This window comes from Amblyomma mixtum, chromosome 6, assembly GCF_055824585.1.
Source record: "Amblyomma mixtum isolate Tamu chromosome 6, ASM5582458v1, whole genome shotgun sequence".
In the NCBI taxonomy this organism is placed as follows: Eukaryota; Metazoa; Arthropoda; class Arachnida; order Ixodida; family Ixodidae; genus Amblyomma; species Amblyomma mixtum.
In genome coordinates, this window is record NC_143017.1 from 114481889 (window position 1) to 114543058 (window position 61170).

At 44.9% G+C, this 61170-nt stretch overlaps 3 protein-coding genes across 6 annotated transcripts; 2 read left to right on the top strand and 1 right to left on the bottom strand.

The window, feature by feature from the left end:
- The first annotated feature begins 624 nt into the window (after window positions 1–624).
- LOC149340096 (ATP-binding cassette sub-family G member 1-like) lies at window positions 625–23033 on the top strand. Its single transcript, XM_089550656.1, has 13 exons — window positions 625–737; window positions 4646–4800; window positions 6996–7113; window positions 7823–8009; window positions 9783–9928; window positions 10575–10698; window positions 12218–12332; window positions 14370–14518; window positions 14960–15061; window positions 16578–16746; window positions 18114–18214; window positions 21760–21915; window positions 22446–23033. Exons 1-13 carry the CDS (start codon window positions 727–729, stop codon window positions 22800–22802), a joined length of 1890 nt encoding a protein of 629 aa, XP_089406782.1. The 5' UTR covers window positions 625–726; the 3' UTR covers window positions 22803–23033.
- A 4908-nt stretch (window positions 23034–27941) lies between these two features.
- Window positions 27942–50797, top strand: LOC149340097 (ATP-binding cassette subfamily G member 4-like). Of its 4 annotated transcripts, XM_089548855.1 has the most exons (14): window positions 27942–28095; window positions 31833–31889; window positions 32090–32244; window positions 34147–34264; window positions 36419–36605; window positions 38282–38427; window positions 40421–40544; window positions 41784–41898; window positions 42866–43014; window positions 43590–43691; window positions 45126–45291; window positions 46971–47071; window positions 47826–47981; window positions 50270–50794. In XM_089548855.1, the coding sequence occupies exons 2-14, from the start codon at window positions 31879–31881 to the stop codon at window positions 50624–50626; spliced, it is 1887 nt and encodes a 628-aa protein (XP_089404981.1). In that variant the 5' UTR covers window positions 27942–28095; window positions 31833–31878; the 3' UTR covers window positions 50627–50794. The 4 variants fall into 4 exon arrangements, 3 of the variants coding, with proteins under 3 accessions (XP_089404981.1, XP_089404982.1, XP_089404983.1); XR_016283580.1 differs by lacking the exons at window positions 46971–47071; window positions 47826–47981 and having other exon boundaries at window positions 45123–45291; window positions 50270–50389; XM_089548856.1 differs by lacking the exons at window positions 45126–45291; window positions 46971–47071; window positions 47826–47981 and having other exon boundaries at window positions 50270–50796.
- Window positions 50798–54508: 3711 nt separating this feature from the next.
- LOC149340098 (acetylcholinesterase-like) lies at window positions 54509–59423 on the bottom strand. The gene is made up of 3 exons (XM_089550657.1): window positions 59233–59423; window positions 55373–56865; window positions 54509–54671 (listed from the first exon to the last, which is right to left on the bottom strand). Exons 1-3 carry the CDS (start codon window positions 59239–59241, stop codon window positions 54524–54526), a joined length of 1650 nt encoding a protein of 549 aa, XP_089406783.1. The 5' UTR covers window positions 59242–59423; the 3' UTR covers window positions 54509–54523.
- Window positions 59424–61170: the final 1747 nt, after the last annotated feature.

Sequence of the window (61170 nt, forward strand, 5' to 3'; positions counted from 1 at the left end):
ACTTCCGTGACACCATGCCTAACTTTCACGGCGTCATATGCGGCGATCGATTAAGGTAGTGCACGATGTGCACAGTCACTGCAACTAACACCGAGGGAGCCGTGCGCTAATAAAATGACACCTACGGGAGCCAGCACATATTGTACCGCGTTCACTCCATTCTGTAAATTTTGAACGCGAAAAAATAAAATAAAATTTCGCATGTGGCTGGTTCAGTTATCGAGAAAAAGCAATTTGCTTACGGCAAATTGCGCGCTAACGATTTACTACAACTGCTGTTTTAAACCCCGGCCATGGTCTCCGTCCAGCAGCACCGAATCGATTTGGTACCGCGTACACGAAAATTCGAGAGTGAGAGGAGATACGAGGCGGTCGCATTAGCAGCAAATACTTGACTGAACACTGTTGATGGAAGAGGCTGGAAGAGGCTAGAAGCAGCACGAGAAAAAGTAAGGACGCATGCAGTCGGAAGACCCTTCCTTATACAAGCTGGCACGGTTTCCTTATCTGTCGCGCACCCCTTAGCCGAGGAGTATGATCACATTTCGAGTGTCAGAAAAAAAGAAAGAAAACAGGAGTATGGGAGTGCTGACTTCAGGAGAAACTGGCGCTCACTGTGATAACCCCGTCCATACGCGAAGAAGTATCTGAGGTTGGCGACGCCTTTCCCTGTCTCGACCCGGTGGCAGACAGGCGCCTGCGCAAACTGGTCTACAGCCCCATAGGATGGCGTCAGTGTAAGTCCTCCGTCTTTTTTCTGATTCGCCCAAATGAATTGAGGTTTTCCCGAGGGCAGAAAAAAGTCCATGACAGCTGTTGCTCGCAGAGCTGTTGGCCGGAGTTGCCACGAGCTGCTTGCCCCAACGGTCGAAACCTGTATGTTGTTGAAAGGATCTTTATACTCCCGGAACCACATAGCCTTGAAATGGTTTTCGAACCACAACCATATAGCCCCGCTTTGGAAGCTTAACATTTCAGCGTGACCGTTTCGTCGTGTGACCAAGCTAAACACACATTGGTGCGGACAAATTCTTCGGCAATATCTTCGTAGAAGACTTTCTCGTGGGCTGGTGCAAAGGAAGAGAGGACGACCACAAGGTTCATCTGTCCGTCGTCTTGTATATGACAGGGAATCTGCTTTCCTTAGAAGTGTAGGCAAGGAAAGTTAAAAATGCCGTGATTGATTCTTGCAGCTTTGTTGTCTTGTTTGATTTCTACGGTTTTTGTGGGCCTTGGAGGGAAATTCTAGCTCAGTAAAACATTTGTTTTGTGTATTTTTCCAACTTGTTTTCTTGCGCATGCAGGTTGTCCGAGCTAAAATGATCAAGATTAAAGAGACAAAGACTAAAATGTTGGCACGAATTAAAATCAAGTGAAGATTGTAAGACATGTAAATTACCGGCTTGTATATTTCATCCCGCCTACTTCAATAATTAGTTGACGTTAAAAATAATTTTACGCTCAGGTGTGAGCATGAAAGTTGAGGAGGTCCGTGAAAATGGTCCGACCCAGGCGGTTCTGGCGACGTGGTTTCAGCAAAGCGCTTGTTATTCAGCAAAACTGAAAGCTCACGAAATTAAAACGCTACTAGACATGAGCAACTAGCATCATCTGTTGGCCGCTAGTATCGAACAACGCGTAACTCAATGGTGATATTTTAAACTGGTAATTTTAGTGAAAACTAGAGAGTCCCTAGAGATTCTGCGCGAACATGGTGATTACCGTGGCCGACTCTTACTCCTAGTTGCAACATTTGACCACCAAAATGCTCCCTGTGCTCAGACCACATATTTCCGACGACCACTGAAAATAAATACGATGTACAGAAGATTCGAAATTCCCGCCGTAATCTTGAGTGTTCAGCGCCACCCGGAAAGTGGTGGCAGCAATGGAAACTAGAAGTTTTCGTCCAGATTTCCTGGGCACGTTTCCTCCTGGTGTTCTTTCCCTAAAAGCCAGCAGGACGGTTTCTTTCCCTTTCTATCCATCTTCAGAGTGTATTGCGTCTCCAGTGTCAACGCAGATACTTCGGATCGCAAACGCCGCTAGCTTTTTCCGAAGGAGATAACACCTTGTAGAATGTTGTGTCTCAGTTCATTCAGGACGGCCACGTGCGAAAGTTGTGAAGCGATATCAGGACTATTCGGGCGCCGTACATGTGTATATGGGGCACCGATATTGGACAAGCGATACAGGCCACTTATGCAAAGGAAGAGACAAGTGCAGTATGGCACGGCTGCGGAGTTATCCAACACCCGTGTCAGCTGTGCAACGCGTGCTTAACTGCGATAAGACAGACAAGTGTGCGTCCTAACTCAAGAGTCGGGTGACAGATCTGCGTTGGTGTCAACGTACGCCGAGAACTTTACTACCAGATAGGTCAGCGTTCTCGTAAAGAAGCAGGATGGTCGTAATTCATGTTAAATGTGAAACAAACAAACAAACAAACAAACAAACAAACAAACAAACAAACAAACAAACAAACAAACAAACAAACAAACAAACAAACAAACAAACAAACAAACAAACAAACAAACAAACAAACAAACAAACAAACAAACAAACAAACAAACAAACAAACAAACAAACAAACAAACAAACAAACAAACAAACAAACAAACAAACAAACAAACAAACAAACAAACAAACGAGCGTATAGATAGCAGGGTTATCTATAAAGGATTTCCGTCAAGCCTAAACGAAAATGAACCGGATAACGATTCGGCATCATTTATTTGATTTTGGTAGTGCACACATTTCCGTCGCTTGCAGTTTTAACGACGCGGGAAACAACTGAAAGTCTGTGTGCGCGAAATTACCCGAGATCATCTACCTATCCAGAAACCAGCTATTTCGGCGCAAGAAGCCATGCTCTTAAAACCATTCGAATAACTGCTGACCTTTTGCAATGTTTTTTTTTTTTCTGACTGACTTCATAGTTTCAGATCCTGCCAAAACAAGAATCCGTGCACTCTTTCTTCTCATACCAAGTCCGTGAATATTAACCTTATCAATAATACCTTATTTTTAGGTGTAGAACTATAGATTCCCATGTTTCATTCTCTCAGCATGTTTTCTCTATTTGCAAGAAGTGTGTACATCGCATTAAATTTCTGGTTCGGTCTCGGTACTATTTTGACAAACTAAGTAGCTTTGGGACGTTAAACCTCAAAACCAAACCTATTTCGACACTCAAACTTTTGCTCATTTATCACTCATTTATACACAGCTATTTGTCGTACTGTCTTTCGTCGTGAGGCAGCTCTTATATTGCACGTTTGTAGCAGTTAATTCTCACTGAAAAGCAAGCTTTCCGCATTCTTACTTTTTCTCATTTTACTGCACTCTCATCACCGTTTTTGCTCAACTTATTATTATATCTGTTCATCTGTTCGTAAGCGCTACCAATGTTTCGTTGCTTTGCTGTTTATCCGCTTATTTAACCGGCATGTAAGTCTAAGTGCGTTCTATGAACACATAAGTACAAATAAAAACATCACCGGACTCTCATCTCAAAATAACCCATGTCTTCCTGCAGTTAAAACAATTTATAGAAAGGAGGCATAACTTTTCGATGCATTGCCCTGTATAACAGCCTTGATAACAAAATCGAATGCATGATTTCTTCCTTCATCTTCAGAAAAGTTAAATTTTGCCCTTTATTTACTATTGATTAGCGTTCTTCGAGAATTTCATTTTCCAATTCTTAGCTTTCCTTTTCTGAAGTGCATTGTCGTATTTTCTTGCGTTTGCCCGTTAGAATTTTAATGCGCGACAACTACATGGCTCACTAGCGAAAAAAGCCTTTAGGTCCGGGTGAAACCTCCAGCTGAAAACCGTGGCACATGCTGTTTAGGATTTCTCTCTCTCCACCTGCTAAGGTAGAGAAAAATCCCCCTCTCCGCTTCTAGGGGAGAGGACGGAGAGACGGGACTAAGAATGGCTCAGCAAAACTGAAAATTAGTCAGAGTGGATGAGAAAAGTTAAATATCTAACCCCTCTTAGTTAACCCCTCATGTAATGTCCCGAAAGGGACCTTTGAGGAAAGATAAATAAATAAATAAATAAATAAATAAATAAATAAATAAATAAATAAATAAATAAATAAATAAACATTATCGAAGCGGAGCTTGCGTGCGCACGAGACGTTGGCGCTTTAACCTTGATGCAAGGGTAACCGTTAGGAACGGGGCGATGGAAGCTGGGTCGTCTACCAGAGACCCAGGCGCCGTCCGTCGGCTTCGAGAAGCAGAACAACAACAACTGATTAGGGAATGTAATGCACAGGCAGCGCGTCTGAAACGGGGTTGAAATTATTGAAGAGAAGCAACGACGAGTGGCAGTAGACGTTGAAGCGAATGATTTCCTCCGAATCAATCAAACTGATCGCCCCAAACAAGGGGCAAATGTGTCGACGCACCTAAGTCGCATTTAGTTTAACCATGTAAATCGGAGGCCAATTTTTTCCTTGATTGATTGTGCACGCATATTGAACCCCCAGATTTTGCTTTGAGACCTTCTGCTGGATAATATCTGTAAACATATACCTTTATCGAAGTTTATTAATGCAGTCTGATTGATTGATTGAATAAATCAGGGCTCTACTATAACATGCCTCTGCAAGTGCATTTTTTTTTTCTCGCAGGTTACGAGAGAACGAGGATTTTCCGAAACACGAAGGAAATGAATTCGTGTCCTTGGACATTCTGCGTAATGGCACAGAAACACTACAGCCTCATGTCTGTCCCCCTGTTGCCATAGAGTGGAAAGACATAAGTTTTTGCGTCCCAGTTGGCAAAGGTAAATGAGCAACGGCAATACTGTAGCACATTACCCACGAATGCAGTGCCTGTGTTTAGATTTAAGAAACCATTTTATCATGAAGCTCATGTTTTCGAGCTCTTGAACCCCTTGGTACCGGAAGGAAATGTTTTTTTTGTTTGTCTAATGAGTAACTCATTGACATCAGCGACGTGACTCATGTTAAGGAAACCTATACGCAAAAGGTGTACTCTCCTGAGGCAGCTCTATTAGATTACGTCCCATTAGTAGCCGTGCCCGAATAGTACGTTTTTTAAAACCGAATCGAATGCAAATAGTGTAGTTGTGTACTTATTCCATATCTATGCGAACATTCGCACCAAAAGAATAGTCATGCGAAACAGCGAAACGCCGGCGGGGGCGTTATAAGTCGTACAATTGAAGCAGCAGCTTTCGAATCACGTGGCATGATTTCCAGTAGGAGACACGCAAAACAATGCCAGCATATTAGTTATATGTCCTTTATGTCATGCGCATTGGAAACTAGCATTTGCTACAGCGTGGAAACTAGCGCCAAATCCTAGTTAATGCAAGTTTGATCCATGGGCTCCGAGATCGATCACATGGTAGGGTCTGCTAAACCAGGCTCAACCCTGGCGAGTCGCCCACATTTGAAGGCCAAGTGTATGAGCATTATGAACACCGCTGCACGAATGGATCGCGTCGCGGTGCGCAGCCCTCTTTTCCGCACAAGGCGATCATGGCACGATATTGCGCAGGGTCTAAAGGCCCCGCCCCCCCTTCACCTCCCCCTTTTTTTTGAAACAGTTGTCGAATAAAGCGACCGCGTATGCCAATTCGAACTTCATGCCAAATATTCGAAAAGTACTCGAAAATGAGAAAGGATTCGATTCGTTTCGAATAATTTTCGGCATGCACTATTTGATTCGTTCAATAAATCGAAATCAAGAACTTTTGATTCACAATACGACAATTTCGATTTTTCGCGCACCAACACTTCATACCAAAACTACTACAGGAATTCATACATCAGCATCCGTCCGTTCAAGCTTAAATTAAGGTTTGAATTGAAAATTAAATGGTAGAGAATTCTACACCGCTGTTGGAAGCTTTTGGTGCGTTGAGTGTTCTCAATCTCAATAATCAATAACAATAAGTGAAAGCTTATTTAACTCAAGTTTGCTTGCCTTAATTGTAGAAACACTGCATAGAGAGGTTTACTTAAAAGTGTATAAAATGGCCATAGTAGGTCAGGATATTTTCCGCACAGCATGCTACATTTTGACCGGACAATATAAATCTTGCGTTTAAATCTTAAACGAATCATGCATTCATACATGATCAATGTTTTCAGCCGTGAAATACCACATCACGCCGTTAACAAGATGTCGAAGCTTTTTACTGAGTTTCTGGGATGTTTATTGTACATTTACTGTCGCTTTGAGTACGTGCGAGTTTTTACCGACGGTCATCTCCTTTAAGAAAAGGAGGCTTGTGAAGAACCGGTGCTGGCCTGACGGCACTGGATGTAGACTTACTTGTTATTTGAAGACATACGAAAGAGTTTAAGAAGCATGATCATCGGACTGACCATGCTTGTTGCGGGGAAATTAAAAGCGCGTTTTCAAAGGCCAGTTGCTGAAACGCTTTAAGGCAGAAAACTGCTCTGCAAAACAAAACGACGATGTTGGGGGGAGTTATGGCATAATTCGTGCATGCCAGACTGGACATTGCCTAAATGATCCTCTATGCAAGCACAGGCGGTATCTTTGAATTTTAACAGTTGAGCGCATCTTGCCGAGCACAGTGCGGACGCGGGTGGCCTACATTGATCGAGAGAATACATGACATAAGTGATTGCACGCATCAAAGTTAAAATTGAAAGGGAAATTTCCGAAGCGGCGCTAAATGCACTCATTGGCAGCGACACATGTGTCAATGTGCCCTTTGTGCATATTTTCGATCAAGTTCTAAAGTTCCTCGGTGCCGCCTAACATTTGTTCTATCGGTTTTTCCTATGCTCTCGAAAATTGCGCATGCCTATTATTGCTCGGAGAAAAGTGTCTGTCAATTAAGCTTAATTGCAGGTCTCTGCTTCTCCTCTATTCATCTCTCGTTCGTTTTTTCTTCAGTTTCCCGCCTGTGCGTGTTGTATGGTGTTCCGCAAGATGTCCACCTCATTTTTATTCTTAACGTGGCCTCTCAACATGCAGGAAAGAAAAATCTGCTGAGTCGCCTGTTTGGGCGGGCGACCCCGGGCACGCTCACTGCCATAATGGGACCGTCGGGAGCCGGCAAAAGCACGCTGTTAAACATCCTATCCGGCTATTAGTGAGTGCTCAGCGCCGTGTGCTCTTCCATTGCTGTGCTTTTATACTCCGATGCTGATCATACAAGTGCGTGAACTTCATTCCACACCACGCACAACTGTAAAACCACGGAGAGCGAAATTTATGTCGTGTGAAACTTACCGTTGCATAACAAAGTACGATGCCAACTTAGTACCAACTTTGATGACTTGGAGCAGTTAGCATAGCCTGTAGCTTTATAACGGAGAAGCGTGAACAAAAAATGTCCGCTACTGTGCTAGCTTCTGAAACAGAGAAACAGTTAAGAGCGGACTGTCTATCCTCACTTTCCAAGGAAGGCTTAGTGACCTCGTAACGTTGTTAGTGTGCACTTGTGTTGTAGTCACTCCGTCTACATCCTTGTCCTTGTGGTGCCACAGCAGAGAAAGTATGATTTCGTAACTGTTTCTAAGTTCGAGTCCATTCTTTTCTGTGATTAGGAAGGCAGCAAATGTAATAATAAAATTTTGGTATTTTTTTTATCGGGCTCCGAACATCTAAGCAATTATGAATACGATTTGAGTGAAAAAATTCTGCTCACGACCATCAGTTCATTCTGGTTAATCTCGCTTGTTTCATTTAAGTTTGTTTTGCTTTTGAAGCCGCCTCATAAAGTCAACGCTTCGGAAGGAGTTTAGAACACAGAAACTTGTTAACTGCGAGAATCTCACAATGTCTTCTCTTTTCTTCAGCGACAAGGGCTTCGAAGGCGAGATACACGTCAATGGCTATGTGCGCGACACCAAGCTGTTTAATATGCAGAGCTGCTATGTCATGCAGGAGGACTGCCTACTCCAGTATTTGACAGTGCGCGAAGCCCTGACCATAAGCATCGAACTGCGCATGCCGGGACTTGGAGGTGAAAAGGCTGCTCATCTTGTGAGTGCACTAGCACATGACATCCTCTCAGTGCTTTCTTGAGCACTGAGCGACTGACTTGCTGCCTTGTTGACTGACTGACTGAAAAAAAAAAGGCAGACAAGTTACCCTTTCACATTGCCTTTAACGGTCTCAAAAATGAACAGGCAGAAGGGCGCAGCGCTACTCAGGCCTGACTGATTTACAATCAGTCTATAGCGTGCCATCGTGGTCCGGCCGCAGAAGACGACGACAGTCCCGACGACAGAAGACGAAATCCAGTCTGCGCGTGCTTTGCAGGCGTACTGGGACTGTCGTCGTCTTCTGCGGCCGAACCACGATGGCACGCTATAAGTCTGACGTCTAAGTAGTGACCAGCTCAAAGTGTTACGTAGATATCGTGTGAGTCAAGGCGCAACCTGAATTCCAGATTTATTTGCCGCAGGTGAGTTTTTGATGCGGCAGAAAGAATACTACACGAAAGCTGCTAGTCTTGCCATATGTATACCAGCTGAAGCTAGTGCCATACCATGAGCTTGCCGCACGGAACCCAGGCAACTGCTGCCACGAAGTATCCTGGTGGAAACACTGTTTGAACAAAAAAACTTGTTCTCGTTTATAGGAGCCTGGAGCTATATATAGAGTTTTTGAGCGACGTGTATCAAGGAAAACAAAATCAGGACTCAGCATGGCAGTATAGAACTTGAAAGGAGGTAGTTGCACATTTAACAGCTTTATGGCGCCGGATATATTTTGCCCTGTGGTGTGCTTCTGACATGAAAAAAAAAACAAAACATTTGTGCGAAGTCATGAGGATACAAGGGAAAACTACCCAGTGGCTTCACGCCTTCGAAGTTGAGGAAAATTGGTACAGTAAGGGGATAGGATTCTTAACCACTATCTACCTGCGGCAATCGTTCTAACATGCGCTCACCACGCTGGCGGAAGACCAGGGCGAGGCCAAATTTACAAAAACCAAAGCAGGAGCAGTGTCGTCCCATGTGTTCGGGAATTTTTTTTCCAGAAAACAGTGTCTTCAAAACAAAGAATTAATTACTAACGATTACAACCACATGCGAGAATGCTTGATGAAAGCATCTCACAAAACAGACGCGCAAAAGTCTGTCGGTATTACGACCGCAATCTGGTAGTCTAAGAAGACGGTCTCTGAAATGAACTGCGACATAAAACCTTTTTTAAAGTGTTATTTAGAGCAAGTACGGAATGCTTTGTCGCCGGCTGTTAAAGCTTCAGACTTGAAACTGTTCCTTAAAAACAAACTGGCTAACCGTTTTCATGAATAGGCGGCTGTACACACCGTTTCATACATAGCAGGCAACGCCGACAAAGCTAGCGCGCCTGTTCGCGCAAGCGAAGTCCGTGCCCAAAAAGTAGTTCGCCTTACAACCAAAGTGAACAATAGCATATATCGTTGCGACAGATCTCAAGTGGCATGAATAGCAATCGCCGGGGCTTCGTTTCACCTCTTCCCACGTTTTCGTCCTCCAACTCATCGAGGCTTCGAGAAGTAAGATTGACTTCGTCGGTCTGGTACGCGGCTGTTTCGACTGTAATTATCAGTGCTACATCTAGTTTTGTACCGCTCTTTGCATTCGTCAAAACATTCACCGAGGCTTCGAGAAGGACGAATGATACGTGGGGGAAAAATACGGTTTCGCGGATGCTCTACATCCGCAGCCTTCGCAGAGTTGCCTGCTATGTATGAAACGGACTACAGTCTAAGCTGATTTCCGTTAACTATCTTTTCTCGCTCGCTATGCGTTTCGCGTGCAGGTGACTGAAGCGATAGCCAAGTGGGGCCTCGAAGAATGCGCCGACACGCTGACAAAGTCTCTTTCCGGCGGAGAAAAGAAGCGCCTGGCTATTTCGCAGGAACTTGTCGCCAACCCTCCTGTCATTTACCTTGACGAGCCAACAAGGTTAGTACTACATTAATACGCTTTGTAGCGTTGTCTAAGAAGGGCGCAGCTCCCGCCATCCTTAAGCAATCACGCTTTTGAACATAGGCAAAGTAAGAAGAAAGAAGACTATGCAAAATGCTGAAATAAGCAGACCAATACGAAGAACGAAACTTCGTAGACGACCACAAGCTTTCTGAATCAACATTTCAGCTTGCAGTCAACTGGTTAGAAGTAGGAAACTCTGCTGGTTTTCTATTACTGAGCACAAAATACTGAAAAGCTAAAGCGCAGTGAGCAGAATATACAAGATATTTCGACGATTTGTTCAAACGTTGCCTTTTTTCTGTGTACTATTTACAATCTAAGTTATATGTAGTTTTGATTTATTCTGTTGTTATTAATGATAACATAAAAAAGTAAGCGCGGCTGGTAGCGTCTTTTTTTGCCGAAATACACATTCAAGACGCGCTATGGTAATGCAATATGGGTTTAATAAAAGCAAGTGAGGACCCATACAGAACGACCATGGGCTAGACTGTGGTCATATGAAGAAGTAAAACATACGGCTAGAGAAGAACGTAGTCACAGCTATCAACATGTTGGTTGAATGAGCGGTATATTTCTTGACTTCATTAATCAATGACCAAATTGCTACGCTGCACAGTGGCCTCGACAGCAGCTCGGCGTTGCGCTGCGTCCGAGTACTGAAGTCGCTTGCCGCCAGTGGACACACCGTGGTCTGCGCTGTCCACAACCCCAGTGCCAAGCTCTTCTCTCATTTTGATAACGTGAGTGTCAAAAAACCCTGTGTTGTGCAAATTTTGGTTACAGCATGTAGGTCTGCTGCACCTTATTCGGCAGGTGCTTGGCGGCCACTTTATTTTGGAGGAGTTTGGAAATGTTTTAAACAATCATTTAAACGATGGAATCACAAAAGCACAGAGCTGGCGAAAAGAAATAAGAGCGTTTGTAGTATTCGAATGCAGGTTTCCCGATCTGCACACTCTGCGAGTCTTGGCCATAAGCATGAGCCGAACCAGTCGCCTTCCTGGCATAACGCTTTGCAGTCTCCGCAAAGGGCAGGTTAGATTGCTGTTCGTTTGCGAGGTCCTGTCGCTGAGGGCTACGGGAGTATTTAGGAGTATATTAGGCGTAGTCCTCACGTGAAGTTGCGCTTTGACGAAACGTACCAAAATTTCTGCGTCTGCGCCGGAACGAGCATCTTATCTTCAGCTGCGCAGTAAATGTTGCTTGTGAGTGTCGAATTGTGAACAGTTGTTGAAAGTGCTTTTTGTGAGGAATAGTTGGGCCTCTCTGTGCCCTCTACCTCTGTTCCTTCTAAGCCTTTTGCTTGTGTGCTTGTGCTAGTGTGAAACAAATGCTTGGTTGCTGTGCTTCGCTCTTATTACATGCAAGATAGTTCCTAGATGTTGTGGAAGTTATTGAACGCTGCCCCTTGGTCGATGACAAAGTCAGTGGCTAGGCAAGTCCCTGAGCTGAGGTTTCATGTCAGGCCGTGACGTGCCATTGTAAACAGGCCAGGCGTCAAAGGCTAGAAAACGGGATTTTCCCCCATTGCACTACCCAGACAGAAATCAGTACCTTTCCATTTGTCTATCTACCTTTTTGTGTCATTGCTGTAAAGGGCTTGTAGCAGTATATAGTTTTAAATATGCCTTTTTAGACTTTATACGGTCTCGGGTTTCTTCGACTGAGCAGCAAGGCAGGCCTTACGGACAGCCTTTACACGTGTCCGTGACAGGACGCGGCTGGAGTATGAAACAGAATGATTGGATAACTTTATCCAGTGACTGTAAAGAAACAGCGCGATAGGCGGTCTATTATTAACGGAGTCTTAATGCCTCGTTGCGTTACCTTGCCCTCAAAAAATAGAGACAGAGCATTGTAGCGAAAAAATAAAACAAGCATATGAATGTTCTCGAAGTCCTCGCCAGCGTCAGTGTGTAACGAATAAGTTTTGAAGGTCTGGATGTGCATACACTATAGGTGCACATGTGTAAACCGGCGAGTTTAACTGAGCTATATTATTCGTCGGAAACTTGGTGCTCAAATATTTAGTGAACACTTCGCTGGTGCTTTGCCGATGCAATGGCTTTTTTTGAAAAATTTTGTGGTCACTCAATGTGGCGCATAGTCTTCTAAATGCACGTCAACGTTTATAACCTGTTTAAAATGAGTAATTTGTACAATTAAGCTTTAGTAGCATCAATATTACGGTATATGCGCCTGTGGAAAAGGACTGATTGTCCTTAGTTGGTCACTAGCCACCTCACTTTTCCTTCACAGCTTTACATGCTTGCGGAAGGCAAATGCATCTACAATGGCTCTGTGAAAAAACTGCTGCCTTTTTTGGAATCTGTGAATCTCGATTGCCCACTTTACACAAGCCTGTCCGATTTTAGTAAGTATTTCCTACCTCCGCACTTCATCCGTATTGTTAATAATGGTATTTACTTTGATTGTTCACACTTGTTCATAATTTTAGCTTTGCGGCTTTGCAGTTGCGATTTGGATGTTTCTAGTGGTCCTTTTGTCACCATACTTGTCATATTTGTGTGCCAAAAACTGTGATGTTGAGCGACGTTCGTAGGCCATCTTCTGTGCTTTATATCAACCCCACTTATGCAATGCCATTTGGGCATTTAAAGGTATAACAAATGATGATCACGAAGATGCTTCGAACAGTAAAAATCTGCCAATTAATAAAAAGCTAGAGCCTTTTCACGTTTTGTGATAAATACTGCAGGCAACTCCAAATGCATAGTTACAGAAAAGAGTGGTCACTTACTTTAACTAATGAAAAGCGCCAGTCAACAGCACGCCTTACATTGTGGGCGTCTGACAAAGGCTTCAAAAAAAGTTTCACGCAAGAAAATGCGGAAACGCTCTCATTTTTACAGCCGAAGGCTGTCCTCAACAACCTGGCATCGGACGAATTAGTCCTTTAAAATAATTATCCACTCCGAAAACGACTTCCGTGAAAACTGCAGCCACGCACACACTAAGTAAAGAGAATGAAGTTATTGCGATGGCAACCATAAGGTCCCAGTGAAAGAATGATATCGAGGCTAGCCATTGCAAAAAAAGAAAGAAATTGCCGCTGCTGGGCATTGAGTTTCCCGGCGTCGCCCTCGCTAAGCAACGCCCCACAAAATGCTTCGTCCTCCAAGAGTCAGAAAGCGATGGACATCGTACAAGATGTGACCAACGGCTCTTAAAAAATGTCAGAGGTGACGTGCTGAACATACTGGCATGCCTCTATTAGCATGTCTGCTCGAGGAGGTGGCGGTGGCTGCGTTGTATACACCCCCCAACACGTTCCGCGCCTCTATCCGATGTTTCGGCGGCGTTTCTTCCTGTTCCGTCAGAACTGAAAAAGACCTTCGAACCGCCATTTGCGTGTTAGTTGTACTTGTGTTTGTATTTTTTTCTTTTCATGGAGCCCTGCTTTTTTTTTTAGCTAGGCTGATCAGCTTTTAAGCGCTCACCAGGTGACCCTCAGAACTTCTCGCTCAACTTTGCCTCTTATGTACTAGAAGCTAATCCACTCTCCTTTCTTCAGAATTCCCAAGCATCCTTCAGAATATTCCTTTCCACTCAAAGATTTCACTACGGTAGCATGCAGTCCGGTCGCCCTGTAACTGGCGTCCCCATTTCCAAAAAGGTTAGCGGCAGTGTCATACAGCACAGGGCCTCCTTCGTCCACACTCGTCAACTGTGCTTGGTGCTAGGGTCGTTCTGTGGCACCATGGCGTGCTCACACTCTGAAGCAGGCAGAACCGCTGTAACGATCACCGTAGGTCTCTTTTGTATATTGTTTTACTGTAAAGAACATAATTACATTTTCTTTAGTCAGATATTAAGTCTGTCCGAGCTTACTGTCTATTGTTTAGCACGGGTACTTTGTGCACACGAGCGAAACAGTAGCACAAAATACATACGCAAATGGTCGCAGTGTGGTCATCTTTGAGAGCAAACTTCGACAGTGTTCACTTGGTCTACTTTAGTTGTGACTTCCTGCAGGTGGCTTAGAAGCGCAAGTCCCCGGGGATTTCAACGTTGCGTTGATACTAACCGGAATCGTTCTTTGCTGCAATCCGCGGATTTTCGAGGAAACTGCCCACGTATATAATTCTACTAGCATGTCGAGCAGTGTGACTCTTCAGTGTACATTTCTGGCAGGCATTCCTGCATGAAACCACACTGCTCTTCTTCTTCATTGTTTTTTCCGGCGTCCCTGAACTGCTCCGGCATGTTCACAACAGTATCTGCAGATCAATAGTAAACAATCGATTGTACTGGCACTGAAGCATGATACAGAGTAAAACGCAGAGAAACTATTCTTTTTTTTCCCGTTAAAGTCTACATTATAGTGACTAAGAAAGATAGAAGGGTGGGTTCTAAACCAACTCACATTTATTTTTTGTACTCCGAACAGTGACAGAGGTAGCTTGCGGCGAGCATGGAGAATTAACTGAAAAACTGTCCAAGATGTTCATTCCCGATGACTGCGCTGAGGTCAACATAAATGTGGGAAGCAATCCATGCGAGCTGACTCCTTATGGCGGACAATTTATGACCGAAAAGGTACGCACATTCAGCCAGTTTGTGATGCGCTTATCAAGCAGCTACAAATCACTTAACGAGAATTCTAAGTTTATGGCTCTTATTCCAGTGTCGCTTTGTGATAAAACTGAACTCGTAAAAAAGAAAAAAAGGCAGCTTGAGCGAATGTTTGATATTCACCCTCATCCTAGAAACTAGCATGAAGAATAAAGAGAAAGAACAAACTTTATTACAATAAGCAAACACTTGGAGATGAGTACCTTAGCGCATGAAATGTGCTTTATTTGTAGCAAACAACGACTTTTATTGCACAGCATTTATTACAAGCTTACTTTGCAGAAACGTCCTTTTGCTTGACATCAGGGCATGTGCTGTGAAACTATAGAAAGTATACGTCTGTCGTCTATATAACTTAGCTCTGTTGAAGAAGTGCATGTTTCGTGCTAATTTTACCTCAACCAGGATAAGAACGAGGAGATGCTCCAGTACAAATCAGACATGAAGTTCCACTGGGAGTTCATGACACTGTTGAAGAGGTGTTTCTACTGCTTGAGCAGAAACAAGGTATGTGCGTTGTAATTATGTTCCGTTAACTTGGTATAGCAAGTTTTACTTGCAAACTACAGTACCAGGGGAGGAAACAGTTTAGTTATGCTCCGTAACAGGAAACCACGCATTTCCTTCCGTGCCCTTCTAAACACGTATCACTCTGCTGGCTTCTGTCTCCTTTCCCTGATTTTACTACAGAAACGCCTCTCCGCCCAAGTGGAGAGTTACGTCCTTTCTGGTCGAGTTTGTTTCCGAAGAAAGAAAGGGAATAGCAGGCAAAATATCTTTAACGGTAGTTAGAGTCGATAGCAGGAAGAAGCAAACAATGCCTATTTTTACACATAGACATTTCGATATGAATGTGTGGTCGAATATCATTGCAATAGGCGCCACACTGTATGTTCTGCTGAAGACAAAGCAGGGCCTTATCACGATTCTCCACAGACAGAGTCGACTAAATTCCAGTAACCTTTAGCAATGTGTGCTAAGGATCGTCTTGACGTCCAGTGCTCAAATAATTTTAAACTGTTGCTTCAGGAGGCCAAATGTTGTTCTTTCTGGGAGTGCCAAGATCCTCGCGAAAACCGTAAGAAATGAATGATATGCCACACTTAACGTTCCTAAAAAATCGTAAATGCGTTTTCAGCCTTATCTAGTGGCCTGAAAGTGATTTATTATGAGTCATATTACAACAAGCAAACATTTTGATTTTTTCTGGAAATTCTCCTCCGTTATAGGCTACGCTTGAAAATACTTGTGTGGATTATTTCATTTCCAGTTGGTCTTACAATGCCTAAAATATCACCAAGCGGACATGTGTACAAGTCCGCTTGGCGCAGTAATTTCAAGTACAATAATTTCTTATTCAGAGCCATCCATATAGCTCCTCTATCAATTTTCTGCTGTCTGGCGGAAAAAGCTCGTATTGTTGCCAGCGCCAGGATTTTCATACTGAACTACGATATCGTGAAAATATTTGAATGCTGGACCCACATATTGTTTCTTTTCGAAGATCATAAAGAATTGTGAGAAGATGGATCTATATTGTTGCCCGTACTCCGAGTGCGAATTAAATTAAGCACCTTGGAGCGATTGCGCCATGCGCGAGGATGACTTAGACAGTTCCGTGAGTGCTTATAGATTCTTATGGACCGTCGAAGTATATGCATGAGTATGTGGCGTTATTTAATACACATTCCTCATAAGTGCCCACAATCGAAGGAGAGACATGGTATCCAGAAAAATTTTGAAGCAGGTTTCAAAGCACCTTCTTCAGATACCTGGAACAGGTTTTAAAATAGGTTAAGAAATGTGTTTGGAAGACTCCAGAATGCCACTTTTTCAGTATAGCGTTTGATGCGTTGTTAGTGAGGAATTTCGTGCTGGAGTTGGTGGTCACGTACCGTGCCCGTTTTATGCATGTACTCTAGGTGTTCAAAGGCATTCCGGAATGCCAGAGAGGCCGTTCAATTTTGTTTCCAAGTAAGCCAACGCTGGCGCAGTTAGTAGCCATGTTCTTTTGCTGGTGCAGGTATGCTCGTGGGCCCGCATACTGATCAGCTTCATGTTCGCCTTCTTGCTGTCCATCATGTACTTCGGATGCGGTGGCAGGGCGACCCAAGTGCGCGACACGGTCACCTTGTACGTCGTGGCTACGTTTATGATGCTCCTGGAATTCATTGGCTGCACCGTCCTCATATGTGAGCTCAACGTTACCTAACAAACTATAACCACCATTTTCCTCGCAGTGGCTGCTTGTTGAACGTATTCTTCGCCATTTTTCCTGGCAACCTCCTTGACTTTCACATGGCCGGCACCATTTACGTTTTCGCGGCTTACTGCCTTTTAGCGCTGAGCAAGAAGATAGCTCAGCTGCCAACTAGCTCGGTTTGTCAAAAGCTTAAAAGTGCTAAAGAGAAACAAGCGCTGCTGTGTGGTATTATCTTTGTAACCGTTGGTTGCAGTCCCAAAGGCAGAATAACCTCAGGAACAGGCATTACTAAAAAAAATGGCTGAGGCTTAACTTGGTTAAGCCTGGAGAATGCGAAGCATCATCGTGTCGCGTAATTTGGAGGCGCACAACCACAGCGACGGCGCGAGGTGGGCCCCCGTTTCTCCACTGCCGTGACATCAACAAGTCACGTGGTGTGGCATCATCGTGTCACGTGATTTGGAGGCGCACAACCACAGCGACGGCGCGAGGTGGGCCCCCGTTTCTCCACTGTCGTGACGTCATCGTGTCACGTGGTGTGACGTCATGTATCACGTGATTTGGAGGCGCACAACCACAGCGACGGCGCGAGGTGGGCCCCCGTTTCTCCACTGTCGTGACGTCATCGTGTCACGTGGTGTGACGTCATGTATCACGTGATTTGGAGGCGCATAACCACGGTGAAGGGCTGAAGTGGTAGCTAAAGTAGTATGCTTCGCATAAAACGAAAGCCAACATAAGAGGAGAAAAAACCGAGACCAGATTATTAGATGAGCCGGATTGTTCTAAAGAATCAGGCGTATGAAATTTTTTTTTGTGTTACATCCTTTGCGATACGTGAATGTTTTGTCGGCCTCTTTTACGCAACCATGCGTAAATATAGACGAACGTGAATGTTAAAGTCGAGTAATTTTCAGAACAAATCTTTTTCACAGTGTGGGTCTTGTCTCCAAAACATTTAAAATAATTGAGCAGAAAAGTGCGTATTCTCGAAACTTGCCGGCACAAGCCCAATATCATTCGCACACTTGTGTGATCGACATGCAGCCCACTTATGTTACATAATTAAATACCACTACTTGCCATCATGCGCTTGCAGTTTTTACGAGTGGCGCAAAGACTTTTGACTCGATTGAGCTTGACGTAGGCATGACAGAGTGCTAGAGCAGCACATTACATTGCTCCGGGGATCTAAATAAATGCCGTGTAACCACCACGCATGCGCAAGCGTGAACCGAGAGAGTGATGCCTAGCTGTAATATTCTTTACCAAAATGTTGATATGTTGTTTTACTTTTTGGAAGCGGTTTTGTTAAATTACGTTCTTTTTCTTGTTCCTTGCATGATCCGATTCTAGTTCCACTGGAGAGAAACGTGGTTATGAGGGAACAAAGGAACTGCTGGTACAGTCCAAGCTCGTTTTATGTCACCAGAATTCTTGCCGAAGTCCCATTTACGGTACGTACTCCTAACGTGCCGTATTATGGGCTTGATACGTCATGGCTGTTAGGAAGAGGGAAAAACATTTATGTAGAAATAATTTTTGGCAGCCCATATTCAGTTACAACATGGCAAAGATAACTACTTTGTCTCAATAACTTGTAACTAAAAGCTTAACTGGTAATTCGGCAACTTGAAACATGTCATAACTGCGGCCGCTTATAGCATGATATCACGTAAGCAAATCGTCAACATGTCCAGGTTTATGGCATACTTAAGAAACTTTGTTTTTGCATAAAAACGAAATCTAGAACAATAATGACCTTTTTTACGGGTTGCATCTAGGCACCATAGAACTGTAAACAAACTTGTCATGTCATTCCATACAACTCGTTTTGGGAATGATTCATGCTATAATAGGATACAACTAAAGAAACAGCACTTGGTAACAATGAGCTTGACCAATCGTAACAGTAAACCAAACCAGCTAATTGATGTTTGAATATATCAAACCAGCCACAGCATCATTATTCTTGAGCTTATAATTTCTGCTAGCTTCTTATTTAGGCAACAGGACCAGCTTTTACGGCGGAATACTATTTCTCCCACAGGAATTGGGGAGCTCACGGCAGACTTAAGTTGAATCCGACTGCAGAGTTTTGTACTTTAGGCAAAGAAAATTATCAAATTTTTGCGCTTTTTTTTTCACAATGTGCACAAAACTGAGTATTCTTTACTGGCTGTGTGGAGGAGCTTGTGTAAATGCTGGCTGCAACTATTTCTGTCGTTATAAATTTAGTTGGCGTTGCGGGATATTCCTAATCTATTAGATTGACGTTGTCCAATTATAATAGTTCGTGACGAATTGAAGCAAGAACAGGGAGGAACCAGGGAACGTAGCAAGCAGGTGACAGGTCCTCGGTTGTGGTATTCCAGCTGTCTTAGCTTATTTGGCCTGGTATGGCTGCTTTAGTGGGGCGGCAGTGACGCGTTTGTGTAGCCCTGGCTCAGTACAAATTTATTTCCGAATTGCTAACATTTCACAAAGCTACGGTAACTTTTCTGGCACGCATTTGTAGTACACTTTCTTTTTATTAGTGATTTTATAGACTGTTTTAGACGAGCATTTATACAACTCGCTCCGTTTTGGGTGGTTGGTTATGCAGTGCAGCGCCTTTTTACTGGGTGACGCTACGGTTATGCCGAAATGGCACAGGCTCCGTGACCCTTTGCCCAAAGGACGCCACTAGGCCCGCTCTGAGTTGGTTAAAGGGCAACTGAAGCGGTTTTAGAATTCCATGATTTTAAGGTTGGCGAATGTGCGAGATGTGCTGGTAAAGCCTGCGAAATCGTTTTGCTCTAGCATTTGAAATGGTGGCATAATCGCGGAATAAGGTCGTCGTCGGCGTTCAGGCTTCTCTGAAGTGCACAGCGACGGGCAGAGGCCCCGATAATGACGTCACGTATGACGGCACTACGCTTCCAGAGAAAAAAAGGTTATTTCATAGAAGAAAAACGACGCCATCAAAGGTTAAGCTCACAATGCATTGTTTGGCGCCATCTGACGACGCACAGCAGCATGCAGGCGTAAGCAGCGGAGATCTGAAGTTTCGGCAATAATGACGTCACTGGCAAGTTTCCTCGCACTCCTCAAACGTAGTGAGGAGAAGCCTGAACATCGACGCTGTTTTAATCGACGATTATGTCATCATTTTAAATGCTAGTGCAAAAATACTTTGCAAGGTTTATCTAGAAACTTGATAGATTGGAATTCTTGAATAACCTCGAATTCTAAAGAAAACCGTTTCAGCTTCCTTTTAAGCCGGGCTGTCCGACGGGACCCACAGAAGCCACCACCTTGGCCTCTGACGTCGTTCGCTCGTCCCTGTTTCGCGCGGTGCACTTTCTTCGTCCGAAAACAGAAGAGCATTCTACCTTCCGCGATATAGTTCCGCGATATAGCATTCTACCTTCCGCTGATAAATGAAGCGGAAGATGCTCCTAAAAGGAGGCCCTCCAGATAATGACACCGACCGATTTTCATGGTTACGTGGTTAATGCTATTATGTCATGCTTAATCCCCTTCCCTCTGCTACCCTCTGCGACGTTATGCTAGCAAGTCCAAATACAACCACTACGTCGTGAAAAGCGGCCGATGCCATTGGATTGAGGGCCTCCTTTGAGTGCTGTTTGTCACTGTGCTCTTGAGTTGTATCCCGCTATTATTAAAACTGCAGCGCCCCATGCAGCACACGTGATCGGACCAATATTTGAAATGCATTGACAAAGGCCAGTCCTACAAAGGGCCAGAGTAAGACCATCTATTTGCAATATTGGGCCGATTACCTGTGCTGCTCGGGGTATTCTTTTCTATGTCCCGACAGCAAGCTCCGATTTGCCACACTCCCCTCGCTTCCTACGAACATTGAGCAGAAATGTAGAAACTAGTGCCGTTTTTGCTTTGCCTTTTCGACCAGGCTTGCCCACGGTCACGTATGGTTATAAGCCTGCTTCACAGAAGCCCCTGCTTTCAGACGGCGACAGCCACGCTAAGTCTGCACATATTATACATACCGCATGAAAACATATTAGCATCTTCGGCATAACTGCTGCAGGTTTTTCGTGCCTCTTTCGTGAGTCGCCAATAGACAGCTTTGTTGGGCAGAAACTAAAGGACAATTCCGTCTCTAAAACAGCTGGACATTGGACTCATACTGCCTGGACACCTGCTAAATGAAGGTCACTTTTACCTCCTTATTTTGGTTTGGTGTTACGTGGCTTAACGTCCCGAAGTGACTCAGGATATGAGGGACGCCGCAGTGGAGGACTTCGGATAATTTCGACGGCCTCAGGTTTTTTAGCGTGCACTGACATCGCAGAGCACATGAGAATAGCATTTAGCCTCCATCGAAATGCGACCGCCGCGGCCGGGATCGAATTACCTCCTTGTTTTTTCCTTTGTGCTTCCCAAAGTTGGAATAACCATGAAAACCACTATCACCGTATTTCTGGGCTGCACTGTATGATTTGGAAGCCGTATGTACTGTCGTGAACAAAAGTGGTATACTCCACGCGGCGGGAGCCGGAGCAACGGAAAACTAAAGCCCCTTGATGTCATCGAGGGACTTTGAAAACTGCGTTGCAATGCCATCTACAGGCGGCATCTGAGATCAAGACAGCGAAAGCGTGACCTTTATTATCAGCAGGCATGTCGCTTGGCTCGTTTCAATGTTTCGTGCTTAAGCTCGCCACAATGACGCAAGTTCCCTTTGCTCCGGCTCCCGCCGCATGGAGTATACCACTTTTGTCCCCGATAGTACATTTTAGTGTTTCCTATCGTTTCATGCTAACAATGAAGGTACGTACTTTTACTAACTGCTTATTTTTTGAGAATATCAACCTTGCCGTTGTAAAGTTGTCTTCCTTGCTATGATGTCCCCGTGGCTACGCACGTATTCTGTATATGTAGTGAAGAAATAAATAGAAACCGTAGACTCTCATAAAACTTTTCCCAAAGATACAAGCTGCAATCTGGTACATTTGCGCAAACTATCTCTTCGCAGATCATTAGCCCTGCCATAAAGATGGTCATCATCCATTGGACGACTTCTCAGCCCATGCAGTTTTATCGGCTGGCGACTATCCTGCTTTTCTCAGTGCAGATGTGCTCCGCAAGTCAAAGCATTGGATATATCATCTCTGCAACGCTGGATGCTGAGGTAACTGCTAAACAAAACAAGCTAAGCGGACCACATAGCTAATGGCTCTGGCAGCAAGCGCGATTGATAGTGTATAACTATGCTTTGCCAGTGTAGTACATTCCGTACATCTGTACATTCCGAAACGCTAGCAGCTTTGGCTCCTCGGGACAAGGGAAACCGCACAGTGTGCCGTGTGTGTTTCGTGGTTTGTTTGAGATTCCAGCATGCTACCCAAAACAAATCCGGTGTAGGTGGTGGCTTTGGTATCTTGGGTTTAATGCCCCAAAGCTGCACAGGATGTGTCGGAGGGAAGGCGCTGCACTGGACGGTTCCTGAATAATTTTGACCACCTGGCATTTTCGAACGCGCGATGACATCCTACAAAACACGAGCGTTGCTGCATTTCGCTCCATCAAAACGCTGCCGCCGGGGTGGAGGTGCAGTCTGGTGGCCTATACTCAGGAGCCAAATAAGAGCGATTGGGTCACTTCGGCTGATAAAAAAAAAAGAACTTTCTCCATGGCGAGCTCTGTGCTGCTTTCGTGCAGGTGGCGGTAGTCGTGGGTATGGCGACATCAGCTCCAGCCATCATATTCTGCGGCTTCTTCGTGCGAGCCCGGTACTTGCATCCGGCCGTGGCCTGGTTCATGTACTGTACGCACTCCTACTACGTGGTCCAGGTCTTCTTGTTCGCCTTGTTCGGCTGGGACCGCGGGGAAATAGGTTGTGACGAGCGTGACGTCGACACCCTGTGCGTGCCCATCGACGGTGACCAAGTGCTGGACGTGATGGATGTTCAGAACGTGGACGTATTCGCGTGCTCCGGCATTGTGCTCGCCATAGACCTGCTCCTCAAGCTGATCGCCTTTGCGCTGCTTAAGTGGAAGTTGTCGCGCAAGTGTTGAGGTTGCTGGTTGTTTATGGTACACTAGCATTTAAGCTCAAGTGGACGTAAGGGTAGAAAACTGTCATAAAAGTAACCGTGTCAACGTTCTACGCTTCATAGAGAGCCAGTACTGTTATAAGCGTTTAAATGTTCTATAGCAGACGAAGCGTTCATCTGGCGTCGTATTGCGCAGTTATCTACAGGACACGACATAGGTATTGACCATCCAGAACTGTGTCAAGTCGTCCCCTTTGAGAATAAAAGGGTCAAATGCGGCATGGATTCAAATGCTGGTGGTTGTAGTGTGGCTTGGTTGACTTACTGGGGTACTGTGGAAAAGTGTTCCCGAAATTTCAGACAAGACTATCACGCCGAAGCGCTGTGTAGCCGTCGGGAGCATGAACGCGCATGCCGCTCATGAACGCGCATGCAGCATGCGTTTCCGAAGTACATCGAATAGCGAGCTTAGAGCTGCGTATGGCGATTTTTTTTTCATCTGGCGTTCTGGTGGGGTACTTGTTTGTTTCGCTCAGAATTAACTGAAACTTCGCATCGGGTGCGTGAGTGACCGACGGCTGAAAATGGCGTAAAATAAAACGCGTTGTCGGTTGGTAGGCGTTTGCTAGCAGTGCTGTAAATTGCTGCGGTCGACGCTTGCGTCGCTCACAATACTCGATTGTAACGGGCGCCTGTCCCGCTCCAGTTTTTATGCGAGCAGCAGCGAGCCACCAAAACGACACAATTGCATCGCTAGAGTGGTTTCGAGTGCGCCCGTTTTTATGTCATTTCCAGCTCCTGATAATGGCCACCATTCCTTCAGTTTCAAATTGAAAAAAAAAAAGCGGTTTTTACATTCCCGAAGCACTCGCTGCTATTACGAATTCTATATTCGTTTAGTAGATGGAAGAACGAAGACTACTAGCCCTAAAAATGTAGTAAAAAGCGTAGCTTTTTGGACTTGTTGGTGCATGATCATAGCGAGAGAATATAGCGCAGAGTAGGACAGGACACAAGAAGACACGAAAAACATGAGCGCTAACTGCCAACAAATTTTATTTCACACATGCAACATATTTATACACCAAAGACCTGTCATCACTTGTGCTAACAGTAACGTTGCTTGAGAAACGAGAGTTCTTTATCACATAAAAAGACAGAGGGATGGAGTACTCCCTTTATCTTTTTATGTGATAAAAAAACGTTACTGTTAGCCCAAGTGATGGCATGTCTTTGGTGTACAAATATATTGCATGTGTAAAATAAAATTTTTTAGCGCTCGTGTTGTACGTGTCTTCGTGTGTCCTGTCCTACTCTGCGCTATATTCTCTCGCTATAGCCCTAAGCATTCTGAGGTGATCATACATCGGGAATACGTCTCGGGCCATCCAGACCCGCTTGCGATGGAGCTCTATACGATATCGGTGATGAGATGGAGTGTATAAATAACTGATGAGATGGAGTGTATAAAGTATACAGACAAAAAATAACATCTATAAGATTAGCCCATATCTACACGAATTCCTTAGCGACTATCAAACAACTCAAAAGAGTGGCGAAGACACTAAGCATCTCTCAGAGAGATACATGCTCCCAATATAAAAATATTGAAACGCATCCAGACACACTGGACGCAAGAAGGTACTCGGAATGTCGACCAGAGGAAAGCAGACGCCCTTGCACACCACGTCCCAGATACGAATGCCTCTCCCACTAACCTCCCTTTTGATCGCAGCTCCGCTCTTACCATCTTGTCGCCCTCTATGAAGAGAAGTACATGAGCGCTTATCCCCTTTTCCATAACATAACGAGACTGGAGGAGGTATCCCTCCGAAGGATAAGGGCTGGGACGGCCATTACCCCGTCGGTGTCGTGCCGATGGGGCTCACAGGAAGATGCAGTGCCCAGCGCTTATCCCAAGTGTTCCACGCCGGCCGCTGAGGAGGATCTTCGCCGCCTTTTGTGCACATCCACAGGAACGCAGAACGCAAGACGACGACGATTACTGGATTCTGGACTTACAGCTACTAGGGAAGAACATCTATCCTTGTGGCTAGCGGAACACACTAAGAGCAGGATCATGTTCAGGTTTCTGGAAGAGAACAGCCTTCAGGACCTACTTTAGCTTAACAGGCTCTTTGCATGCCACATGGAAAGCCTTCAAATTAAAAAAAAAAAATGCAGCGCTCGCCTACGCCGCACCACAGAGACGCTGAGGCGAGCACCCACAGTCAACGCCTTAGTGCCGGCTGTGAAGAAGAGAAAGATAAAGATGAGCGGCGCGTGCTGTGTGGGCAAGCGCGACACGTGCAGTTCAGTTCTGAATGCCCGCTACGCTGGTTCTCCTTTCCTGGCGCTCCACTAAGACCCCGGGATTCACAAGTACCCTCACTTGACGTACTATCGGAAAAAGTACTTTTACTGGGCGGACAATTTCGGTCCAGTTGGCCTTTAGGACTATAAGAAAGTCGACTGGAGGAGGGTTGATTGGTTTGGTTCGGTTTTATGGGGTTTAACGTCCCAAAGCGACTAAGGCTATGAGAGACGCCGTAGTGGAGGGCTCCGGAAATTTCGACCACCTGGGGTTCTTTAACGTGCACTGACATCGCACAGTACACGGGCCTCTAGAATTTCTCCTCCAAAGAAATTCTAGCCGCCGCGGCCGGGAGGAGGGTTGATTGATGAGTCCCCGCGTTACGGGAAAATGCTCATCACGTCTATCGGACTCAGCACTGTGGCACTGGTTTCCCACCAGAGAGCCCTATCTGGTTCCGAAGGCCCCGATGTGAGCGCATAATCTTTATCACCAGTACCCTGCGGCTCTAGCTGATGAGACGCTTGTCGGACTTAACGCAGGTGGCTTTTGCTGTAAGGCAGCTTCCAATCTGTTTCTTCGGGTAGCCTACCCCTGCGTTGAAAGGGCTTCCTCCTTACTCGGGACAACACTCTGCTGGCCACTTGTTACCCATGAAATTCTCCGCTTGAAATTCTTTTCTAGCGATATAATGCCGCTGATTTACATTTTCCTTGGAGCCTGTTACCCCACTTCGTATCCTAATAAAACATTTCTTCCTGAATTTCATGGTTATCCGCATATGCTGTTTCTTGCCAATTCCCGAACGTCCCCATACTCATGTTGGGCTACTTGAAGTTTCCTCTGATTGCCTGGTTTGATCTTGCTTTTACAACATGAAAGCGAATCATCGAAAGTTTAGTTCACACTCGATTAACATTTGGACTATCGCAGATGGTAAGTTCACCAACCGGACATACCATACACGAGAATATACCAATGCGTCCCACACACAGGAATTCAGTTCCGACGCGGATATCATCTATGCCCCAAACTCACCTATATACTCGTCAAACCTCCACCTCTGGCTCTTCCCGCAATACTTCAAGTACCGTTATCCCCGAGTTCGTCCATACAGTCAACACCCTGCGCACATTCTCACAGTTACCCCGAGCCTCCTATTATGTGGTCTGCACTGGATTCCAGGTAAACCTTCGCTCTATATAAAAGAACACCTTTTCCCAAAGCCTAAGAGAAATCTAGAAGGTGTCCTTTTACTTCCCCGTTCATACAATGTCACTCTGTGGATCTCTGGCCATTCAGAGATCGTTATAAATGAAGTTAGACCGCGACATTCAGAACCAGGCGCCAGCAATACTCTGAATCGGTCCACTTACCATGGCTAAGTCAGCACACAAGCGTACCATCCACAACCATTACAATCAGTTTAGGCTGTACCTCACCCCTCTTCCTCCGTCTCGGGAGCGGGAGGTAGCCGGTTCGAAATCCACTGTCGGACACCCACTGGATGTGTACAGGCGCCTCCCTACCTGGTGACCGGCTTTCTCAAGGGGGCAGGCCTATAGGGAAGGCTCGGTTGATCCTACTGCCCCCTTCGGCGCACCCACCCTGTTACGAACAGGCGCCTGAAAAGATGGTTCACTTTGTGTTCTTGTACTGTCCATGTGGCTGTCTCAGTACCGTTTTATTATTATATGTTGACCCTCCCAAGAGGGATGCCCGGCCAGCAATGCTGAGTAGACACGATCAGGTATATTCCTCCTGCAGCAATATCGGCAAGGCGCAAGCAGGTAAGACAATAATTATAAAAAAGACACCATACGCTTACGGTGCCAATCAGCTCCCCCTGATTAATTTTGATTGGGATTTTGTTATCTTTAATTCGTTCGTACTGCGCTACGCTATGCCTATTCTTCGGGCTCACCGCTTCTTCAGTATTGTGGCCTAAATTGATGGTATGGCATGGTTAACCTGGCAAGGTGTGATGACGTCACCTGAAGAGTGCAGAGAAATACTCTGTTTGCAGAGGGCGCTAGCCGAGGTCAATCATGCAATCCTCCGAAGTGCGGGCGCTCGAGCTCCAAGCCGCCCTGAAAGATAAGGTCAAGTATAGCTAGGTTCTCCAGTGAAAGACGCGATCCTCAAGTTCGTGTCCGGTAGGAAGAAGGCAACCATGAAAGACGCATAAATCATATTTGAGATTAAGGCAGTCACAAAATCATTAATCAGGAGAGCCAACGGAAAGCAACAAGCTCTCTTAATTCGAATTATCGGCAATGTGCAACGGCCATAATTTTATTTATTAGAGAGCTCAAAAGAATCTTCTGGCGGGCTAGTTGGTAAGAATCATTCATAATTAAAACTGCGCGAACAAAACAAGGACACGAGCAAGAAACCAGACAACACACACAAGCGCAGTGTGTGTGTTGTCTGGTTTCTTGCTCGTGTCCTTGTTTTGTTCGCGCATTTTTAATTATTAGAGAGGTTTCGTTTGGAACAATAACCTCAATAAAATTGTACTCTGGTTCCATGCAGAGGCTGAAATAAAGGCATTTCTGGAGTGCAGACTAAATGTTCTTGTTAATACTGCTGTTGCTTGTACATTGTGCTAATATGGCAGCTATAGAGATTCTTTAGTATAAGAGTGGTTGGTCGTTTTCCGAACGCTGTGTCACAGATCATCTCCACAGTCACGTGACATCATCGTGACTGCTCCCATGTCCACGTCGTAGCCGGAGCTGGCAGGATGCCTCTTTTGTATGAAATGGGCAGGTCCCGTGTCTTTAGGAATCCCCCCAGGACCGTCGAGGCAAGGGTCGATAGGCAAGAGCAAAGACAGCCGCGTAAACGAGATAGCGAGCAGTCGTTCGCGTTGTCAAGACGACGCAAAAAAACACCAAAATCATGGATTGGAGGTGTAAGCGTTTCTTTGCGCATCGTATTTCGCTCATACGACACACTGCGCACAACGTCGTCGTCTTCGCAGCAACGATCGCGTGTAGTGAGTATGACACGCATGACTGTTTTTTCCGCTCTGTCATATGTGCAATTCCCCAGTGCTTACAAGGCGACTGGTGGAGACGCATTTTAATATTAGCACGGCTTGCAACGGCCAAATGAATATCTCCCGTAAATGGTCCGCAACGCCATCCTCTGGAGCTAAAGAACACTTACTTCAAGTTACTTTATGGGACTTCAGTGTGACGGGCACCCACGATTATTGCTTTGATAAACGTTATACTACAGTGTAAGCGTCTGTGTTTTCTTTTAGTGCAGAATATACTTTCGCCCTTGCATTACAGATTTTCGCCGACACAGTTTTGCTTCAACAGTTGGCAGCAACACTTTTGCATCTGTAGGAAGAGCGTACCTGTATAAATGTCCGTTCCCAAGCTCATCTGGATAACATTAAAGGCCACTCATGCACAATTATAACAGAGTGCAGCATTCGTGGCCACGGGTATGATATATTATTCATGTTATTCAATTACTTTCGGAAACAGAGGAAGGTGAAAAAAAATGGCTGGCGGTTTAGCATTGCTGAGCACGGAATAATGTGGGAAAACACAGTTTTTTGCAAGTGGGCATCGCCGCCATAACTTGAAAGCACGAATGAAAGGTCCACTGCCCGAGGATGCCAGTTATGCGCCTCTTTAATTTTTTCATTGTCAGTGCCAATTCGCCCGACGTACGCCTGCGGCCTATGCTGCAGTGCCGCGTTTCTTGACCAATGCTGTCAACGCAACGCGTATTGTTGTAGTGCCATGTTTCTGCCACAGCGTTGTCCACGCCGACGCATGCTGCGCACATCTCTCTGCCACTACCGCCACATCGCTCAAAGCGCGAATATTAGTTTGATAGTAGTATTAGTTGATGCAGAAGATGATGTCTAGTGCACAGGGCGAGAGTGTGTTGCAGTTCCATTTTGTGCCGAGCCTGACACAGTGGATCACTACCTGCTGTTCTGCTGCCGCTTCTCTTCTTTGAGGAGGCGCCTATTAGATATTACGTTTCACCAGCTGGATCTGACTTTGTCCACTGCGGTTGTTCTTTCCTTTGGCGCTTCTTCACTTGGACGAAGCAACAGGAGTGCGCGCTGTGCTGTTCAAAATTTTCTATAAACACAGCGACTCCCATGCTAATTTTGTTTTTTTTTTCATTTTTTTTTCTGATTTTCACAATTTATTTTGTTATTTAATTTTTCTCTTCAGTCAGTGCAAAATTGAACCATTACATGCGTTGCATTCGAATTTGCACATAAGGCCATCGTCCCGTCTTCGATCTCCCAGCTATACAGGTCTCCTGTCATGCGTCGTCCAATCTGTCCGCCTATACCCTATTACTACTCCTTTTTTTTTTTTTTCTATAAATGCTCCTCTTCCCAGCAATTCACCGCCTGTGTCTTGGCCACTCCCCCGTAGTGGGTATGTGCCATTTTATTTCAGGCTAACCAACCAACCAGTTTAAGACGAGGCATGTTCGGCTGCGGCGATAGCCTGGTATTTATTACAGTGATGTAATGTTCTATGTACATGAACTATATACAAGCCATTATGAAAACAGTGGTAAACAATACATATTGAAAAGACCATGCACTAGAAAAGGGGCAATGCAGAGCACATCACTAATAGTGAGTGCCACTCCGGTTCGTACTCAGTCTGGGCATACACGTCTCTTTGATGAACAACCATTCGACTGAAGTGATCCTCTGTAGACACAACAGGTTCACAGTGTCTGTCCATCATGCCTAGTGGTCTCGGGCAGTGGCCAGCGAGGCTGATCTGTTCGCGCCGCCTTTGGTTCGATCCCGGTCGTTGATATGCGTTTCATTTATTTTTATTTATGTCACTAGGAACAAGCCCACAAATACTGCAAGATCGTGCTCGGGGGTTACCCATTGCAATAGTGCTTCCGCACAAAAACCGGAGGGGACTCTTAAGCCCGTTTTAAAGGCACAGTGAGGAGAGCAGTATTAATATTTTTTTTTATAGTAAAATCCGATAGTTCGGCATGTCATGGCTTTGTTGCCACTTGGCCGGCAGCGAAAGATGCATTTATTTCTAAGAAATTTGCATTCTAAGTTGAAAAAGTTTTTTCCGCCGCTCTGATTCAAACTTGGGATTCTCCTATGACGACACAGGACTAAGTGACGTGAACATGACGTGCACATGACGTAACGCAGATTCCGTGATTTCTGCAGCCAGCAGTGCGGCCTAGCAGCAGCCGAAAAGAAAGCTACCGCCGGCCGCACGTTGAAGGCATCTATCGGCTATTGCGGCCGTCGCTACCGTCACTTCGTTTACGTTCGCACCGGCCTTTTGCCAGCGCTACGATGGATCCCGCTCTCGAAGTCGTCAACGAAGTTCTCGCAAATAGACACCGTTAGTAATAGTGCCTTTAGCATACCGTGTACCTTGTTACTGCTAGCGGAATACCGGGAGCCGCCCTAACGCCGGTGAGCAGACGCTGATTGGTCCCGATCACGTGTCCCGATGCTTCAGGCGCGCGCGTAGCTGCCGGGCACGTGGCGCCATCTGGCGACGTCAAGGAGATTTGCGCATGCATTGGATGCGCCTCAGTGATTTGTGGTTTCTCGGGTCCTAGAGTTGCTAGAACCATTGGTTCTAGCAACACTGCTTTGTCCTATGACGTCATCACGCTTGTACTTGCGAGTTTGGCCTGTGGCGGCGATACCTGTATTTTGGTTCTTGCTCTTTTCTATGTTACAAACTCTTTGTTGTCAGTATGAGTGGCGTTTTTGTAATCAGGAGCTGGTATTCTGTCGATACAAGCCAACTTCAATTTCTCCTCAGTGTCCCTTTAACGGTATGACCGGATAGCGCTAATCCGTTAATGCCCATATATGCGGAATTGTTCATTCTCTACTTTACATTCATAGACCGCTGGGAGTCCTCATACCCCTCCTGGCGCAGTGGCGCAGCTGTTAAGCGTTACGCCACTGCCCTGCGATGACAGGTGCTGCTAGTGATAGGGCTTGTGAGACCCATCTTACTCTTCTCGAGCAAACTGTTGCTACCAACCATTACTTAACTGCCGCCTGGCACGATGAGCAGCTTGTTTACAATACTGGAGAGCATATTGCAACCGCGCAAAACGACGCAGGACGAAGAGAGGAAAGCACAGGACAAGACGCGGACAAGACTTGTTACATGTGCTTACAATACTGTGGGCAGGTTGTGATGACGTCACATGGTCACGCGAACTAGGTGCCACTCCCCGTAGGTTGCTTCTCTGGAGATTTTGCACTCACGCTGCCGCTGCTGGGTCCTTCACAGAACGGCACTCTTAACGCTAGCGTGTTAAAAGAGAACTACCACAAAGAAGACAGCCTCACTACGATATATCGACTTGTGGGGGAAAGGAATGAACGGTCACGCATTTATCCAGCCCAACGTTTTCACTTGTGGTTTTTCTTTTGCGTGTAAAATTTTACTCCTCGTTTGTTCTTTCGAGGTTCATTTCAAAGCGTGCGCTGGAGCCCGTCTGAGTTTTGCCAGTATGCCTGCCGCTTGATAGACTAGCTCAAGTGTCGGAACCCGGAAGCCTAACGCTATCAGCTTCCGGCTATCGGCCGCGCGCCTCTTCATGGATACATATTTGGTGAACTTTTAAAAGTAAGAAGAGAAATGCATCCACAAATTTCGAGAGGGCGTGATGCCAAACGCGATACGCCCTCTCACGCTGGAGCAGCAGCTGGAGCCGATGCGCCTCTTTCAGACTGCCAGTTCACGAGCAGGGTGCCAGGAGCAAGCCGCCGCAGAGGATGTCATCAGTGTGAGTACTTGGGAGTTGAATCTTCTTTTCCGGTTTTGCAAGAGCAGCAGAGTCCATGGATAAAGGCTGATAAATCTGCCTGACGGAGCCCTGCACCCCTTTCGAGCACCAATAACCACACTATTAAGTGCCAACACTTCTTACAATCTCTGTCCTACAGTGTGTAAGTCGCGGATGCAAGCAACGCAAATTTATTTCAGGTTGCCAGCAAAACGCGAGTTTTGGGAACAAAATGGAACTGAAGTTGTGGGCTTGGACATTATTTCTACGAGCACCGATGCACTACGGCCACGAGTTTGCTCTGCTGTTACCATAGAGTGGAAAGACATCAGCTTTTCCATTCGAACCGACAAAGGTAAGTTAGCTGTGGCAAAGCTTCGTCGCGGGTCTTCATACAACCAGTCGCTATTACATCAGCTGTGCGAGCTAGCAGATAATCTTAACTGTATCTCGTTACGTCTGGAGTCCACGCAGAAGAACAAAATAAAAAAACACGTATTTTTGTGCGCTGCTGGTTTAACTAATGTTTGACCTCAGTGCTTAAGCAAGGAGCACCGATAATCGAAAATTCAAGTTATAGAGCCAGTTTAGCACTTTATTTGACACCTCTCCTGGACGTGAAAGGGAGAAGAAGATTATAAAGCCAACCACCGAGACAAGTCCTCTGCAAGTCTCAGAGACGCTTGCAGGTTGCATCTTAGTAAGTTGCGGTAGTAAGTTTCTTCTTGATGGATGTTTTAACAAACTACGCTTAGCGCATGTAGGGAAACGATTTCGAAAACAAAATGCTAATGAAAACTTTTTCAAGAGGATAATGTAAAATGTTTGCCAACTTTTCGTATAGCGATTCAATCTAACCTCTATAAAGAATAAAGGTGATAAAGTACTTTTAAAGAGTGTCGAAAAAAAGTTAGAAAGAAAGCAAACTGGAAGTTTAGAAGCTAAAACATAACTTAGTAAACGACTAGCTTCTGAATAAGCTTAATAAATCTACAATGAGCCTCAGAGTTTTCCGCTGTTGACGCTACATCCAAGGCGCCGGAAGGGAAATATGCGCTTAGTTATCAAAGTCATCAACGCCTTTATCCGTGACTCACGATGTCATGTTTTAAAGAGACTATACCATGCATTACTCGGCATATTGGAAAAATTAATTCTCTTTGGCTTAATAGGTATAATTGTCACTAAGAGTATAAGCTTATTTTACGGGAGAGGTTATGTACAGTGGCTTCCACTCCCACTGTTCTCTTCGCATGCTCGGCGTTGAAACGGAAACGTGGCAGGGCGTGAGGGCGCCGACGGGAAGAGCAGGTGGACAAAGGCGTGGAGTCGTTCACTTATACCTTTAACTTTACTTGAGCGCAGCTTCTCGCGGATGGCGCTTCCTTTAGAAATTTCTCTCGCCGACCCAAGCGGCATGCCATTACGAATGGTAAGCGACCAACAAAACTTGAAGCAAGAAAGCGAGGGCATACTAAGGTCTACGTCGAGTCCGTCTAGCTTCTCGGCGTGTCGGCACCTAGAAATTATTTTGTTTTCATCAAATTTTTTTCCTTTTCGAAGCGCCAGGTCTTCTCCGCTGTTCCTCTGCGTATGGCTGCGACGCACCGCCAGCACCGGGTGGTGCATAGCAGGACCTTTGAAAGTAAATAATCACTCACCACTTCAGGACTTGTATTGGCCGATAGAAAAGTGCGAACATCTGTGTCGTATGACAACATCTCGCAGTTAGGCTAGTTGATGGTAGGAGAACATGATCAATAACAGCGCGTAGAAACAGCTTTCTCTTCCTCGTCCTTATTCTGGCATTTGAGTTAAAATTTTTAATTGCCATGTGATCGCTGGGTTGTTGCACTAGGTAGGGCTAGAGGACGGGGCATACCTCTGTCTGCGTGTTGACGACAGTGGTACCTCAAAATGCACAGCTGCGCTACTTTTTTTTTTTTTCGGTGCGCCGCCGCATCGCTCGCCTCGCTTACGCACTACGGCAATTGTCTCCTTTGACTCAGTGTAACTCCTACCCAACTGCCAGCTAGTTCACACTTGCATGTCAAGGATACTGATGCTTTTGGTTAAAATTAAAAAAAAAAATCATTCGACGAACTTTTTTCGTAGTTTTGCGCTTTAAACTGAAAAGCCCAACCCCTACCAGTTTCCCCTTCGAAATTTGGGACGCTGAACTCCGCATAACATCACCAACACGCAAATGAGCGCATGTGTGCTCAGACAGATATTTAACGCCCCTTGTGGATTACAGGAAAGAAAGCGCTACTGAGTCGCCTGTATGGGCGAGTGACCCCGGGAACGCTGACTGCCATCATGGGGCCTTCAGGAGCCGGAAAAAGCACGCTGTTGAACATCCTATCCGGCCACTAGTGAGTGCTCAACACCGTGCGTTTAATTATTAATGCGTTAGCATTGAAAGGGTCCTTGCAAGCGGAAGCGGCGAACGCCGTCTGTTAGTAGAGAGTTGCAGGTGGCCCACCTGCCACAGTGGACTGTTGGCGACCTGCCCACAGCTCTACAAACGAATTTAGTATACTACCTCGGGTATAACGACCTTTCGTATGCTAACTTCGAATATAACGAACCTTACTATGGTTTATCGGATATAACAAACTCTCATGTGTTAACCTCGTATATAACGAATTTTCATGTGTTACCATGGATATAACGAACCGAAGTATGCCACCTCGTTTATAACTAACTTTTGTGTCTGGACCTCGGATGTAACGAAGTTAGCGTGTAAAACTCGGATATAACGAACGTTTGACTGACAACGCATTCATACGATCTACCGAGGATCCCCTGAGAGCTTTTTGTTGCTGCTGTACTCTAAAATGCACCCACACAAGCCGATAGACTGTATTTTGCACCACAAAAATTTTTAAAATCCCAAGAAGCTAACTGGGCGACTCTCATCACCGTTTGCCGGGTCACATCTACTGAGAGAACGATGATTGACGTTCGGTGCGCTGCGCCGGCCGCAGCAATTATATCTCACCAAATTTCATAATCTAATCTCTCTCTGCCATACCGGCTGCTTTTCCTTTTCATTGTAATAGATGTCACCCTAACTGATTAACGCCGTAATAGGTTGTCTATTTTGCTTATCATGTGTTCCACCCAAATCCACGTTTCCTCTAGATTGCCGTTACGATATCAATTACTCTAGTGTGCGCAAGAACTCTTTGATCTTACGAGTTACGAAACTTCTCATAGGGTTTATGTATATTCAACAGCGACGATCTGACCTTACCTAAATTCGGAGGTTTATACGGACTGTCCCGACGCCCGTGGTCAATAACAAAAACCATGGTCAAGTTACAAATTTCAAGATTGTTGCTAAACGAAGAACCGCCTTCCGATGAAATCTGTTAAACAGATACAGTAGCAAAATTCATAGGTTTAGCTGTACAAGAAATAAATTAAGAGGTAAAACAAAAAGAAAAGGAAAAGAAAAGAAAAGGCTATTTAGAAGCTAACGCATACAAATGGTGACAGCTCTTATTGGGCTCTTCCAAATGGTGTCGCCATCCACAGACTGGAGATTAACGAAAGAATAGTGCGTAAATTACCTGGAAGAAAACATGGGAAGAAAGCATGGGAAGAAAACTAGTGAAGCTGTACAGGAACTGTACAGGAGGTCGCTGAAGGTCATAGCGACGGACTCGGCGAAGCTCGCGGAACATGGCGTTGTAAAGCTTTGGCTTTAAAAAAATCATTGCATCAATACAGAGCGGGAAGAGCCAAATCTAGAATTAAAGACTGCATGGTAAGTAATGCAAGAGGTAGTGACTTCCTATTTGAGTCTAGGTCAGCATGCCTTGTAAAAATGCAACATATAAGATGTAAGAACAGGGAGATGGTATCTTACAGCATGCGAGAGCAGTTTAGAAAATCTTAGACATTTTCTAGTTGTCTGTAAAACTGTACATCCGGGTATCAAATAGAACACGGTAAGCCTTCCAGTAGGTCTGGGTTTTAGGGATAGTGAAAGCAAAATTGACACATCTACAGTAGAGACACGGGAGAGAAGATTAGAACGTAAATTCTTAATGAAGAAATTTCTCGAACCGTTACATAAATCACGATAACATAGCTTACAAGATGAGAAATAACCTTGAATTAGGAAAAAAAGAATAAACAGCATAGAACTCGAAGAAAAAAATAATAGAAGAAACCTCACAAAACGAAAAACCCCTTTAATTTATTAGGCTCAGTGTCACCCTCCATCGCCTCGATACAAAGGGGTATTCCGATGGTTATCTACCTTCCCGAAAAGTGGCCACTGGGACTAATCTCTTTTTTAAAGCAGAGTTTCCCGACTGGCATATTGAGAGTTCTGGTCTGCGCTATAGTCTGCGCCGTTCTCCCTGAGTCTCTTAACGGTACCTCCCACCCCACCCCACTTTCCCTATTTCTCTATCTCCAGATCGCTGCGCTGTCTTTAACCTAATTGCAAACTTTGATAGCCTTCAAGTTTGTGCGCCATGGGTGATAGCGGACTTTATTTTTTCATTCTTCAGCGACAGGGGCTATGAAGGCGAGGTCCACGTTAACGGCTACGTGCCCGACTACAAGCTGCTCAACATGCAGAGCTGCTATGTCATGCAGGACGATTGCTTGCTGCAGTACTTGACGGTACGCGAAGCCCTCACCATGAGCATCGAGCTGCGCATGCCTGCCCTTGGACGCGAAAAGGCTTCTTACCTTGTGAGTATAACATGAACACATTGCCCGCTAGGGATCCAAGTGCAAGCTTTATTTTACCTGAGCTCTTTCTCTTCAGCAATGATACCTTTGTGTCTTGTTTTGCGCTCCCCGATGTTGTAGCCTGAAAAAAAAAAAATTCTTGTTATTTCGTGCGTGGAAGCAGTCAGCAACAACTTCAAGACCGACACCCACCGAGCGTGACTTTGGAAACTGCCAGCACGCGGTATTCTGAACAAAAGCGTGGATGAGCGCGATAACATGCTCTCTAGGCGTCTGACTTCAGCGCTTAGACGTGAACGATTTCAAAGAACGAGTCCGAGATTTTAGCACTTCTGTGTTCACAAAAGTGCTAAAATCTCGGACTCGTTCTTTGAAATCGTTCAGGGCTACCTCCTGCAGAGCCAAGACATTTGGGGGTAGGGGATCCACCTCCAGGCGGCTGATGAGCTCTGCTCTACGTGGGCGCACGACACGGCAGTTCCACTGGAGGACCCGTGGTCCGGGATTTTAGCACTTCTGTGTTCACAAAAGACACAAATACAGTTTTTTAAACGCTCTGCAGGCTGAAATAATTTGCAGTAAAAGTAAAAGAAAAAAAAATGGGATGCTGGAGTGACTGGACCCATCCAGTAATATTCTTTCGCTGCAGTCGTATTAAACAGGATAATTACAATTACTGCTGACACAGACTTGCAGATTTTAAGGCTGTCTTAGGTAAGGAATACCGAACTTTCGCTAAATGTTATACGTGAAGGACTTCGTTGCATCTTTTCCTTCTAAGGATGCATAAATATCTTTACACAAAAGTTACTTTTTCTCAGGCCCACAAAGCTTCGAAATCACACACGTTGAAATAGATACACCACCGTCTTTAGCAACGAAGCTAGCATAAGCAATGGCAACGATTTCAGGCCACATGAGTGAAAATTCGCACATATTCTCGCCGGCAACAATTCTGCTAGAACGGTATGGAAAGGCCGTGGAGTAAACTATGCAGCATAAGAAGCCATAGACTTACCAGCCTCGGTGTGTAAAGAAGCGACCTTGATATCTCCATTGAAGCGCTAGATACATATCGCGTCTTTTCTTGGCCTCTCTGCAATACTATCTAAGGCGCTCATTAAGACAGTGCCGCTTTTTGACGACGTATTCCCTTTCGCAGAAGGCATATTATACTGTTGGGACGCTGCCTGAATGCTTCTTTCGCAATGGTTTTGTTTCTTTCTTCCGGAATACGAAAGTTCGATAGTGCCCCTCATGTGAATTGCATCTGCCTGAAGCACTAACGTACTTAGGGCAAGCAGAAAATGCAATCAGGGGCTAAAAATGGGACTAAAGTTCAATCAGAATTATTAATTGAACAGTGTCATTGCAGTAGATTACTTGTGTAAAGAATTAAAAATTCTTTCCCTTCCGCAACACGTCAGTTCTTCACACGGCCGCTATGACATCTCAGTTACAGGTCCCTGTTCTGAGAAAAAAAGAAATTGTTATGAACCGAAAATATGACTCCATAGTTTGGGACTTGCTGACTAGGTGTAGAGTCTAGCGTTTGCTAATTAGGAGCAATTGAACCGGAAAGTAGTGCAAGAAGCCGACGTATCATATTTACTATGAATTTAGCCCCAACCTGTTTATAAACAGCTTTTTTTGTTCGGTTTATGTACTCCTTCCAGGTAGCCGAGATGATGACTCAGTGGGGTCTCAGCGATTGTGCCAATACGCTGACGAAGTGTCTTTCAGGCGGAGAAAAGAAGCGTCTAGCTATTTCCCAGGAACTCGTCGCTAACCCCCCTGTCGTGTATCTCGATGAACCAACAAGGTAAGACAGTCGTTGACGCACTTTTCGACCACTTGCCAACAGAAGAACAGTTATGGAGAAGAATTTGCTGGATGCGGGTCAATGAGAAAAAGAATAATCCTGCAACCTCTATCTTCCCAGTGATTCGGCATTCGGATTCGGCATTCGGCATACATTCTCTCATGCTTCAAGTCTTGTTAATGAAGCGGATTGGTAGACCACACGGAAATATTTTTTCCCCGAACCTGCATTTCGTAAACTTTTGCCTGTGACTGTGTATTTTCTGCTGATGTAAACGACAGTATGTGTTCTCCAATAACTGTTCAGTCTCCTGTAGATATCAGTTATTTAAAGGTATCCCATTTCGTTGCTTTAGTCATTTGCGGAAGCTACTGAATCACGGATAGAGGCCGCCCTTCAAGGAGATAAGGAACAATGCCAATGGAAGCTTGTTATTTAAAGGTAGCACTAGATCACGCGAATAGAGTATTTATGATCGAAAAAAAAAAAAAACACCCATGATATAGCGTGGTTACGTCAGATGTGGATTAGGTGCGCTCGCCCTTCAGTTTTCAATTCGTTTTCAGTTTCAATTGAATTCGAATTCGTTTTCGGTGTGTCCTAGACCCATTGTGCACAGCTGCAAGTTTATGAATACTACGGTATCCAAAGCACAGGTCGAGAAACTGTTAGTGGAACACGCAGGATGTTCTGTTCGGTGACGTAGTTGCCTAATGCAGTGGCTTTCGAAACTGATCTCTTCGTGCCGCAGCGGGCTTGAAATCCACTTGTGGCTATAGAGTGTTTTGCATAGTTGACCTTAAAGTCTGCTGGCAGGCTGCCACCTGCCCCCGTGGCAGGTAGGCCGCCTGCCATAGTGCTCGGAGAAACAAATATCGGCGAAATCTGAGGTGGGGGGATCTAGGGCGAGATTACTAAAAATGGGCTCTTATTCGTTCATGTCGTACTTTAATGTTGTCATAAGGAAGTAATCAGTCGTTAGCGTGCAATCAAACGGAGCCATATGGCTGCAAAGGAAAGCCATGCAGCTTTCAAAGGAACTTAAAAGTTGTAGAGGAAAAAGGGTCAATTTGAGCAGTTAGGCCAAGTCCGAATTTGGTGCGATAGCTGTGTGGTGTGGCCATCTTTTGCGTTGTTTATTGCCCAGCTGCCGCTTATGAACACTCTGAAGGTTAAGTCATTTGTAAACATAAAAACCTCCGAAAGCAGAAGTTCCGACAGCCGTCGCCGTAGCTCAGTTGGTAGAGCACCAGATGCGTAATTCGGAGGTCGTGGGTTCGGTTTCCACGGGTGGCATGTGGTTGTTTTTTCTTCTGCTTTTCTAATAAATTATGTTTAACGGATAACGCATTCAGTATATTCTCCATTGATCAACACAAGAAAGTAAATATGTATTTAAAAAAAATCCCCTGTGTTTCCTTGGTTTCTGTGGCTGTTGGCTTCTCTCTCTCTCTCTCTCGCTCTATATATATATATATATATATATATATATATATATATATATGTACCCCCCCACACACACACACACACGCACGCACACACGCACGCACGCACGCACGCACGCACGCACCTGGGCAGGCTGCCCACAACCCGGAGCAGATGGGCAGCCTGCCACAAAGCAGGCTTCAGGCGGACAAACACCCAATGATTAAATACGGCGATGAGGGAAATGGCAACTTTAAGTTGCTCACGCACTAAAACCGGTCTTATTCTGGGCTCTAACCTCGAACTGCCACCTGTCTGGAGCAGTCGCTCTACAAACTGGGGTAACCATGACGGCTAGCAGGTCTTAATGCGCGAGCGAATGTGTCCCCAACTCGTTGTTGTAATTACTATAACGTCAGTACCAATCTATCTATCATAGCACAAAGCCAGACTAGGCTCAATGTAGCTAGATAGATCACTGTAATACAAAGCTGAACTGCGGCGACGCAAACTTGATTGTTAAGTTTCCAGATCAGTCGTTTGACATTTCAGTTAATCTTTGTCGCAGTGGACTCGATAGCAGCTCGGCGTTGCGCTGTGTACGAGTGCTCAAGTCGCTGTCTGAATCCGGACACACCGTGGTCTGTGCAATCCACAACCCCAGTGCCCTGCTGTTCTCCCATTTTGATAATGTAAGTCCAAAAACACTGTTTTTATATTAATCTTGGTAACAATACAGGCCTTAAGCTGGCATGTTTTCAGAAAGACATCAGTGCTTTATTGAAACAAAAAGTATTAACAGAAACTTCTTAGCAGGCCGAGGCCGACATTTTATTTAAGAGGTCATACTGCCTATATCCTGTGTGCGTGGATGCTGCTGCAAGGGGTATCTGGGGGATTAAAGGCTTTTATTACTCTTCGGTGCTAACGTCTGCTGGTAATAAGAAAGGTAGGACTTCACATCACGGTGGCAGCATATCGCTGTCATCGACTGCGATCCCCGTGAAGAAATCATGCGTACGTTCTACCTAATAGAAATAAATATTCATTGCATATAAATCATTCATGTGACTAATGAGACAAAGGGCGCAATTCATAATCCCGGTTACATTAACCAGGCACATTTTTGGAAAATAGCTTGTGCTTAAAGGGGCTGCGAAACACTGCTTGGGGGGATACCGGCTATACTTCAGGTGGGTTCTTTATGTCACACAGATGCTGACTTAAAAAGAATTACAGGAGTCGATGCACAGGAACGGGAGTTATTCAGTGAAGAAATTTCAAAATACAAGCAAACAAAACGCTGCCCTCAACTCGATTTTCGCGGGGCTTCCCACTCCTATTTCGCTCTCCCAATGACGGCACCTGGCGCAACCAATCAAAACAGCCAGCCAAAGCACGTCGCGGAAGTTTGTACTCCATGGTTGCCTGCCCTCTGTAACTCGTTCTTGCTGAGGCTAGCAGCGTCGTTTCCATGCCAGAGCGCCCCTGGTGGTGTATTTTTATTTTACTTGCTTTGCAGGGCTTTTATCTAAGACAAACAAGTTGTTTTTGTTGATCTAATATAAAACGCAGACAGGTGACAAAATGTGTCTATTTATTCACACAATTTTCAGTATATTTACTGTTTGTCCGATCATCAAGCTCGCGCTAGGTGATGTCATATCCGTTGCTAAAAACCCGCCACTGTGTGGCGACACCATCAGATCCATGAAGTTGTTTTTGGGAGGACATTAAAATATTAAAAAACGGAATATACGCGGTATTACCGACGCTAATAGCACCATTATAACTCACTGTATGCAATAAACAAGAAAAACAGTTGACTAAAATTGTGTTTCTGGGCCCCTTTAACGCCACGATGAATACGCGCATCCTGTAGCAAAGTTGCCCTTTTGTTAACTGCTTTCCGCCGGACCTTTGCTTTGCAGCTTTACATGCTTTCAGAAGGGAAGTGCATATACAACGGCACTGTGGAGAAGCTGTTGCCATTATTGGAATCTCAGAACCTCCAATGCCCACTTTACACAAGCCCCTGCGATTTCAGTAAGTCTCTCCGGCGAGCAGTAATTCTGAGCTACTTTTTCACTTTCTTACGTATGGGTTTATGTACATTTTTTCTTTATATCCTGCGAGTATATGCATATGGCCGTGATTGTGACCTGCTGTATTCTTGTGATGTAACGCACCCCCCTTATGTAATGCCCCACCACACAGGAGTTTTTAAGGGTCAATAAATGATGGTGATGAATCCTTGTTAGTGCGACTTAATGATGCCCGTAGATAACTATTTGAAATAGAGTTTTTTTTTGGCAGGATATGAGCTGCTAAACGCACACGGAACCCGAAGTATCACCCTCAACGAAGGCTTTGTGACCGATTTTCTTTACTTATTACATCAATACATGCCTTATACATGTGCAACTTTGTTGAGAAAAGGCAGTTTTAGTCGAAATAATCTGGCTCGTGCCTAAGGTTTTCTTAACAAAAAAACTTCGCTGCTGCAAAAACTGTTACTGAAGTCATCGCTGCGCGAGTACACTGATTGAATAGTCAGTTAAATATGACACCGTTGGTAATCCGAGGCTCAACAGGAACAAAGTATAGCTATAGGAAAAGCAAATCAGTTAAAATTTAGAAACCCGAATATATTTTTTGAGGATATGTGACAAGGCTGAAATTAAGATATTGCAGTGATATATTCCCCTACATTCGGGCTGGAGATCTACTAAGCGTATTAATTAGAGACACTGGAGTATACTCGATGTAGAATTAAAAAAAATAAAGCAAGGGTACGGAGGGAGCCACTCCTGAAGCTTAAAGGTGTAATGGCTTTACTTGGAATAAAATCTTTTCGTAGTTCGTAGTTCGCTTTGGGCCGTCAGAGTTAGTGTTGCGGCACTGGTACCAACCAGAAATCTCAGATAGCTTTTGTGGTAAGGACAAAAAAAAAAGACATGTGTAGTGAGTACTCAATGTAATTGACGAAATGCTTTTCTCATGCACTCAACAGTCACAGAAATAGCTTCCGGACAGCATGGCGCATTGACGACGAAACTGTCGAGCCTTTTCATGCCGAAGGACCATGTTCTGGAGCCCATTGATATAAAGAATGCTGCATGCAAGCTCACTCATTATGGGGGGCAGTTTATGACTGAAAAGGTATGTGCTTTAGGCCAGGTTTCTAGGAGTTTTCTTGAATCAAAACACGGGATTCGTTCGATTGAACAAGCAGCGTTTTTAAATTTGTTAGACTTGTATTCAAAATTAAGGTAAAAATGATTGAGAAACCCATTTTAAACACAAGCATATTTTTCAGCGAATTTTTTTTCACAAAAAATTGCGGAACATATAACCTGAACAGTTGTTTGGTCTGCTTCCAATAGGCACAATTTAAGCATGCATAAGAAATCATAATAGGCTTTTCAGCTGTAGGAAATACCGATAACGTGAAATATTCTAACTACGGATAGGATGGCACACTCTCTGCTTACATATGCCCCGTAAGCCACTGTAAACGTAAAGCTACACATCAACCGATGTAAATGCTTCCATTTACATAGTATCTGTGTTGGTTAAAAGTGGTGACTGATATGTAACTGCCTCTCGGTCAAGGATTTTGCGCAAGCTAGAAGAAAGTTTACAAGAAATACCTGTTTTCAATGCTCTGCTATAACTATTTGTCGTGGAGCATTTTTAGGGATGTGCCGTTCTTACGGTTTTCCCATTTCAAACAGGAAAAGGCCGAAGCAGAGCTGCAATACAAATCTCCTACAAAGTGGCACCGTGAGTTGATGACGTTGCTGAGGAGATGCTTCTACTGCATCACTAGAAATGAGGTGGACTTTTCTTTCTTATCTTCCTGCGGCAATGCACATCGCCCGTACAAAAGACTTGTTTCTATCCGCTGTACGTTGTGTTTCTTCACAACTCCATGTCTTATTATTGTAGTCTTGCTGAAAGTAAGACTAATTAGATTCTCAATTTTCTTTCTAATTTGAAATCAACTTCTCCCTTTTCTTTCCTCCTCGTTGCTCAGTGTGGAGGAGAAGGCCAGGGTAATGTGCCCACCGGTCGACCTATCCACCTTTTTCTAACAAAGCTTTAATTTATACTTTTTTTAATTTCTGTACATTTTTTCTATGAAGTCTTTATGTGCGCAGAAAGGGCGGAAATATGAAACAAAGGAAATGAATGGAAGGAAGAGCTGTATTGTTCTATGCTTGACTGCAGTTTTTTAACTGTAATCAAAAGCTAGAATTTTATTGTATATTCCTGAACTTTTCGACAACTGCTTTGTTTTGCCGCTATGAGTAGCGTACCGCATCTGTTGAACCAGTCACCTAAAGGCAAAAACATCCGCACTCTGCGAAGTTAGAGACCACCGTGCTGTCGATGTTTTTCGGTTTGAAGACCTGTTTAAGTCTGTTGCAGTAAACTGCTAAAAAGTCGACTCTGCGTTCTGCGAGGTTGGGCCGGATGATTAACATGCTGCAAACATACTGCCCACTTGTTACGTTGTTCATACTTGATCGTCTTGCCCTTTGCGCTGTTTTCCACAGGACCTGTTTACGTGTTTCTATCTGCAGTGTTTGCTGACTGTCTTCAGCCTCGGTATTTGATATTAATACATTTCTGCATTCAAATTCTAAGCTTTCTGCCTTCTTATGAGGACTATGGTTCAGAGGCAGCCTACCTTGTTTTATTTAATAAATTCTAGACCGTGAAAGATCGAACGAATATTCTTTGAATAGCACTTGTGAAGCCTTGTTTTAGCATCAATCCCGGAGTACGTACTCGCCAAAATATGCGTGTATTATGGGGCCACTTTCGCATACGAACGAAACATCGTGATAGGGGTCTCGTTTAGTGTTGCAGTTGCTTCTGCAGTTTTCGTGTGCTTGCAAGCTATTCAAGGTCTGAAGCTTATGGTTGGCCGGCATTATTTTGTACTTTTGTTGGTCGTCTTCATTATTCAACTTAATTTCTTGTTTTGTTCGAGCGATTTTTAACTACGGCTTTAGCATTATCACCCTTCCCCATTACTTTTGAAGAACTGTTTGGGAAACTTTTTTTTGTTATAGTCCCACAGCATACTTCAGAGAGTGTTCTGGCTTCTCATTACGAAGTGAATCTCTCGTTGCAGTTGACTGTTGCAAACAAACAAAGCGCGATTCGTACGCTCATTCGAGATGATCCAGGCGAAAGGACAATTTTGTTGCAGAGTGAACAAACCCCGCTGCCTCTATTCTTTCTCATTTCTGATACAGTAGATTACGCTTGTGCGCGTACTGATGAGCCTGTTCTTCGCCCTGCTGCTGTCCATCGTGTACTACGGCTGCGGCAAAAGGGCGACGCAGGCACGTGACACGGCCGCCCTGTACACCACTGCTACATTCATGATGCTGCTGGAGTTCATTGGCGGCACTGTCCTCATATGTGAGCCCTACTTTACTCACAAAATTTCGTGCTTTGATGCTTATACTGCTCGAAAGACTTCGTCGGTATTATTGCTGGCAATCTAACTAGTGAAGGCTGTACGCAGGTGGCAGCAGTTATGCCTTCTCGCTTACGTTCAAGTACAGAGCAAGAACGCATATGTCGCATCATCTCTGGATTGTCAAAGGACCTACACGTTAAAATATTAGTTTTATCTATCTAAAAGGTGCGCTGTTTATGTCGCCTTGAATATAGACCTACTCGCTGAAAGTAACCTCTGCTATAGTTTTATATATTTATTTACAACACTTTACAAGAATCCTTACTAAAGTAGGGATTTAAATTCCTAAACAGAAAAAACTTAGACACGCAGCTTTCTAAAAAGCAAGAAAACGAGGAGACCACAGTAGATGCCCCTTCAGCTGCAGTTTCTGTGATATGAAAGCCTTCTGATGCGGCGAAATTAGGCGGCCATATTATTAAAGCAACAGGAACATTCCATAACAACTGCAGAAACCTGCCTTGCCAGCTGTGGAAAGCGAAATATTCAACGATCGACAGTGTTTTACATGAGTACGTGTCTGCGCGAGTGAATGCCGTGTGACAAAATCACAAAGCATTTACAACCGGAGTCAGATTCAGTGTTTCCACAGGAAATATGCCATGGAGTTCGCATAATAAGAAGAAAGCAATAGACACGGAGAATATTAATAATCAATTTCTCAGCCGTAGGTGGGCACTTTGCTTAGCAATGCAATGCATATGATTCACATAAATGGTCAAACCAAGCCAGTAAACTGCATTAATAGCGCTAGTTTTCTGGAATGGATATCGATAATTGTGGCATGAACTTCTATGTTTACGGTATAGCCCTAGCTTGCTATGCACAGTGTAGAAAAATAAGGTTATTGGGTCTACAGCTTTCTTAAAAACGAGCTTCACAAAGGTTAGTCGCAGTGAAACAAAACACGTTTGCTTTTACATGCAGCTAACTGAGGAAGCGCGTTAAACGTTCTCTTAAAGTCATGGGGCTCGTGAAACATGAGGTTACGGGCTTGGGTAAAATTGTTACAAGTAAATCATCGCATGATTACGTAGGCTTTTTATGCGAAGCATACTAGCCGCACAACCGAGCTCTTCCTTGCTGCGCCGCGCGCGGCCGCGTAGCTACCACTTGACCTACATCGGCGCACCACGTGATATGACGTCACAACAGCTGTGAAAGCTGGGGCTCAACTCGTGCGCTCGCTTGCGGACGCGCAGCCTCCACCGGCGGCCTAACTCCCGCTCCTTCCGCTAGGGGCGCTGACGTCACAACAGCTGTGAAAGCTGGGGCTCAACTCGTGCGCTCGCTTGCGGACGCGCAGCCTCTGCCGGCGGTATGCTTCGCATCCTAGGCTTAACCATAAGCTAAGCCAGGCCATTTTTTTATCATATCGTTCTTTAATCTCAAGCTTTGGCTTGCACATGAGTTATACATTTAGGGCCGCTAAGTCCAACTTAATTTAGTCTTTTCTTGTCGGTGCACTAGTTCAACATAGTGTAAGCAGCTTTGCGTATATTTCTTCTTAGTCCTGAGCTAGGACAGGGAAGTAGCGTTGACGTCAGGTGTTGTATCCGGGTATAAAAATGTCACAGGATTATTGCCTATGCATTTTATACTTGCGATTTGTTCACAGTCCCCTCGGAGATAGACGTCATCCTACGAGAACAAAGGAACTGTTGGTACAGGCCAAGCTCTTTTTACATCGCAAGAATAATTGCCGAACTGCCGTTTACGGTGCGTACTGCGAGCAACATGTTTTACGTATATTATATGTCGGGATTATGAATTCGTTGTTCAATACAATTCGTTTTTGGGGAGTAAAATATCTTTCCGAAACCAACATCGATATTCTGGCGATGTATTATTGCAAATTTTTGTTGTACTGGAATTGATCAGCGAGTGACAAGCATAAGAAAATCGGTCAATTTAAACGAAGCCCGTATTTATACGCGTGCACATCCAGATACATATTATCGAACTATTTTAAGTTTCGGATTCATGTTTCAACAATCAAATGTATACGCTGAATGAACTATTAATTATGTTTTTTTGCCGAAATCATGCTTCTTTCTATCAAAAACCCTAAAGTGCTTCCCGGACTGTACGTATTCGTTGCGTCAGTTTGTCGTTGTCTTCAAAATCAAGTTCTGTCTACATTGCCGCAATTCTCAAAGTATCCCATATGTCATGCAAGCGCGGGCTCGTTTAGGGTAATTAAAGCAAAAAATGATAACGAGCTCTAGCTTTTGTTTCGTTCTCAAAGTGGGAGCAGATGTGAAGATAATAGATGGGGTATTTCGTGTACTGCAGGAGGCAACATTTGAAGCAACTACTTTGAAGCAATAGGCTGATGAACACTGCGTTTTCACTACCGGCTCAATTAAGCAAGAAAAAAAACAACAGAAATACCGTTTAACATATATTTTTTTTTCTCGCGAGCAGCTATATGCTTAAAACTTGCATCTACACACCAGTCATTCACTTGCAGATCATTTGTCCTGCTATTAAGATGATCATAATTCATTGGACGACTTCCCAACCCATGGAGATCTACCGGATCGCCACTATCATGCTGCTATCAATCCAGATGTGCTCCGCAAGTCAAAGCATCGGTTATCTTGCTTCCACACCTCTGAATCCTCAGGTAACTGCAGAAAAAAAATTAAAATACTACTTAAGACTATTTTAGCCAATTATATTGGCAGTATTCTGTTTGGTTTGTATCTCCACGTGAGTAGACCTTTGATCGTCTTTCCACATTTTCTTCGAGAAGCAGGCACATTTGGTTTATATACGTCTGTTATTTCTCTCCTGGTAAGAGTTATTAGTTTGTTCAATTCAGTGTCGAGAATTCAGTGACGAGAATTCAGTGTCGTCCAAAAAGGCGCGGCATTACAAAAATCGCGATCGGTTGAAACAATGGGACGTCATCAAACGCGGGGAAAATAGAGAATAATTGTAAGCACAAATGCTCACCACCACACCAACTACAAAGCAATCGAATAGAATTAAAATAAAATGGAAAGAGAATGGGAATAAAATTAGAATGAGACTGAAATAGAATTGGAATAGAATGGCAGTACTCGCGCATACTCACACGTAAGTTTCTTAGGTGCCCCCGCTGATTTTTCCCGGGGGTTCATACATAAAAACTTGTCGCTATAGTTAAAGCTTACTCAGTGTTCCCACTCAAAGATTCGGGAAACGCAGGAGCTCTCGTTAGAGTACCACTGTTCCACTTTGGATACAATTTGGAATGTAGGGACTGACAACTTTATAATCCTGATTAGGTTGCTTTTAAATTTTGAATTTTGCTAGACAAGCTGTTCTAAATATACCGAAATCTCATTTTTACAAGCCTCCATTGCATTACCTACTACGGATATCGAAAATCGTAAAGTTTTCTTGATAGATTCCGAAGTCCTACGGTTACCGTCCAATTTTGATTTTCTGTTGCGGCACTGCTTTATAACTGTCTTTTCTAAGGCCGACATAACTATAGAAAAACTTTCTTATCAAACGCAATTTCGAGTGCAGAATTTTCCAGTTTTGGTACAGTTTACGGAATGCTGACATGCGCTTTCATTACGGAGCTGCAGGAAAGCGGAGATGCAGGGGAGCAGAAGACGTTGTTTAAAAGAAAAAAGAGGTCCTAATTCAGAGATGGGGAAAGAAAAAGCGGGGAGCTGAGGAATGGAGGTTCAAGCGTACGGTTCTTGAAGGTTCTTCATAAGTCCAACGGGACCGCCCCTTTGAGGGTAACGAGCCACTTCTGGAAAGAATGGAGGGCTGGAATGGTTGAAGAGGTTCAAGGTACTGTAGGCGGAATGGGAGATACAGATGTGAAAAATAGAGTTGAAGCATTTTTGATATTATCAATGTTTCGCGGTTATTTGTCAAAAAACGTATTTCACTGGAGAACCCTGTTGCCCTCGTACAGACCGCTGGATAATAACGTATCCGTTCGAACTCGATAAATTCCATTCAGATCAGCGCAGCCGTTGCCTAATGAGATCACTTTGTGTTCCTCACGCATTTCAGCAGATGAACTATAGCTGGGCTCGAACTGTATATTTGTGGGCAAAAAAAGTTATTTTTTTGCCGGCATTAGACAAGAGAGAGCGCCAAGATTACGACTGAGCTAGGGTGCCTCGTTCGACTAATATCCCTGTATACAGACATGGTAGCGGCAGTATTTTACGTTGCCGTCGTCGTCTTCAGTATCGAACCTAATTTTTTTCTCTTTTCCGCATTTCCCGCATTTCTTATTGTCCCAGTGCTTGCACGTGGTCTATCACGCAGCTGCCGATGTTTTTTTTTATTTTGCTTCAAAAAATAGTTAAACTTTCTGTGCATGCGGAAGCCACAGCTGTGTTACAGCCGGTTTCACTAGAAATTGTATGAATGTTTATCAAATGAGCGTAATAAACTTCTTCATTAAATGCTCTTGTTAAACGAGGAGCAAAACAATGACAAAGCTTCTCGATTTATGCTATATGCATTGAGAAGCTTTCACATTTTGGGGACGCTGTCATGTGGTGAGGGGTAAAAAGGTTTGAGGAAAAAACTGTAAGAGAAGGAAGGATGTCGCTACCTTCGCGGCTTAGAATGACTTAAGACGCAGCTGCCGCGTGGTAATCGGTGGTCCTGAAAGATGGTTTAGAAGAACTTTTTGTTGGGCTAGATGGTGCATGTTGTAAGAAAAGAACAGTAGCGCAACCAAGACAAACACAAGAGAGGACCACACAGGACTAGCGCTAGTCCTGTGTGGTCCTGAAAGCCGAGCGATAAGCGAGAAGCACACGCCTCTGCACAAGGTTTGAAGCGCGGGCGGGCAAGCTGGCATCGCTGACTCAGGTGCAAGGCCTACACGATACCGAATTGCTTCGTTGTACTCACACACACTCTCTTTGGGGTGCTGCTCTCGTGCAGATGGCGGTGGTCTTCGGCATGGCGGCATCAGCTCCAGCCATCTTGTTCTGCGGCTTCTTCGTGCAAGCCCGGTACCTGCACCCGGCAGTGGCTTGGTTCATGTTCTGCACGCACTCGTTCTACGTGCAACGCTGTTTCATGTTCGCCCTCTTCGGCTGGGATCGCGGCGAGCTCGTCTGCGACGAGAGCGACGTCGACACCCTGTGCGTGGCCATCGACGGCTCCCAAGTGCTGGACGTAATGGGAGCACAGGACGTGGACGTACTCGCGTATTCCGGCATTGTGCTCGCCATTGACCTGACACTCAAACTTGTCGCTTTTGCGTTGCTTAAGTGGAGGCTTTGGCGCAAGCGATAAGACTGCGCTCTGTTTATAGTGCATTTCCAGTTCAGTTCAGGGTTAGCAGCTGAGACGGGAGGGGTGCTTAACACTTATACATGCACGAAACTAGCACAAATATAACAAGAAAATGCTGAAGCACCTATTCCCCTTCTTAGGCAAATAAAGCTCACGTTTTTCTAGTGCCAGTGTTGAGCGTATGCTCTGTAGTTTAATCATTGCCTTACATGTTCGATGTTTATGTTCCCTGCTCGTAACATGAGGTCGCCAGAAGCGTGTGCAGAGCGCCGACGATTGTGACAACGCCTGGTATATCTCCATAGCAGAGCGGAGATATTACAACACAGCATGGTGCACAAAACAAGCAATCAGAAGCTTTCCCGATATAAGAATAGTACAAAGATGTTCGGAGTTTTGGTTGCACGATTATTTAGGCCTTCGACTCATGAAATACTTTTAAAATACGATGTCTTCTGATTTTTACGCCCACTAATTGTTGAAATTCCGGAGAAGGCATTTAAAGAATTTGAAGTTTTGTATTCTTTCACAAGTTGGTTCAGAGGTTCGTAAAAAACTCATTTCATAGGCCTTTAAGGCGCGTCGACCACTATACTACCGTTGCGTGCGTTAACTGCGGCAGCATGGGTGCAGTACGAAAGAAAAGAATTTAGCGAAGGAACGAAAAGACGCGTGCACCATGACGGGAAAGCAGTTGAGAATTTTGATGCGGCTGTCTGCTTAAGACAACAATCACATTGTAGTCGTCGCAGGATAGTGGCATACAGTGCCGTGTATCATTATTGTGACGACTTTTAAAAATTTTTGCGCCTCAGCCGCTGGATCGTGTACGGAGAAACTGCGCACATAGCTTGGGTATTGCAGCAACTTTTTTCTAAGGTGGGCAGCGATACTTACCTGGTTCAGTTGCGCATGATGCAAACCTGTAATCGTCTGTTCCGAGATCGACGAACCGAAAGCAGGCAAAGGCGAGTTTTCGCCGGATGGATGAATGGATGGACGATAGGTGCTTCCTTTCCCCTTTGAGACGGGATATTGGCAGTTGCCACCGTGCTCGACTTTTTAAAAAAAATAATTATTTCTTTAACGGTGCTATAAATCGGTCTATAAATTAGCCATTTGCTTTAAATGCGGTTTTAATCTTACACCTCTAACCTTACGTCACCTCTCTCCTTTTCAGCCACCAATCTTTCTATCGCTGTTTGCTAACTTCCCAAAAGTGTGCTAAATACACAACTTCTCAGTATACAAAGCGATTAATCCTTTGTATCCCGCGGGTGGAGTTCGCCGCACTGCTTTAAAAAAGATTAGATAGGTATGTAACAACTTTATTTCTGAGAGATTTTAGGAAGAAGCTGGAGATCAGACGGCCCTAAGTCCTTGAGGCGCGGCGGCCTCCGCAGCCCAGGCGACAGTTCTCACTTGAGCGGTGGCTTCCGAGCTCCGCATTAGTTCCGCCCATTGTTCGGTTGTATTTTTTTAGTGTGCTTGAAGAGTAGAGTTTGAAGGTTTCAGCTTAAGTTAAGGACAACGCAGCCAGCTATGGAAAGAAAAATGAAATGTGTAACGTTAAGAGATCGGAGGCGGGCGGAGTGGGTGAGAGAACAAACGCGGGTTAATGACATCCTAGAGGAAAGTTTGCAGCATTGCTGTAGTGTTGGCAGGAGTAGCCTGCTTGACAACAGTGCTGCTGAGCGACGCAAGGTGGCACTACCGGATGATGTCCTGGAATCCTGGGCATTTTTGAACTGACTTGGGGGTAAGATTTTAGATGTTTAACATTTTTAGTTTTAACTGAACGGAGAATTGGGTATTGGTCATTTTGGAATCCGCACTGTGTCCTTTACTATGGAATTTCTCAAGCGTTCGAGCGCGCGCTTGTGGCCTCTTTCGCGCGTGCACTTTTCAACGCTCGCACATGCTTGCAGTCTCAACATTCGCATTTTTTGTTGAGTGATTGTTTTTTGTGCGTTTTGTTGCTTGGTCGCGTGCAGTAATCAGTGCGTATGCCAACGCTGGCATCCTTGTTACATATATTCACCGGATCCGCCTCACCTACGACGCAAGGCCTCGCCGGGGAAAAAAAAAGGAAAAAAAAAAACAAAACAAAACAAATGGTCGCGCGGAAACGCTGCGGAACAGGCGAGGATTCTAAGTAGAAATGTCGTAGACGGTACGTCACCTCTGTTGGCATGTGAGTGCTTACCACCAATGTGACGAAACGCGTCCGTAAAAGGGTTGTTTGGTGACAACACTCGCTGTGTATGTATGAGAAAAAAAAAAAACATGGCACAACGCGGATTTATTCCTGCACTAGGGTAATCCAAGGGCAGCTCAGCTTAGACCTCAGATTTTTTTTTATTAATCCACAGGAGGTTATAGACAATTTTGGCTTATATTGCGAACGTGGCTAATATTTGTTCGCGCTCTTTGACACAGCCCCCACACGGCTTGCCGAATGGAGGGCGTTGCTTGTATCGCGTCTTATTTCGTGAGCTCGTTTCGTAATGCGTCAGAGTAGAGAAAGAAAAGACTTGAAAAAACTTTGAGATCACTGCGGCGATCCGCACTGGAGCAATGCGAAAGCAAAACATCCACATACTATATCGGCGTCCGTCGCTGTTCTGACGTCCGTCTACTATATCGACGTCCGTAGCTATTTTGAAGTCTAAGTGTATTTTTTCGCGTTTGTTCGTGTTTTATTAACAAATTGCGCCTCATGAACCTGATTTTCCGGATAGCAACATTTTATCACACACTGTCTATCACAATCACACTTTCACCCATATATCGTCAGAGAACGACGTAATCGTGCGGACAAATTTGCGGACACTTTTTACTGACGCGACAGAACCATATAATGCTCTCGCATTAAAGGGACTGCGCAATAAATTAATTGAGATTACGTAAACCGGACGAAAGATAGGTATTCCATCACTCGTCCCCACAGAGCAAGAATTTTTGAGCTGGCATCAATAACAATGAAGTTATAGACGATTCAAAATCACGCTCCTAATCTCACCCCTCAACTCGTAGTTTTGCGGAGCACCAGGAAAAAATAAAGAAAACAGCTCTGGGACTCGGCCCCGCCCATGAATACGTCATTCGCTGACGTTCGGTTTGCGATTTCCGGTTGTCGCACCCAGCACCCCAGCAGAAGCGTAGGTATCGTCTCTCCGGTCTCTGTTCGCCTTCCTGGATTGCGGCGCGCGTCGGATTTCTTTGCTTGTCACTGCGAAAAAGGCACTGCGAGTGGCTCCCAAACTCCCGACGGAAAGAGGCGGCAGAGGTAAACTGAAAACATATGCGTGAAGGCAATGCCCTGGTTCGCGCTTGCCCGAGGGGGTCGCGCGGCGGATCGAGCAGACGATTTTCACGGCTACCGGAAGCGTGCCCGTGACGTCGAGGCTGCCGTGGCTCTAGCGAATGACAGCGTGTTGTGGCCTGCCGACGTCACAAGAGTAGTGACGTCTATTTTCCCGATTTTAGTTCAAAATTCGGTTACTACGAAGACACCAATCGGCACGCGAAAATTCATGATAAATTGCCGGCTAAGTTTCGTAGGCTCATACTTGGTGTGAATGTTTCTTAGCATCATTTCTAAGTATTGAAAACATTTACAAGTGACTTTTAATTCATCGCATAATTGCCGGCTAAGTTTCGTAGGCTCATACTTGGTGTGAATGTTTCTTAGCATCATTTCTAAGTATTGAAAACATTTACAAGTGACTTTTAATTCATCGCATAATCCCTTTAATAAAAGAACTGACACAAATGGCAGTAAAGCCATGCACTTTAGATGACAGCCGTATGACGAGGAAAATCTTGTAGACGTCAGACGCATTGGAAGAGAACAACGAACATGACACAACGGTTGCTTTCAGTGCATTCGCACTTTTATTCGTACGGCTCGACCTTGTTCCAGAAATTGCAGATTGACTGTAGTGGACGCTTCTTCACAACGTTGGCATCGTCGCTTAGGTGCATGTACTGTTCCCCGTCGTTGAACTTGGGCCACGGTGTGTTTTCGCTCACTTTGGGAACGCTGAAACGGATACAGATACTTAACATCAGCGTCGTACTGGCATGGCAATGGTGATAGCTATCTGAATCCACGACCCCAGGAAATCTTCTATTCCGAGCTATTAACACAAACAAGAAGGCGCGACTCTCAGTGTTTCATGGTACAAGTGAAAACTGCCCATAAAACAATGCAATTTCATTAACTACAAGCGATCTAACTGCCCTGAAAGAACGCTTCAACAAACGCTGACTGATGTAAACTGAATAATACACTAGGTGCGCTTGTTTCAATCTGACAAATGACTTTTGTTGATGGCTCATTTTCATCTTAGATTCTTCTCCTGGAGTCAAAATAGCCATCACACTGGAAGCTATACAGGCCTAGTCATCACGCAGCACGTGAAAAGCATGTCATCTGCAAATCATAATTCAGTAAGCTACGTGCTTCATCGCTCATTTCATGAAACATATGCTCGACTGTTGAAAAAAAAAGCGACAAAAACGGACTAATGGCTCATCACATTTCCAGTACCGCAGCTCTGCTATGGAGGATAATGACCGATGATGTAACGATGGACCAAGATGCCAACTGAATGGTGGCACAACAGAGAAAATGCACTGTTTCCACAGCTTAGTTAAGGACCTTAATATTCGCCACAAGCTTAAATGGCCGCAGTCAGAATCAGTGGAATGTTGGCATACAGTGATTATTGTATTTCTCACCCTGATTGGCTGAAGCTGGACACGATGTTTATGAACTTCTTGGTCGCTCTCTCATCGGCTTCGGTCACATTCGCTCCCAGACTGAGCATCGAGCCCAAGCTCAGCACGATGTCATCGGCGTGCGTGGGACGAACCCATTTTGGTAAGCCAGTGAACGACGGTCCTTGCGACGCCTCGTACACGTATACCGTTGTGTCCGGACGCACGAAGCCCCTGGCGAAGTAGAACGTCGGACAGGAAAACTGGTTGTGGCCTGTCAAATCTGCGGCTGCGTACACTGCTCCCTTTCCGTCCGAGGCAGCGATGTGGCTAAAGTACTTCTCGACTATTGGGTCGATGTCACTTTGCACCAATGAGGCCCCTAACGTTTTCATAAGGATCACCATCTGACTTTTTCGGAGGTCACCAATGTCGCCGGTATTGAGAACCGTCTTCAGAATGAAGTGAATGAAAGCATCGCCTTCAGCCTTATAGGCACCTGTCAGCAGTTCTTCAGCGTTCAGTCTAACGTGTCGTAGGGCCGATGCGGGTTCCTCGGGCACGAAGTCTTGACCGATCACTGGGAAGAAACCGTCCAAGCCAAGCGTGGTGAACTCACTGGTAGCGTCTAAAATGGCCTTCGACGACTTCGACCGAAGGCACAAGACGGCTTCTTTGAGACTCAGTTCCCGAGTACCATCCCTGTCACATTTGAGGTGCCTTATAAGCAATTTCGCTCGGTGAACAGACTGGTCTTTTTTACTCACTCCGCTGGAGGTGAAGGGACTTGCGCTTTGCATTATGGCTCGCCGGAAGAGTCTTTTGCTTAGAGGTGATATGAGGTGAAAACCAATACAGATGGCTCCCGCACTCTGACCCATCAGCGTTATCGCGTTCGGATCGCCACCAAAGGCTCTCGCATTCACTTTGACCCAACGCATGGCCAGTAGCTGGTCGTAAAGTCCCATGTTGCCGGGAACGTCTTCGGTGCCCAGGTTCAGAAATCCGAGAGCACCAAGTCTGTAAGCTACCGTTACCACAATTATATCACCCCTCACTGCAAGTTCCGATGCGTCGAATATTTTAATACCGATGCCGCCGTATGAGAACGCGCCACCGTGGAAGTAGACGATCACAGCTTTCGGACTCGAGTCTACCTTCGCGGGCGCGAATACGTTCAAGAAAAGGCAGTCTTCGGACATTGCATCCGAAGGTTTAACATGAAAGAAATTGTTGAAGTGTATGGGAAATTGGGGACACAAAGGTGGCATCAGTGTGGCGTTCAGCACGTTTTTCCAAGGCTTCTTGGGATGGGGCTTCTTGAAGCGGAGCTCCCCAACGGGAGGCTCGGCGAATGGAATGCCCAAATAAGTGCGCACCGGACCAGCTGTGCTTGGAAGGACGGCTCCACGGATGGGTCCACTCGTCGTGGACACAATGTCTTCCTGTCTCTTGGCATAGCATGCTGTCACAGTCACGAGAAATGCAGTCCAGAGCAATGGGGCACCTGTGATCTAGAAGACGATAAGATCAGCGTTAGCACACTATATTTGTCGTGAAGAAATAAGCTTGTGGCTTATTTGATGCTTTTGGAAATCTGCCAAGACCAAACTTAATCGCGGCAATACCAACCGAGATTCTTTTATTGCTGCTTGTGCAATGTTTAAGCGTGACAGGCAAGCAGAAACAGCAAAAATGTAATAATAAATAAATGTTTGAACATATGAATACGTACAGATCTCATGAGGTGTATGGCAGTAGAGTATAAAATTGTTCATTGTGCAATGTTAGTCCCACTAACGAGCGAAGAATTGCGCCTGGCATGTTCCGTTAGTGATTACAATCTTTGACTATGACTACGACGAAAAAATAGGTACATAATAAAATCCAAGAAAAAAAAACAAAGTGCGAAGTCTTGATAAGAACTGGGATTAGCCTATCTTCAGCTTTTAAATATTAAACCTTGCGCCAGAAATTATGTACCAAAAGGTTATATAACAAAGTATTATTACCAATAGGGGCATCGCTGATGAGGGTTGAACTAAGCAAAAAAGCGTAAAACCCAGGCAGCAGAACCATCTAAAGAAAGTGCAGCGAAGCGAAAACTCAAAACGAACGAACTAAGCCAAGCAAGGGAAGCAAAAATGCGGAAATGCCTTTAATCATAGTCGAAAAGGGGGCTACAACTGCTATTCTTTAAATAAGCAATTGCGAAAAGAAATAAATATATAGAAAGAACCTTCAAAAGAAAGATAAAAAGTTGTTGCCAAAGACACGAATGAAACAGACGTAAACAAAAGCATAAACACAATTTAGCAGAACAAAGCAAGACAGCAGAAAGGTACTGTAAAAAGAACATCTTTAAGCATACGGCATGTATGTGAACGTTAGGGTTCACAATAGCCTGGCAGCAGGACTAAAAAAAAATAAAAAAAGTATGATTATATTCGTTTTTATTTATTTAAGTTACCCTGTTGGCCTGGTGGGCATTACAGGCAAGAGCGGGACTTGACAAAAAAAAAAGAAAAACAGGGGGAAGGGGGCAGGGAAGGGGAAGAACAGGGGCACATGACATTATTAGTTACGAAGAGAGAAATTGAGAAATTACATAAGAAATGGTAGCAATAGCAAGGAAAACATAGATGACTGGAGTAAGTGACAAATTATTCGCTGCCAGAAGCATAAGGCGAAATCAGGAAGCTAAGCAAAAAGCAATGACGCTCAAGGTATAGCATACAGGTAGTAACAATTGTCACTCTGCGGTTCAATGAAGCATAATGAAGGACGAAGACTATGAAGTCGCGCACAACACACAACATTCTCGTTCACAAACCGAAGTACGCAACTTGACCTGCAGGAACATGGCTGGAACAAATTATTGAAAGTCTTCCGGCGTTGTATCAGATATAAAGACTTCTTTTGAATTCCTGGACATTATCATCTAACACCAGCGTTCCAGGTTGGTGGTTGCACTTCGTGGCTGCTTTAGGTATAAATGAATATTGTTAAGCGGCAGCTCGAAATTGGAGTATTTCTACTCTACAAGGATTATTGACGAACGATGAGACATATGTATGCCAATGGTGTGATCAGTGCATTTTTTAGGGTTGGATTGATGTCACATACTTTGAATAAAATACATAAGAGGGATCGTGGGGACGAAGGTGCTAGTCATAATGAGTCAAGATTGTTAAGCTCGATAAACGATCATAGTCACCGAGAATGAAACGCGTGGCTAGATTCCGAACTGATTCAAGACCAATGGTTAATAAATCTGTGAGCGTCTGATACCGTTGCAGCATATTCTAGTTTAGAAAGGACGAGTGATTAATAAAGAAGTAGTTTCACAGACGTTGGCGCAATAGAAAAATTACGTTTAATATAGACTATTGTGCAGTTAGATTTTGTGGTATTTGAAATAATGGGCTCATTCTAAGTCAGGTTTGATGCGACACTAACGCCAAAGTACTTATGTGTTTTTACAGATGCTAAGGAGGCCCCATTAAAGCTATAGGAAATTGGGTGAAAATCCACGGCGACAAAAACACATTACTTTATATTTAGTGGCTTTGAGTGCCATATTCCGGGCAAAGCAGCAATCGGAAACAGCATGAAGGCCAGCTTAAAGCACAGTGACATCGTTAGAAGTTTTTTCTAATAGGGATATGACAAAAGCATCGGCAGAATGTCTGACTGAGGATGTAAGAGTTGATAGGCTGGTCGTCGATGCAGGCGAGAAATAAAAGACAACCAAGCACGGATCCTTGAGGGGCGCCTGAAGTTGCACGAACTGATGAGGACAGGCAGCCGTTAGTGGGTACTAATGATAATAGAAAGCATGAACAATACTTGTAATGGAGGTTTTCATTACTGCCACTTGCCTTAGCCATCGATGATCTTCCAAGCTTCTGCCAGCGGTGTACCTGTTCTTGTTACTGAAGGAGCAGCTTTTAGAAAGAGCGCCCAACGGGCTACGATTTCTCCAGCCTACACGAGGCGGTGAGAGCAGGCTTCTGAGTTTATGTAGCTTCGAGTCTATCGCACCGCACAAAGGACACACATGCAGTTTCCAAGCTCCTGGAGGTGAGTGTGAAAAGCTGGTGGCTTTATTAAATGGCTCACGTGCCATTCGCGCAGCCTTGACGAAGCCCTCTGGTGTGCGCTTGGCTTATACGTCCGTTAATTTTTTCCTTCTCTGACTGATCGATAACCACCAAAAGAAATACATAAAGCAAAATTGCGGTTAGAGTAATGCTCGTAAAATCCGAGCAGGCATTTGGACACCCGCATTTTTTGCGCAAGTTAATTGGCAGCGCCATGCGATAAACGACAATTGCAACAGCGCAGAGCTCGCGCATAATGTGTTCGGGTCGGAAACGTCTTTTAGCCGCTTCTGATTTCTGAAAAACATGAAGCTTCTGAAAAACATGAAGCGAGAAGCGCGTGCTGATGAGTCGACAGGTTGGCTGGCGCAAGGGCCACTGCTCTCTAGAGCGCCCAGACTTGAATTCGCAATAACATAGCGCAAATGCTTAGCACCAATTTCGACACTTTTTCTTGGTTTAAGGAAACTCTTGTTTTTACTTCACTCACTGGCTTCCACGAAAGCTTACTCAATGCGCATCGCAATGACTGATTGCGTACGCGGGGTCGTCTGCGCATGCGCAGTGAGTATCAACCACGTTCTCGGCCATTGCCTGCAATGCAACACACAGGGATGGCCACGGCCCATTGCCTTCGAATATCAGCAAGTCAGATCACCGCCTGTGCTGACGTTACTGGAAAATTGTGGTCAGTTAAGGACTACATAAGAGGCCCATAGACTTCTCCTTTGCAGTTCTCTTATATTGTTGTAAGCAGCGGCTTACTGTATCCGGCACGGGCTGCTGTAAACAGCTGAGGTCGATGTTGTCTTTGAGTTGGGGTCACTTGCCGAGTCCGAGCACAAGACGCCCCTAGCTCATTCTCTTTATCTTGTACGTGGGCGGCATAACCTCTTCATGGCCGTGACACTTCCTCCTACGCAGCACAGGCCGGCCGGGTGAGCTAAAAAGCGCCTCGCGAATGCTAGATCTTCAAACGGGCAACGGGAGTCCCTTCAGTTTTCGCAGAACGACGGCCGTTTGGCGTGAGGCGTGCTGTGCGATAAGTCTCATTGCGTGTGGTACAGAAACTGAGAGGCAGAACGCTGTCCCAATTCTTGTGTTTGGAATAAACGTACACTGAGAGCATGTTGGGGATCGCCCGGTTTGTGCGCAGAGTTAAACTGTTCGTTTGGGGGTGATAAGGGGATGAATAGCGAAAATGTCAATTGCAGGCACGCAGACGGTGCTTCACGACGTCAGCAGTGAATGATCGACCACGGTAGCTAATGATAAATCCTGGAGGTCCAAGGCTGAGAACCATTGATTGGAGCATAAAAGATCGCACATTATGTGCGGTAGACGAGGGTAGGGCTGCCGTTTCACAATACAGAGTAAGCGGTGGTTCCCATCATACAGTGGTTCCCATCATAGGATTGGCTCGCGTGGGTCACGAAGGTTAACGTACCTGCAGAGGGCATAGTGGTCGGTTACGATGGTGAACTGGCGCCCGCAGAAATAGCGAAGGAATCGCTGCCTAGCGAAGCCGACTGCAAGACTGCTCTTTGACCGTATAATTACGCTCTTGCTTCCCGAGAGAGCGATTCGAGTACGAAACAATTAACGTGCACTCTATTTTTACAGCGCTGGACGAGAACAGCTTCGATTCATACACAGCTTGCATCGGTATGAATCCCCGTAGGTGTGGACGGATCGAAGCGTACGTCGGGGCACAGG

Bases quoted from the DNA above. Each gene is read 5' to 3' on its own strand.
- LOC149340097 (XM_089548855.1), top strand. The intron at 41,899-42,865 runs GTAAGTCTCTCC...TGCACTCAACAG, and splicing joins CACAAGCCCCTGCGATTTCA to TCACAGAAATAGCTTCCGGA. The intron at 47,982-50,269 runs GTAACTGCAGAA...GCTCTCGTGCAG, and splicing joins CCACACCTCTGAATCCTCAG to ATGGCGGTGGTCTTCGGCAT.
- LOC149340096 (XM_089550656.1), top strand. The intron at 10,699-12,217 runs GTGAGTGTCAAA...TTTCCTTCACAG, and splicing joins TCTTCTCTCATTTTGATAAC to CTTTACATGCTTGCGGAAGG. The intron at 15,062-16,577 runs GTATGTGCGTTG...TTGCTGGTGCAG, and splicing joins ACTGCTTGAGCAGAAACAAG to GTATGCTCGTGGGCCCGCAT.
- LOC149340098 (XM_089550657.1), bottom strand. The intron at 54,672-55,372 runs GTGAGAAATACA...TATCCGTTTCAG, and splicing joins TCCAGCTTCAGCCAATCAGG to CGTTCCCAAAGTGAGCGAAA.